This window comes from Helianthus annuus, chromosome 4 (genome assembly GCF_002127325.2).
Source record: "Helianthus annuus cultivar XRQ/B chromosome 4, HanXRQr2.0-SUNRISE, whole genome shotgun sequence".
NCBI lineage: Eukaryota > Viridiplantae > Streptophyta > Magnoliopsida > Asterales > Asteraceae > Helianthus > Helianthus annuus.
Window position 1 is genome coordinate 38,987,069 of NC_035436.2, and position 72,089 is coordinate 39,059,157.

General features: G+C 39.8%; 2 protein-coding genes across 2 annotated transcripts in view; both read left to right on the top strand.

Moving 5' to 3' along the window:
- LOC110936198 (mediator of RNA polymerase II transcription subunit 17) overlaps positions 1-969 on the top strand; it is a 7,594-nt gene extending 6,625 nt beyond the window's left edge. The window contains exons 8-9 of the mRNA XM_022178542.2: positions 1-228; positions 576-969. The exon at positions 1-228 is cut by the window's left edge and continues 63 nt beyond it. Coding sequence (XP_022034234.1) covers positions 1-228; positions 576-899 — 552 coding nt within the window. The 3' untranslated portion in view covers positions 900-969. The remainder of the gene's footprint in view (positions 229-575) is intronic.
- Positions 970-21,036: 20,067 nt separating this feature from the next.
- LOC110936197 (B3 domain-containing protein Os11g0197600) lies at positions 21,037-27,828 on the top strand. Its single transcript, XM_022178541.2, has 7 exons — positions 21,037-21,398; positions 23,073-23,604; positions 23,690-23,826; positions 24,551-25,019; positions 25,545-25,708; positions 26,207-26,541; positions 27,575-27,828. Exons 1-6 carry the CDS (start codon positions 21,336-21,338, stop codon positions 26,519-26,521), a joined length of 1,680 nt encoding a protein of 559 aa, XP_022034233.1. The 5' UTR covers positions 21,037-21,335; the 3' UTR covers positions 26,522-26,541; positions 27,575-27,828.
- Positions 27,829-72,089: the final 44,261 nt, after the last annotated feature.

A 72,089-nucleotide genomic window follows, 5' to 3' on the forward strand; every position in this document is an offset into this window, starting at 1 on the left:
TGGACACTGGTGGTTGATGTTCCTCAGTCGATTCTTCATACCTCATCCGACGTGGCATCCTCGTCACAGTTCCTAACTAAAGTTGTCGTAAATGATGATTGCATAACCATAGAAGGGGAAGGTGCTCCAAATGTCGTTGGTCTCTTTAAAGGGAAATCTGAAAACAGTTATTCTGTTAACCGATTTGAATGCAATTTAGCTGATCTTCATGTCATACTTCTCCAGCAGGTATGTTATTTGTGTGTATGTATATATGTATAAAGGGGCGTTCGTTTCAAAACCAATAATATTGGGGGGGGGGGGATAATGCACGGTCCTCCCAACCGCCGGAGTGATCTCACTCCGGGAGCCGCTACCCGACCAAGCTAGCTCCGCGGTGACTTCCCCATGCCGAGTTCTTACCCTGGCGACATATGCCACTCCCAAGACTCGAACTCGGTACCTCTGGGAAGAGGTGGGTGTCGGTGGCCAATTGGGCTACCCCAGTTGGTTAAAAAAAAATTAAATAAAAAATAAAAAAAAATAAAAGAAAATCAAAACCAATAATATGTTCAATTTGTGATTGTTAAAAACAGGTTGCGAGTCAAATAATTCGTTGGTTGCATGAGGAAGCTGTGATCGTGGGAATGAAAGCGAGTAGAGATTTCTTAAGTTTGTCGTTTGAGTTGGATCAGGGTGAAGTGGTAGGTCTGGTGGCACAGGTGGATCCGGAAGACAGTGAAGGCGGCATATCGTGGTGGTTGGTGGCGGGGAGTGAAACTGCAGAGGAATACAAGCTTCAAAGAGAGGATTTGGATGGTGAAACAAAGAGATTTTTGGGTCATTTGTCTTTAGATGTGTTGTATGCAACATTGTTGGATCTTGTGACCATGTGCAACAACACTGGTGGGAACCTTTGACAGATATTGATGTTTTTTGAACTAATTTGAACATTTTTGTTATGGAAATATGTTATCTTATCATGTTTAATAATTTTGGTGGTGGTTTTGAAATTGATTTTAAAGATGGAAATGGATTGTGATTTCAAAGTAGAAATGGGGTATAAATAAGATTTAAAAAAAAAAAAAAAATATATATATATATATATATATATATATATATATTTTATAAAAGCCGACCGTTTTCAACGTTCAAAAGTCCAACGGTCAGGGAGAATCCCCCTTCACGTCGGCTCCCCACTTGGTTTCCTGAACCCACACCCACAAGCCTTAGTTATTTGAAACCACTATTAAAAGAGAATAAATTTAAGTCTTTCCATCTATAACTAATATCTCTCATCAAAATCCTAACCATAACCAAAAGGTCCAAAACAAAAACCAGAATACTCCAGATTTTTTTGAACGGCTAAATCTTACTCTATTTTTTAATACTTTACTTTTTTCCTCTTGTAAGACTCGAATCTCACCCTATACTAGAAACACCAACACCCATACCACCACACCACAAGGGGTGGGGCTCCGGCAGGGCCGGCCCAATAGGTTTAGGACCTTAGGCACATGCTTAGGGCCACCAAAATTGAAAGGTCACCAAATATCTGATATGTTTTTATGATACTAGGCCCATATATGCAATATTACACTAAACAGCCCAAGCCCAATCCTCCAAACAATGAGATTCGCTGAACCCAAGTCGCAGATCCTAAAGAAACGTGAATATGGGCGGCTAATTGATGAACTCGAAATATGCGGCGTCGTTTGAGTTACCATCGATGAAATCATATCTCGATCTCGAGTGAACACATGTAAAACAACTATTTTAATTTTAGATTTTACATACTAATCAATATATATATTGCTCAATTTCTCAAACCCTCAAGTTTTGCAATTTGTGACTCAGTCTAGAACTCAGTTTGCGATTTGTGCGAAATAATTCAGGTACACTTCAATTCAGTTAAATTAATCCACCTTTATAGATTGTTTGTTTGCTTATTGTTTGTTTGCTTTTTTAGTTTGTTGTTTAGGAATTAAGGCTCGTAGATTTTTATTTTAGCTTCAAGCGTAGAACATTAAACACTTTTTGTAATAGTTGCATAGGTATTTTTTTAATCGATCCACTTTTGGTGCTTCTAGAACAAAGCCACTATCCTACTATCGTGTCTTGCTCCCTAAAATAACTTTGTTAGCAAGGTTGGGCTTACTCCTTGCTCTAGTGTTTTTGTATATTGTTTGGACTTGGACACCCTTAACATTCACATAGTAAGCTTTGTATCAATAATTTCTCAATGCCAAGAGTTTTGTCTGATTATGTTACACTTTTGTTTTTTTTAATATATCTAAACTCTTGAAAAAGTTATAGGGAGCCAGCAACGCCATCTGTTGATTTATTATTAAAATATGCATCTATTCAAGAACATATGTAGGCTTGAAGTGGGATACTCTTCATTGTTTGATAGTTGATATGTTATTTGTTCATATTACTTGAGATATAAAGATCAAGTATTCAAGAACATTTCATCATACATGTAAATAAGTTTAGAGTTTGATACAAGGGTTATTGGACGGTGTGTTTCTTTGTTTGTGTAGCAGTACTAACGAAATAATGATTAGGATTTAGTAGTAAGTATACATTAGAAAGGTGCACAGGCGCACAGCACAAACCTTACCAGTTGAAGTGAGATGTCGACAGTGGCGGAGCTTGACCAAAAGTTCCGAAGGGGCGGAAAGTCATGGAACTCAATTAATATATTGTATAAATATTTATGCAAAATAATTGGAGGGACAATCCTATATAATTTTAAAATTTTCGAACGAAAAATAGAAAATTTTACACTTTTAACCGAAACATTCAGCCGGGGGGGGGGGGGGGGGTGCACCCCCCACTTTACACTAACCTCCGCTAGTGGATGTCGACTTTCCTGATATTAGATATATAGATTTTCCCCGGTTCCTCTCATCTCTGTTGAAACGGTTTAGCTATTAGGTCAAATGAAAAAGATTTTTCTAGAAGAACTTGATTACATTATTTCATCAAACAATTTGCCTTAGTTAAATATAGAAAAATAAAAATTTTATTTAAACATATATGTTACGTTATTTATTTATGTTTTTAGTATCTAAACTTTGATTTCTAGTTTGAGGGTATTTTTGTTATTTTCTATTATGCAAGGGGTATGATTGTAACTTGCATATCTATTTATGTTAAACGTATGAAGGAATAATAGTAACAGATTTGGTGAAATTATCTTTCTCTTTAGCTTCTTTTCCTCTAAATCTGTTCTAACCCTATCAAGGGTATCAGAGCCGTTCCGACTCCTCATCGGAACACCTTGCCGCCGCCGCCATGACCCGCAACCAAGAAGTCGACAACACCCTCAAATCCCACGATAAGGCGATCGCTGATATCCAAACTGCCTTAGCCGCTTTGATGAAACAACAGGAGCAATCATCGAAGCAACAGGAAGAAATCTTGAAGGTTGTCCGTGACAAGGGAGTTCAATCGTCAGGCAGTTCCTTCGGGTCCTTCTCCGGCCCAGATGGTGACTCACGAACATCCAAACCATTCCGTATCGGTAAGATCGACTTCCCTAAATTTTCGGGGGACGATGTTGAGGGGTGGGTCTATCGCTGCGAACATTTTTTTTCGATGGATGACACTCCTGATGACTCGAAATTACGTTGTGCTGCGGTTCACTTGGAAGGTGATGCCCTCCAATAGCACCGTGCCTACTTGAAGACCCGTAATGCCACGGTTGCCGAGGTCCCATGGGCGGATTATGTTCGTTCGATCTCTGCCCGTTTTTCTGATGCAATGTTTGAAGACCCTATGGAAGAGATTGCATCTCTCGTTCAACTTACTGATAACGCCAAGGGTCTACAAGAATATAATTCAGGTTTTGATCGCTTGCTTAACAAGGTTACCGTTAGCGAACCTTATGCTGTTAGCCTATATTTGAAGAGTTTGAAGCCGGAAATAAAAGGGCCGGTAAAGATGTTCAAGCCTCAAACACTACGTGAGGCGTATGGGTTAGCAAGAATTCAAACTATGAACAACACATGCTTGATGAAGCGTTTCAACGCTGTGGAGGATGGGCTGCAACCCGAAGATGTCAAAATAACACCTCCCGTTAATGGTTCAAAACTACCCTTGATGCCAAGTCCAACAACCGAGCCATCAAGTTCTACACCAGGAATCCTTAGATCGAGGCGTTTGACGAGTGATGAACTTGAGCAAAAAAGGGCAAAGGGGGAATGTTTCTGGTGTACCGAAAGGTTCGTTCCGGGGCACAAGTGTAAGAAAAAACAAGTCTACATACTTGAAGTGGTAGATGATGAAAAACAAGCAACGGAAGAGGATGAAGACAAGGTTCCTTGAATCACTTTTTGAGGACAAAAAGTGGGTTAAGGAGGGAGTATTGTTACGTTATTTATTTATGTTTTTAGTATCTAAACTTTGATTTCTAGTTTGAGGGTATTTTTGTTATTTTCTATTATGCAAGGGGTATGATTGTAACTTGCATATCTATTTATGTTAAACGTATGAAGGAATAATAGTAACAGATTTGGTGAAATTATCTTTCTCTTTAGCTTCTTTTCCTCTAAATCTGTTCTAACCCTATCAATATACTATATCTATAGAAAACATATAACTATAAAAAAAATGTTTAACTTCGTTTAGTTTATAATTGTCGGTCCCAAGCCCGGGTAAAGGAGGAGGGTTTGGTTACTAACTATGTTGAAAATGATAATTTTGTAAAAGGGTCTCTGTCACACCCCCAAAAATCCCACCTGCGGAGTACTACCGCTTGGAGGCGTGACTGACCAGGATCCAGCCACCAATCATACTGAACAAGCATATAAGCAGTTATAAAAGTTTAACCAATACGATTTGGTGTTTCAAAACAAACAAGTTAAGTTGCAAGCGGAAGCATAAGTTTTAAGTTATAACATAAGTTCAAATGTTTTCAAATGAAATATGACACGCAGCAGTCCGTGTCCCACAACGACTCTCCTCCATGCAAGCTCCAGCTGGGTACCTATGGTCCTGCAAAGCATGTAGTAACGAGTCAACAACTAGTTGAGTGAGTTCACAGTTGGGTGTTCGTTTTAGTTGTTTCGAAAACAGTTTCCTTTAACTGGCATCCTGCCGTGGGGGTTACCCCATAGTTTAAAAACGTGACATGTTCATTCCCAGTTACTCCGGCACTCCAGCCGTGGGGGCTACCCCATGTTAGTTATCAGGCATTTCGGCCGTGGGGGCTACCCCATGTACATCATCTGGCTCTCCAGCCGTGGGGGCTACCCCATGTGTATACTAGACTCGTTACCATATCGACTGCTGACTGTAGTCATGTTTATGTGCCCTGAAAACATCAATGTCTATCATCATTGACGTGCCCCAGATCCATTAGTTCACGCCCGTCCTCTGCGGCACGGTGTGAGGCTTGTCAGACCTAAATAGCGCTATCTAACTAATGACCCGCTCGCCATTGGCCCGGCGATTAGTCGATACAAAAAGGAGGGACTTCGTGATAGAGTTTTAGTCTAGTACGTGTTATCCGTCCATCCGGACGAGGAATCATATTCCTGAACCACTGACGTCCTACCCAAGGAGGACGAGGAATCCACGTTCCTTAACCCCGTTCCCAACCCAGGGAATCCCATGCTTTGTAGAGGGTGTGAACTCACCTTGGTTTGCTCGGCAGTTAATCACAGAAAGTCAATTAAGTTGCAGGTAATCAATTAGGTCCTATCACAGGTATTATTCGTATCAGATTCAAGCCAAGCAGTGCACGTATGTTCAACACGTATTGTACACAGGTAATAATCATGGCAACACGTTTAACATAAACAGTTCACAGGTAACAGTCAAATACAAACCCAAAGTCCAATTGTGAGGCCCAAACAGTTGGGCTCGTGATAACAGGCCCAAGCAACACGTCAACAGTAGCACAGAAGTTCATAAGTCCGGCCCACTAACTTAGGCCCAAAAGTGTGGTCTCGAGTCGCAACCGGACTCGCAAGCATGGTCTCGAGTCATGCTGTTTGTGCTGATCTTAGGTGGTTGCGAGTCGCAACCTATGTCGCAATCGTGGTCTCGGTTCATCATGCTAAGGTCTCGAGTCGCAACGGGACTCGTAACCTTTGTCGCAACCTGTGGTCTCGGCTTGTCATGCTGTGGTTGCGAGTCGCAACCGCGTGGTCTCGAGTTATCACGCTGTGGTTGCGAGTCGCAACTGTGTGATTGCGAGTCGGAATGCTGTCGTTTTCATGTTCAGTGTTGATTCAGATATAGTCAGCCTAATGGTACTATGTAATCAGGCCCAAATCAGGAAACAACCAATAGGATTTTACTAACAAGTTTTCCTAATCAGTCTATTAGTAAAAATGGATCAAAATCATAAGGGTTTTCACATCTTCAACCATCATTCAAATTGTTCTTCATATATTCAAACATATTCATAACACATTCATCAAGTTCTTCAATCATTCATAACAAAAATAACCCTTTTCAACAAATTATGAACAAGCATCAAAACACTTAGCATAACACACAACTCGGTTTTTATATAAGTCCGATTTCATGACAAGTGCAACCCGATTTCATGTTCATCAACATAAGTGGTTCAAACTTCATTTAGACACAAAATATCACAACTCACCATATAATATATGCTAACCGGTTATCAACATTGTGCACATTAGAATCATCATATACATCAAGAACATCATGTAAACACTAACAATAACCATCATCTCATGCATTTTATCATTTAACATAACTAACATAAATCCATAAACACCATAAATACTAACCGGTTGGTGAGGTGCGTGTGTGAGTCGATCCAAAGTCCAAACCCGAGAGTTCTTGTGCCAACCGATTGGATCCGAGAGCTTGGAGGTGTGTTTGTGTTCTTATGGTTTTAGTGAGAGGGAAGATAGGAGAGTGTGTGTGTATGTGTTGTTCAACAAATGACAAGGTTAACTAGGGAGTGGTATATATATGCTAGTTCAAGTGGTGCACCCTTAATGGGTTTGTAAATCGGTTAAGGGGGTCACGGCCCAATGGCCCAAACCGGTCACTAGGTTCTCGGCCCAAGGCCCATTCGGTTACTATACACTCGAGACCTCATGGTCTCGAGTCGGGTCCTTTGTTCTCGGGTTGGGTTCTCGGTTCACTTATAACACGTATAAATATATATGCACACAAACAAGACACATATCACATAAAAGGTTCACGTTTATCATTAAGTTAACAAGTTAACTAGTCACATAGCGTTCAAGCATGTTACATCACGATACAAGAAAGGTTCTAAGTTTCGAGTTGTCACAGTCTCCACTTCGTAGTTCGCTTAAGGTCTCCAAAAACGTAGGAACGGCCCTGGGCTCTGGATCTATTCTTTTATTCGGTTAATCCAGCCATCACCACATTAAGGTCTTTAGTTTAATCTCTACTAAATGTAATACGTATATAATGGGAGTGAACACTACTTAGAAGGATGCGAACTTGGGATAGAGTTTAAGAGCTTGTTCTTGCTTCGAGAAAACGGATATCTTCGAAACCAACTGCATTAGCCGTTTAACAAAAAGAGTTTTTTTTTTTTTTTTTTTTTTTTTTTTTTTTTTTGAAAAGGGAGCTTCATTAAAACCAGCGCAAACCCGAAAACCGGGCGGCCACAAAACAACCAACTACATAATTACAAATTTACACCATTCTTCCCAAGTAACTAACATGTTTATGTTTGGACCTATTTTTGAACCAAAGAAAGCTCGTTGCCTTGGCGTCACTAAAAATATCTTCAACCTTAACATCTTTACCCGTGAAAATTAACTCGTTCCTAGCTTTCCATAACCTCCAGCAGGCAGTAATCACTATCCCCTGGTATGCTTCATTTTCCTTCCCCTTAAAACCGCAATGATTGTGGTTCTCCAAAATGTCTCGAAACAAAAACGCATAGAGAAACGACGTTTTGCACCACGTGCTAATCTTCTGCTATAAAAACGTAGCCACGCAGCAAGCAGTGAAGATATGCGTGACAGTCTCCGTCTCCGAGCCGCATAGAGGACGCAACTCATTCACAACCGGGATAGCTCTCTTCATTAAAACTTCCTTCATGGGAATTTTGCCCAACTCAGCCCTCCACGTGAAAAGATTGCACTTAAGAGGAATCCATTTGCACCAGTCCCAAACAAACCTAAAACTATAATCGATATCGGACTCGTAAAGTCTTTTTATAGATCCCACACTAAATTCACTCTCCTTATTGCCGAGCCAACTCCATTTATCATCTTTATCTTCCAACATAACCTCACGCATTAGCGAATACAAGCTGGCCCATTTGGCTAACTCTAGATTCGTAGTCTGAGCACTTCTCCACCTCCACGCCGCATCCGGGTTCGAGATCGATTTAACCACCCGCTCTTTCACCCTACATTTTTTATCCATCTCTAACCTGAACAGGTTAGGAAAAAGGAATTTAAACGGTCCCGGCTTTAGCCAAGGATCAAGCCAAAAATATATATTAGACCCATTCCCCACAACCCCCTTCATAAAACACTTGAAAGTTGCCCTTCCCACCATTGGTTTCGAAGCAAGTTTAGCAATTTTCCCCCACACCCATTCAGCGTTGCAAGAAACGGTAAAAAATCCCTCGAAAAGATTGCACTTAAGAGGAATCCATTTACACCAGTCCCAAACAAACTTGGAACTATAATCGATATCAGACTCGTAAAGTCTTTTTATAGATCCCACGCTAAACTCACCCTCCTTATTGCCGAGCCAGCTCCATTTATCGTCTTTATCTTCCAACATGACCTCACACATTAGCGAATACAAGTTGGCCATTCGGCTAACTCTAGATTCGTAGTCGGAGCACTTCTCCCCCTCCACGCCGCATCCGGCTTCGAGATCTGTCTAACCACTCGCTCTTTCACCCTGCATTTTTTATCCATCTCTAACCTGAGCATGTTAGGAAAAAGAAATCTAAATGGTTTCGGCTTCAACCAAGGATCAAGCAAGAAATATATATCAGACCCATTTCCCACAACCCCTTTCAAACAGTTGGGGATACTTTTGTTTCATCCGATCTTCGCGCTCCCAGGTAAACTCTGGGCCGCGACGTGAGTTCCAACGAACTCGAACGAGAGGTATTCTAGTGCTCTTGAGGACCTTAACATCCCGGTCCGTGATTTCGACTGGTTCTTCGACGAATTTCAACTGTTCGTCGATCGTGAGTTCCTTCAGAGGAACTACGTGCGTCTCATCTGACAGACACTTCTTCAGATTCGACACATGAAAAACGTTGTGAACTGCACCGAGTTCTGCTGGTAAGTTCAGTCTGTAGGCCACCTTGCCTATTTTCTCAAGGATTTCGAAAGGTCCAACGTATCGTGGGTTGAGTTTGCCTCGTTTACCAAAACGAACCACACCCTTCCAGGGTGAAACTTTGAGTAGAACCCGCTCCCCAACCTGGAGCTCAAGTGGTTTCCTGCCCTTATCGGCTCCTGCCCTTATCGGCGTAGGCCTTCTGACGGTCACGAGCGGCCGCCATGCGTTGTCGTATTTGAGCAATCCGCTCAGTAGTGTCTACCACATGTTCTGGACCAGTGATTTGCCTATCCCCCACCTCTGCCCAACAGAGGGGTGACCGGCATTTACGTCCGTACAATGCCTCGAACGGAGCAGCTTTAATGCTGGTGTGGTAGCTGTTATTATACGAGAATTCCACGAGTGGCAGGTGCCTTTCCCAGCTGTTGCCAAAGTCGATTACACAAGCGCGAAGCATGTCTTCTAATGTCTGAATAGTTCGCTCGGACTGCCCGTTCGTCTGTGGGTGGTACGCCGTGCTCATATCTAGACGTGAGCCAAAAGACTTGTGCATTGCTTGCCACAGTTCCGAAGTAAAACGTGCATCTCGATCAGAGATGATAGAAGTGGGCACCCCGTGCCTCGAAACAACTTCCTTGAGGTATATCTCTGCTAGAGTGGAGAATTTATCTGTTTTTTTAATTGCCAAGAAGTGTGCGGATTTCGTGAGTCGATCCACGATCACCCAGATAGTATCGTTCCCGCGCTGTGATCTAGGTAGGCCAGTAACGAAATCCATGGAAATTTGCTCCCACTTCCATTGTGGTATCTCTGGTTGTTGGAGTAGGCCTGAAGGTTTCTGATATTCCGTCTTGACTCGCGCACAAGTCAAACACTTGCTGACGTAAGTTGCTATGTGGGCCTTCATGCTAGGCCACCAATACGTAGTTTTAATATCGTGGTACATCTTATCCGAACCAGGGTGTACCGAGTAGCGGGATTTGTGCGCTTCATCCATCACAAGTTCTCGTAAGTCGCCATAGAGTGGGACCCAAATGCGTCCTGTTACGTAGTAAGCACCGTCTTCTTTCTGTTCTAAGCGTTGCCTTGACCCGCGTAGGGCTTCGACCCTTACGTTTTCTGGTTTCAGTGCTTCTATCTGAGCAGCTCGTATTTGCGAAGGTAGACTAGAATGTATCGTGAGTTGTAAAGCTCTTACGCGCTTAGGCGCAGTGTCCTTTCGACTGAGGGCGTCAGCCACAACATTGGCCTTGCCCGGGTGATACCTGATAGAGCACTCGTAGTCATTCAGCAGCTCGACCCATCGTCGTTGCCGCATATTCAGTTCCTTCTGCTTGAATATGTGCTCTAGGCTCCTGTGGTCGGTGTAGATGGCGCACTTGGTTCCGTATAGGTAATGCCGCCATAGTTTAAGTGCGAAAACAACAGCTCCCAGCTCTAAATCATGCGTAGTGTAGTTCTTCTCGTGAACTTTGAGTTGTCGTGAGGCGTAGGCTATGACTTTATCTCGTTGCATCAATACACAACCAAGACCTTGAATTGATGCATCACAGTAAACCACAAAATCTTCTGTGCCCTCTGGCAGTGAAAGGATAGGTGCACTACAAAGTCTATCCTTTAGATGCTGAAAAGCTAACTCTTGTGCATTTCCCCAATGATAAACAACGCCTTTCTGCGTTAGCGAGGTGAGAGGCTGCGCGATCTTAGAAAAATCCTTAATGAATCTCCTGTAGTAACCTGCCAATCCCAAGAATTGGCGAATCTCCTTTGGTGTACGAGGCGCAGGCCAGTTCTTAATAGAGTCCACTTTGGATGGATCAACGTGAATCCCATCCTTGTTCACCACATGTCCTAGGAAATGGACCTCTCGAAGCCAGAAGTCGCATTTCGAGAATTTTGTGTAAAGCTGTTCCTTCCGAAGGAGTTCCAGAATAAGTCGTAGATGCTGTTCGTGCTCCTCTTTGCTCTTAGAATAGATCAGGATGTCGTCGATGAAGATTATAACAAACTTGTCTAGGTAAGGCTTGCACACTCGATTCATCAAATCCATGAAAACTGCGGGTGCGTTTGTCAGCCCAAACGGCATGACCAAAAACTCATAGTGCCCATATCGAGTCCTAAAGGCTGTCTTAGAGACATCCTCTTCTCGAACTCTCAACTGGTGATATCCCGATCTCAGATCGATCTTTGAATAGTAGCTCGACCCCTGCAACTGGTCGAACAAGTCGTCAATGCGCGGTAGAGGATAACGGTTCTTCACAGTCACCTTGTTGAGTTCGCGATAGTTGATACACATTCTGAAGGTACCGTCCTTCTTCTTCACAAATAATACTGGAGCTCCCCAAGGCGATGAGCTAGGACGAATGAAACCCTTATCCAGGAGTTCTTGTAGTTGCGTGGAGAGTTCTTCCAACTCTGATGGTGCTAAACGATAAGGTGCACGGGCTACAGGCGCAGCTCCAGGAGCTAGTTCAATCTGAAACTCGACTTGGCGATGGGGCGGAAGACCAGGTAATTCCTCAGGGAATACCTCAGGATAGTCGCGTACAACGGGAAAATCTTCTAGCTTCTTCTCCTTCTCTGTGGTATCAGTAACTAGAGCCAAAATCGCAGTGTGGCCCTTTCGTAAGTACTTCTGGGCCTTAAGAAGAGAGATGATGTTCTCAACAGCACTTCTCTTGTCGCCACGAATCATGAGAGGTTCACTACCAAAACCAGGAATACGAACGATCTTCTCGTTGCAAAGAATCTCTGCTCGGTGTTGGGATAACCAATCCATCCCAATGACAACGTCGAAGCTACCCAAGACAATAGGAATGAGATCAATAGAGAAGGTCTGGTTAGCGAGAATAAGCTGGCAACCCTTGACTACGTGTGAGGCCTCCAAACTCTTACCATTAGCTAGCTCTACAGTGTGCTTGTCGCTCAAGGGTGTAGGAATACGCTTAAGCATCTTACTAACTTCTAGTGACACATAGCTAGTATCGGCACCCGAATCAAATAAGACTGTAACATAAAAGTCGTCGAGAAGGAACTTACCCGTCACCACGTTGGGATCATTCCTTGCTTCACCTTGACCAATCACGAACACTCGTCCCCTAGCACCATTGTTGTTGTTGTTCCCATTGTTACCATTCCCCTGATTGTTGTTGTTGTTCTGGTTCAGTTGGGGACAATCTTTCTTGAAGTGGCCTTCAGCTCCACACTGAAAGCACCCTTTGTTGTTACCCTGCTGTTGTCGCTGGTTCTGCTGAGGTTGCTGACGATTCTGATTGGCGGGGTATGCGCTCCTGCAATCCTTTGCAACATGACCAGGCTTGTTGCACCGATGACAGTTGCCCCTGGTGCATGGCCCACTGTGGTGTAGGTTGCAACGATTGCATTTGGGGTGATTCCCCTTGTACCCACCGTGACTTTGACCACCAGACGATTGCTGACTGGGGCTCTTGTGATCGTCCGTCTTTCTCTGCTGAGACTGAGATTGCACAGAAGTTGAACCCCTGCTTGAAGTTCCATCCCATTTCCGTTTATCCCCACTAGAAGTACCAGAAGTAGTTGCAGCACCTATGCGCTTGGGTAACTTGTTCTGCTCCACCGCTTGGTCAGTAAGACGGTGAGCCAACTGAACAACCTGCTGGATAGTAGTCAAGTTTGCTGAAGTCACATGACTTTGGATCTCTGGCACCAAGCCCTTGAGATAGAGTTCAATTCGCTTATACGGAGGATCCACCATAGTAGGACACAACAAGGCAAGCTCATGCGATCTCTTAGTGTATGCCTCAATCTCTGACCCCGTCATCTTGAGATTGTAGAACTCATCTTCCAGCTTGTGAATGTCGTCACGACTGCAGTATTCCTCCCTGATCATTTCCTTGAAATTTTCCCATGGGGTGGCGTTGGCAGCAACCAACCCCAGCATTTGCACTTGAGCATTCCACCACGTGAGGGCCAAACCCTCGAGAGTACCAGTAGCATACTTCACCCTGCGCGCTTCAGGGCATTCACACATTTCGAACACAGACTCCAGTTTCTCAAACCAGTGTAGGAGACCTACTGCTCCTTCAGTTCCGCTAAAAGTTGTGGGTCGACAGTCCATAAAGGTCTTAAAAGTGCACACCGGTGCCTGAGCATATTGACCTAAGGTAGGTGAAAGAAAGACAGAGTTTAACACAAAGGTTGGTTCACGAGAGTAGGATCCTAACGATCCTAGAACAATTTCGGACTGCAGGATATACCTCCTGCGTTTGCAGCTGCAAGCGCTGCGGCAACTCGCTCGTTGATCAAAGCCGTCAACTGGGCTTGTGTCATGTTAACGCGTCCAGACATGATTCTTCATAATAAGAGTAATACGTGTGAGAGAGGTTCGTGAAAGTACGATAGTAGGACAGAGTAAGCACACACGTGTTCAAACAACAGTAGTTATACTAATCAAGCATACCATGAGCAATGTACTACGTAACTAACAAGTAGGCAATATACGCACATCATATTACCTAGAATGTCGAGCCTTGCATGAGGAGCGAAGTGTCGTTGTGGACCGTTGAGCACTAAACCGGTTATAGTCTGGTTTTAACAAAAACGTTTCTCCTTTATTAAAACCAAGTTCACTATAACCAATGGCTCTGATACCAATCTGTCACACCCCCAAAAATCCCACCTGCGGAGTACTACCGCTTGGAGGCGTGACTGACCAGGATCCAGCCACCAATCATACTGAACAAGCATATAAGCAGTTATAAAAGTTTAACCAATACGATTTGGTGTTTCAAAACAAACAAGTTAAGTTGCAAGCGGAAGCATAAGTTTTAAGTTATAACATAAGTTCAAATGTTTTCAAATGAAATATGACACGCAGCAGTCTGTGTCCCACAACGACTCTCCTCCATGCAAGCTCCAGCTGGGTACCTATGGTCCTGCAAAGCATGTAGTAACGAGTCAACAACTAGTTTAGTGAGTTCACAGTTGGGTGTTCGTTTTAGTTGTTTCGAAAACAGTTTCCTTTAACTGGCATCCTGCCGTGGGGGTTACCCCATAGTTTAAAAACGTGACATGTTCATTCCCAGTTACTCCGGCACTCCAGCCGTGGGGGCTACCCCATGTTAGTTATCAGGCATTTCGGCCGTGGGGGCTACCCCATGTACATCATCTGGCTCTCCAGCCATGGGGGCTACCCCATGTGTATACTAGACTCGTTACCATATCGACTGCTGACTGTAGTCATGTTTATGTGCCCTGAAAACATCAATGTCTATCATCATTGACGTGCCCCAGATCCATTAGTTCACGCCCGTCCTCTGCGGCACGGTGTGAGGCTTGTCAGACCTAAATAGCGCTATCTAACTAATGACCCGCTCGCCATTGGCCCGGCGATTAGTCGATACAAAAAGGAGGGACTTTGTGATAGAGTTTTAGTCTAGTACGTGTTATCCGTCCATCCGGACGAGGAATCATATTCCTGAACCACTGACGTCCTACCCAAGGAGGACGAGGAATCCACGTTCCTTAACCCCGTTCCCAACCCAGGGAATCCCATGCTTTGTAGAGGGTGTGAACTCACCTTGGTTTGCTCGGCAGTTAATCACAGAAAGTCAATTAAGTTGCAGGTAATCAATTAGGTCCTATCACAGGTATTATTCGTATCAGATTCAAGCCAAGCAGTGCACGTATGTTCAACACGTATTGTACACAGGTAATAATCATGGCAACACGTTTAACATAAACAGTTCACAGGTAACAGTCAAATACAAACCCAAAGTCCAATTGTGAGGCCCAAACAGTTGGGCTCGTGATAACAGGCCCAAGCAACACGTCAACAGTAGCACAGAAGTTCATAAGTCCGGCCCACTAACTTAGGCCCAAAAGTGTGGTCTCGAGTCGCAACCGGACTCGCAAGCATGGTCTCGAGTCATGCTGTTTGTGCTGATCTTAGGTGGTTGCGAGTCGCAACCTATGTCGCAATCGTGGTCTCGGTTCGTCATGCTAAGGTCTCGAGTCGCAACGGGACTCGTAACCTTTGTCGCAACCTGTGGTCTCGGCTTGTCATGCTGTGGTTGCGAGTCGCAACCGCGTGGTCTCGAGTTATCACGCTGTGGTTGCGAGTCGCAACTGTGTGATTGCGAGTCGGAATGCTGTCGTTTTCATGTTCAGTGTTGATTCAGATATAGTCAGCCTAATGGTACTATGTAATCAGGCCCAAATCAGGAAACAACCAATAGGATTTTACTAACAAGTTTTCCTAATCAGTCTATTAGTAAAAATGGATCAAAATCATAAGGGTTTTCACATCTTCAACCATCATTCAAATTGTTCTTCATATATTCAAACATATTCATAACACATTCATCAAGTTCTTCAATCATTCATAACAAAAATAACCCTTTTCAACAAATTATGAACAAGCATCAAAACACTTAGCATAACACACAACTCGGTTTTTATATAAGTCCGATTTCATGACAAGTGCAACCCGATTTCATGTTCATCAACATAAGTGGTTCAAACTTCATTTAGACACAAAATATCACAACTCACCATATAATATATGCTAACCGGTTATCAACATTGTGCACATTAGAATCATCATATACATCAAGAACATCATGTAAACACTAACAATAACCATCATCTCATGCATTTTATCATTTAACATAACTAACATAAATCCATAAACACCATAAATACTAACCGGTTGGTGAGGTGCGTGTGTGAGTCGATCCAAAGTCCAAACCCGAGAGTTCTTGTGCCAACCGATTGGATCCGAGAGCTTGGAGGTGTGTTTGTGTTCTTATGGTTTTAGTGAGAGGGAAGATAGGAGAGTGTGTGTGTATGTGTTGTTCAACAAATGACAAGGTTAACTAGGGAGTGGTATATATATGCTAGTTCAAGTGGTGCACCCTTAATGGGTTTGTAAATCGGTTAAGGGGGTCACGGCCCAATGGCCCAAACCGGTCACTAGGTTCTCGGCCCAAGGCCCATTCGGTTACTATACACTCGAGACCTCATGGTCTCGAGTCGGGTCCTTTGTTCTCGGGTTGGGTTCTCGGTTCACTTATAACACGTATAAATATATATGCACACAAACAAGACACATATCACATAAAAGGTTCACGTTTATCATTAAGTTAACAAGTTAACTAGTCACATAGCGTTCAAGCATGTTACATCACGATACAAGAAAGGTTCTAAGTTTCGAGTTGTCACAGTCTCCACTTCGTAGTTCGCTTAAGGTCTCCAAAAACGTAGGAACGGCCCTGGGCTCTGGATCTATTCTTTTATTCGGTTAATCCAGCCATCACCACATTAAGGTCTTTAGTTTAATCTCTACTAAATGTAATACGTATATAATGGGAGTGAACACTACTTAGAAGGATGCGAACTTGGGATAGAGTTTAAGAGCTTGTTCTTGCTTCGAGAAAACGGATATCTTCGAAACCAACTGCATTAGCCGTTTAACAAAAAGAGTTTTTTTTTTTTTTTTTTTTTTTTTTTTTTTTTTTTTTGAAAAGGGAGCTTCATTAAAACCAGCGCAAACCCGAAAACCGGGCGGCCACAAAACAACCAACTACATAATTACAAATTTACACCATTCTTCCCAAGTAACATGTTTATGTTTGGACCTATTTCTGAACCAAAGAAAGCTCGTTGCCTTGGCGTCACTAAAAATATCTTCAACCTTAACATCTTTACCCGTGAAAATTAACTCGTTCCTAGCTTTCCATAACCTCCAGCAGGCAGTAATCACTATCCCCTGGTATGCTTCATTTTCCTTCCCCTTAAAACCGCAATGATTGTGGTTCTCCAAAATGTCTCGAAACAAAAACGCATAGAGAAACGACGTTTTGCACCACGTGCTAATCTTCTGCTATAAAAACGTAGCCACGCAGCAAGCAGTGAAGATATGCGTGACAGTCTCCGTCTCCGAGCCGCATAGAGGACGCAACTCATTCACAACCGGGATAGCTCTCTTCATTAAAACTTCCTTCATGGGAATTTTGCCCAACTCAGCCCTCCACGTGAAAAGATTGCACTTAAGAGGAATCCATTTGCACCAGTCCCAAACAAACCTAAAACTATAATCGATATCGGACTCGTAAAGTCTTTTTATAGATCCCACACTAAATTCACTCTCCTTATTGCCGAGCCAACTCCATTTATCATCTTTATCTTCCAACATAACCTCACGCATTAGCGAATACAAGCTGGCCCATTTGGCTAACTCTAGATTCGTAGTCTGAGCACTTCTCCACCTCCACGCCGCATCCGGGTTCGAGATCGATTTAACCACCCGCTCTTTCACCCTACATTTTTTATCCATCTCTAACCTGAACAGGTTAGGAAAAAGGAATTTAAACGGTCCCGGCTTTAGCCAAGGATCAAGCCAAAAATATATATTAGACCCATTCCCCACAACCCCCTTCATAAAACACTTGAAAGTTGCCCTTCCCACCATTGGTTTCGAAGCAAGTTTAGCAATTTCCCCCCACACCCATTCAGCGTTGCAAGAAACGGTAAAAAATCCCTCGAAAAGATTGCACTTAAGAGGAATCCATTTACACCAGTCCCAAACAAACTTGGAACTATAATCGATATCAGACTCGTAAAGTCTTTTTATAGATCCCACGCTAAACTCACCCTCCTTATTGCCGAGCCAGCTCCATTTATCGTCTTTATCTTCCAACATGACCTCACACATTAGCGAATACAAGTTGGCCATTCGGCTAACTCTAGATTCGTAGTCGGAGCACTTCTCCCCCTCCACGCCGCATCCGGCTTCGAGATCTGTCTAACCACTCGCTCTTTCACCCTGCATTTTTTATCCATCTCTAACCTGAGCATGTTAGGAAAAAGAAATCTAAATGGTTTCGGCTTCAACCAAGGATCAAGCAAGAAATATATATCAGACCTATTTCCCACAACCCCTTTCATAAAAAACTTGAAAGTTTCCCTTCCCACCATTGGTTTCGAAGCGAGTTTAGCAATTTTTCCCCACACCCTATTCAGCGATGCACGAGTCGGTAAAAAATCCCACGTACTCCCAGCAGAGTGTAAAGCCGAAATAATCTTAGCCTAAAGGCTATCTTTCTCGGTCTTGAACCTCCATCCCTACTTTAACAATAAGGTGTCATTAATAAGATTTAACTTCTTCAGCCCAATACCTCCAGCATACTTTGGAGACGCCACCCGGTCCCAAGCAACCCAATCGGTCTTTGAAGCGCCATTCGAGAGACCCCATAAGAACTTCCTAATCATCGACTCATGTTTTTTAATGACACCACCTAGAACTTTAAATAACGAGAAGTAATAATTTGAAAGACACTCCATCACGGATTTTAGGGTGGAGGGAGTGGTCACCAAATGGTGAGTGGTAAACTTATTCCCTAGCCAATAATGTCATGCTATGTCAAGTCCCCACTCCGTTCCCCATTTTTCACTCAAACACTAGCAATGGTCAAACACCCACTCTTTCTTTCAATACATATTTTTTTTATTTCTAGAACACTCACTCAAACACTCGGTGAGTAGTTACCGCCCAAGCACTCAAACACTCACCGAAACAGGACTGGCAACACCTCCCCACGCGACAAACTCCCTCCACCATTATCAAGGTGACTTTTCCCCGATGGATAAAGTCGAGGGCTTCCAAAGAGAAAGTCTAGACTCATTATCAAGGTGACTTTTCCCTGATGGTATTGTTATTTTGACGTGTTGGCGTATTTGGAAGGCTAGGAACGAGAAGATATTCAGAAATTCTAACAGAAACATGGTAGAGATTGTTTCCGATATTAAAGTGTTGGGGTTTCTTTGGTATTCCAACAGGTGTAGAAAGAGTGAAGTGGTTTGGAAGGATTAGCAAACATTTATTTTGATGTAATGTAACTCTTGTGTATAGGGGTATCTCCGCCTTGGACTTTTCCCGGTGTTGTGTTTTAATAAAGTTTGGCTTTCAAAAACAAAAACTTATTAGGCTAGACGGTGTGGGCTTCGTCCCACCCCCGTCATGGCCCGGCGACGATCCGCCATCCATTTCTCCCCTCCCGTCGTCGTCGAGTTCGTCGAGCCTAGGACGATTGAGACGCTCCATAAAAGCCAAAAAGGTGTGTTTTTTTCTCTCAGCTTTATGATCCCAAAATCTAGGGTTTTATTTTCGATTTTAACGGCAAAGTTCAACTGATTTGCAGACTTATTGTTAGCCATATACACCCAGGATTAGATCCAGTTTTTTTTCTATAATTTTGTTTCTAATTGTTAAATTGATGTGTGTTACGTGTAATTGATGCGTATGTGTTGTTGTTTATTGTGTTAATCGATCGGTTTTATGTTTAGATTTGGGGAAAGTGAAGTTTTTCTTGTCGGTTAGTGGATTGATTTGAGTTTAAGGAAATTTTAGGGTTTGTTTATGTAAATTTAGGTTAAAGTGTTGTGATCTTGATATGGATGATTGTTTCTCAAGTAGTGGTGTTCATGTTTTCAGTTAGGTTTTTTTCGGTTATGATTTCTGTTCGATCCAGCTGCTTGGGAGGACAAGAAATGCAAAGGCGAATCTTGGTTTCGCAAATCTAATAGGCGGTTTACTTCCAGCCGAAGCAACAATTCAAGGCATCCGAAAACTAGGAAACCCGGTTTCAAACTCGGACCATCTTTGGGCGTCGACTTTTCTCATATTCGGGTACAAATCCGAGCCACCATTACTCCAACTAAAAGCCCACGACATGGTCCTTTTCATCAAGAAAACGGCTCTCCCGTTAGCGATCAAGGCGTTCACCACTTTTTCAAGATGTAATTCATCTTTGGAGCTGCTAAAAGTCTGCACAAATGTTCTTGAAGAAGTGGAGAAGTCGTTTGTTTCGCAAATACAAGATTGGTGTCATGGATCGCTTTGTTGGAAGAACAAGATGAGCTCGCACCAGCGAATCGACGAGTATGTTTGGCAAGACGTGACTCTTTTGAAGGCGACATTGCTGGAAACAAGAGCTAAATTGTTGATGAGAGGTGGGTGTTTTGATAATGGGGAAGAATTGTGCAGGACATGTATTAGTATAAGGACAGTTATGCTTGGCCATAATCATGCTCAAACTTTGGCTACTCAAGAAACATTAGCAAAGTTGGTTAGAATGAGTAGTAAGATTTGAAACTAGATTAGTAGATCAATTTTCCCACTGTATAATCTAGCATGTTGTTTGATTTTAACCTTTTTACATTATATGTCACTTGATCATGATTGAAGAATTATATACTATTCTGCTTTCCTGTCACTAGCATTTTATGAAACTGAAAGGGTTTGGTTATTGTTTACTAATGGCAAGATGCTACTAAGGAATTGGACGACATCGGATCCGATGCATGGTTTTTGTCTGCGTCACCCAACTCGAGTAAGAAGCCTTAGCGAAGGCTTACATAGGCACGTCAACACACCCGATAAAAGGTTCGTAAAAATAACTTTTTTTAGTTAAGTCTATGGTTTATTTTTTTTTTTAAGTTTATGTTTCTTTTTTAAGTTTATGTAATGCGTTTTTAATATTAATGGAAATATTTTGTTAGTTTATATGTTAAATGTTAAATAAAAGTTGAAGATTAAAAAAAATAAAAAAACATAAAAGTGGTGGAGGACTATGACTAGGACCATCCTCCCATGCCCTTTAGTTTTGGAGGATGATCCATCCTTGGGAGGACTATGACGTGTCGCCCGGATCATCCTCCAAGGATGGACCATCACCATACCTTGTAGCCTTAAAATTATATTATTGGTTACATTGTCCTACCTTTTTCGTGGCCCCACCTTTCTCTCTCTCTCCCTCTCCCTCTCTTACTCTTTCTCTCCCTCGTTCGTTCTCTCTCTCTTCTTCTCTCTCTTCCTCTCTCTCTCCCTTCTCTCTCTCTCTCTGGTTTAAGGTACACCCTCTGTATTGCCCTCTCTCTCTCTCTCTCTCTCCCCACTGTGTATATCTTCAAAGTCTCACGTGACGAAAGAGATTGATTCAATTGAATTGAATTGACGGTGCATCCAGCAAATGTCATCAACTCATCATTTCTAGGGTTTTACACCACCTGATTCCTTCCAACAAACAAACACCATGAATGCACCACAACCTCATTTTATCAACCCCTTCAACCCTAATCTTTCCATCCATAAACTGGTTGGTACTCTAATCTTCTTTTATTTTATTTTTATACGCATCATGAATGTGTAACACAATGTTACATCACTTTGTTGTTATTTGTGTTCTCTTACTTCATGATTCAACTTCAATACATATTTTATGATTTGATTCTTCGTTTTAGGGCTTGCATTTACAGATTTCTAGTTAGGGATCAGTATAGTATAGTTAACAAATTGGGGGTTATCATATGTTATCATTAATGTATAAATTATAAAAAGTAAACTGCATTTAATCACCAGGATTCATGCCTGATTTGTTTAGATACTACATTGTTTTGATCTTGGTTTTAGAAAGCCGAGGCGTAAAGTGTAAAAGCACACGCTTTTCGTACGCAAGGCGCAAGATGCTTATATAATTTTTTTTTATGTTTCTCATAGGTTTCTAGCATCCTATCCAAAATTTAGCTATAAATAAGCTTTATATATAAATTTAGCTACATGTATAACCTAAAAAGCCTGTAGTATGACGTCCTAGTGCACAAAAAGTTGTCATGTACATGAGGCACGTGCTTCACCTGCGCCTTAAGCCGTTTTTTCGTGCACCTTTTGCGCCTTAACTGCGCCAAAAGGCACAGATCACGCCTTACCAACACAAAAGCGAAAGGACCTGCGCACTTTTGGAAACCTAAGTTTTGATCATGGTTTAAAAAGGCTTTCCGAGGCCCGCCTCGAGGTTTACGCTTAAAGGCTTAGCCTCATAGGGGTCAACTGAAACCTAGGCCTCAGTCATCCGAGGCTGTCCGAGGCGCTGAGCCGGTGAGAGGCGAGGCAGTGAGGCCACCAGACCTTGTGAAAATGGAAAATTTTAGGTTTTTTGGACTTTATTTTAGACCCATTTAGTGTTTATTAGGCTTAATTGGTGGGCCAACCCAATAGTTCACTTAAAAAACATCTATTAGGTTAAAAAAACCTAATCGAAAAGAAGATATCGGTTGGGCACGAATAGGATGAACAAGTTGGTGTACGTTATCGTTATGCACAATAGGAGATTGAAGCAAAAGTTTATAAAGAAGACGAATCTAAAAGATGATGAAGTCTTGATAGTTGCCGATGATGTTTTGTCGGATGATGAGTGGAGAGCTGACCCGAGTGGGGATGAAGATGGCATTGGTGGAGTTGGCGGGTCAAAATGTCAAATGACGAAAAAGGTGAGAGTTCATCATCTAGGAGGAAAAGGAAAAGTGTTATTAATTTGGTTGATGACGATGACGATCTAAATATGCCAGATGAAAACTTTGAGGATGATGATGCGGAGGAAAACGAGTTCTATGATATTTAGATGTCATAACATTACTAATTTAAGTTGTTCGAACTATTTTATGATGTTTGTTTTATGTTAAACCTTGTTTGTTTTCCTATTTTCTATTTATGATGTTTGTTTTATCGTAATTTGTGATTTTATGAGATATATATATATATATATTTTTAATTTTTTTAATAATGTTTTGAGGCTTAGGCCTCTTGAGGCTAAGGGAAAACGTCTCGATACCCGTTTCTGCCTTTTTAAACCTTGGTTTTGATAGATTTGTTGAAATCATATGTTCTTGACTGTTTATGGTAATGAAAAATCATGTGTATATTTGTCAAAATAAGATACAGATGAAAAATATCCTCTTGTAATTGGTGTCTGGTGATTACTGATTACCTACAGAAAATACCTTCAAAATTTGTCAAACATTTGGAGGGGAAAACAACTGGTACAGTTTACTTAACGGGTCCAAGCGGAAACACGTGGCATGCTGACCTGGCACAGGAAACCGACGGCTTATTCATCTTAAACGGATGGGCAAGTTTTGTGAGAGATCACTTCTTAGAAAACGGTGACTCTTTAGTTTTCAGATACGACGGTAACCTGCATTTCACATTACAAATATTCGACCAAAGTTCGTGCGAAAAGGAAACCGCGTTTTCTGCTGAGTGTCATCAAGATCTAAGCATCTTCGATCAACATTTTGGTAAAAAAAGAGAACGTGAACGCGAATACGCGTCTTTGTTTAATAACGCGGTTGACTGCGTGCCAAAGAAAGCGAGAAGCTCACAACCCGCTCATGACATACAATTAGGGTTACAAGAATCCGTTAATGGATTAAATGGACAATGTGAAGTTGCGGATTTTTTAAACAATGCGGATTTTTGTAGCGGTGCGATGAAGAGTCCCCTGAACAATGTTATGCCGATATCAGGTTAAAGTGATTGTTATTTTATTTACTTTTTTAGTGGATATTGTGTTGTGGTTGTGTATGGATTTTTAATGAATCTTAATTGCAGAGGTATGCCCTAATGATGATGAGTTGGGTCGGTTATCAGCTTCTGAAGCGGATAAGATAGCGCAATCGTTTACTTCAAGTTTTCCGCACTTTACTCAAGTTATGAAAAGGTTTAACATAAGCGGTTCGTATACTATGGTGCGTAGCTCTTATTTTTCACCTTTTTAAATCTCTTTTCATGCTCAATTATGTCGGTAAAGTCTATAAACAGTAATAAAACTAGAAATTTTTTGGTTTTTACCCCTGCATTGCGGCGGGAGTTTGATTATTAGTACAATACTGACACTGGGTGTAGCAATCAAAAGAGATAACGTAAAACCATGGGGAAAAGAACATCGAAACGGTAACGTACGTATTCGGAAAAATCACTAAAAGACGAAACACTAAAAGCAAAAAAAAAAAAGATACCGGTTCTGCTAATATGGATACCGGTAATGATATTGTTCCGTTGTAGTCGGTTTGGTTTGGCACGTTAGCGAGGAAAAAATACTAAAAGGCAAAAGATGAAAAAAGGAATTAAAGTAGAGGGACTAAACATGTATATTAGCAAAGTTAAAGACTGAAAGTAGAGGGACTAAACATGTATATTAGCAAAGTTGAAGTAGAGGGTCTAAACATATATATATAAGCAAAGTTTAATTTACGAAGGAAAAAACTTTATTAAACTATAGGGACTAAACATGTATGTTAAGAAAGTTAAAGTTGAGGGGTTGTATAGTAAATATAGTAAATAACAGGGGGTATAAATAGAAAACCACTGAAAGACAAAACTCTTAGCTACTGTAGCTAAGGATTGTTTTTTAGTAATAATGATGATTAACAATCGTTGTGTTGATCCCGACCTGCTATTCATATCATGCAGAATGTTCCATATCAATTTGCTATGGCGTACCTTCCAAACTGCAAAGTAAAAATCGTGTTACACAACTTAAAAGGAGAATCTTGGACCGTTAATTCAATTCCAACCACACGGGTGCAAACGTCACATACGTTCTGTGGCGGGTGGTTGGCTTTTGTTCGCAGTAACAACATTAACATTAGAGACGTCTGCATATTTGAACTTGTCGGCAAATGTGAAATGCGCGTTAACATTCTTAGAGTTAGACAAGAACTACAAGACTATGAACATATTGATCTTAAGGGGTCAACTAATGCGGCTGCTCATAAAGTTTCCGGAAGGTTGACTAAAAAAGTCAAACGAAAATCACTTAAACAGACTCCTGGTTTGACTGAAAGTCAAAAGTTTGCTTTCTCCATTGAAAAAGTCAAACTTGGTATTGCAGCAAAGGGGTCGGTTGGTTCACAATTAAGAACTGTTAATGGAAAATCAGGTATAAATTTAATTTGAGTAAAATGTCATTTTCGTCCTCGAGGTTTGGCCACTTTTGTAACTTTCGTCCAAAGGTTTGTTTTTCCGCGTCTGGATCCAAAAGGTTTGAAAGCTTGCCATTTACATCCAACTCGTTAACACCATCCATTTTTCTACGCGAAATAAGGGGCATTCCCGTCTTTTTAGACATCTTTTATTAACATAAAAAAACACTATAAGAAAAAGAGATCCACCTCTGTTGATTTTCTAGTTTCTCCCCACCCAAACCGTTTATAATTTATATCATCACAAAATGTCTAAAAAGACGAAAATATCCCTGACTTAACGTCAAAAAATGGATGGAGTTAACGAATTGGATGGAAATGGCAAGATTTAAAACCTTTTGGAGCCAGATGCGGAAAAACAAACCTTTAGACGAAAGTCGCAAAAGTGGCCGAACCTCGAGGACAAAAATAGCATTTTACTCATTCAATTTTTTCTATTAACTATATAATTTGTTTCATTATTTAACCTCAAATATTGATAGGGAAAGCAAGAGTGTTTCAAGAAAACCGGGGTTCTTCTATGACAGGGTTTACGTCAATGAAATCAGCACCCGAGGAAAAAATAGCCGCTGAATCATTCATTTCTAGTTTTCCTTATTTTGTTCGGGTCATGAAAAAGTTCAACATAGGTGGATCTTACACTCTGGTGGGTTTACATAAAAATATCGAGTTATTTCATTCGATGTAGAGTTAAGTAGTTAACTGCCATTTTCGTCCCTGTGGTCTATGCTAGTCCAGGCCAAATTTCAAATTTGTATCGTTTCCGTCCCTGATATTCTGGAAACACGCTAGTTCTGTCCAAAAAACTAACGTATGTTAAAATCTGCTGTTTAATAAAGGGTAAAAACGTCAATTTTCTTTTTCCTAAAAAAGGGGTGAGATTTTAGTAGGGTTTAAAAAGGGAAAATAAAAGAAAAATGGAAAATGACGATTTTACCCTTCATTAAACAACAGGTTTTAACAGACGTTTAGTTTTTTTTTTTGAACGGAACTGACATGTTTCAAGAATGTCAGGAATGGAAATAGTACAAATATGAAATTTGGCTTGGACTGGCATAATTGGACAAACCACAGGGACGAAAATGGCAGTTAAGTCTATTGATTTACATTTTTAGCTTAACTTTTTCTTTGATGTAATAAACAGAAAATTCCGTTTCGGTTTTCTATGGAACACCTTCCGAACTACAGAACAGAGATCATCCTTCACAATTTGAAGGGAGAATGCTGGACGGTAAATTCAGTCCCGACTCTTAAAGTACAAACATTGCATACTATTTGTGGAGGGTGGATGGCGTTTGTTCGTGACAATGACATACAACTCGGAGATATTTGCATTTTCGAGCTTGTTGGTAAATGTGAGATGCGAGTCCACATAACAAGTGTTGGAAAGAATGGCATTAATCTTGATTACGAAACTGGAACGGGACCTTCTAATGCATTAGCGAACGTGTCGTGTTGATAGAAAGGCGTCATGTTCTGGTGAGTACTCATTTTACCTTTTCAGTAATTATTTGCATTGTCGGTAATTTCAACTTTGTTTACTTATGAATGAGTGGATTGCTAATATGTTTATACCTCTACTGTATTCTGGATATGTTTTTCTTTCTAAAAAAATTATTTATCTTTATTTTTAAATCTCTAACGTGTCAAACGGACTAGTGGGGTTTGGATCATTTTTTTTAATCTCTAACAGGTCAAATAAATTAGTGGATTCTTGACAGGAAAAATTACACGTTTTGTCCTTTATCTTAATACCACTTATCAGGCGGTGTCCTTTTTAACGAATTTTGACAAGTTTTGCCCTTTACAAGGAATTTTGTTGCACGTTTTGTCCTTTAGGCTTAACCCAGTTAGATTTTCTTGTTAAATCTTGTCACCCAAGGGTATTTTAGTCTTTTTATCCATTTATTTAATATTATTTAAAAGAATAAAACAAAATATTTTAGGGTTGACTCTTGAAATAAATGGGTAAAAAGACTAAAATACCTTTGGGTGACAAGATTTAACAAGAAAATCTAACTGGGTTAAGCCTAAAGGACAAAATGTGCAACAAAATTCCTTGTAAAGGGCAAAACTTGTCAAAGTTCATTAAAAAGGACACTGCCTGATAAGTGGTATTAAGATAAAGGACAAAACTTGTAATTTTTCCTTCTTGATATGTTTTTATCTCTAGTCAAATAAATTAGTGGCTTCCGGATATGTTTTTCTCTCAAACTTGTCAAAATAAAGAAGTGGATTCCAAATATGTTTTTATCTTTAACGGGTCAAATAAATAGTGGATCTCGGATATGTTTTTATCTCTAATGGGCCAAATAAATTAGTGGATTCCGGCTATGTTTTTATCTTTAACTGGTCAAATATATTAGTGGATTCCGGATATGTTTCTCTCTACGGGTCAAATAAAGAAGTGAATTCCGGATATGTTTTTATCTCTAACATGTTAAATAGATTAAATCAGCAGATTATAGATGTGTTTTTATCTCTAACGTGTCACATAATTTCTATTATGCAGGTCGGTTTTGTTTATTGGGAAGTTGCTTACACGGGTAAAAAGAGGCTGGAAGAAAGATCTACCGTGTATTGTACCCATTTTCCGTCTTATGGTACATCTTGTATCTTTCAATCGTTTTGTAGAACGAAAAAGCAATGTGCCATCAAAGTATATATCAAAATGCTAAGCTCGTTTCCAGGACAATTTAACCAGCAATGTAATCGTTTGGATGCCAAAAAACCGACTAAAATTTATCGCACATTCTATGTTCATATTAAGTATGGTATCGAAAACGTAAGTTAAATCTTCAAGAAGACCCGACAAAGTTCTCTCCTTCTTAAGGTTGTTTGGGTGTGCGTTTTAAAAGTGATTTTGTGGATGTGCTTCTACCATTCGAGGGTATGGCATATTTTGTATTTAATCGGAATCAAATAACAAGGCGTAACAAAATGGTTGAATAGTGTTCCTTGCTTATGCTATTTGAAGTTGTAATAATATCCACTAGCGGAATCACCCGATCATATCCATCTCCAGTACGCTATAATGTCTATACATAAATTTAAAAGGAAACTCAATAAATATGAGAAACCCCCTTTAATTAAATATTATTTTTCTGTAAAATTTTATTTAACCTATTATATCTTATTTTTCATGTGTATCTTGTAAACACCCATTTTATTAATTTCTTTCTCTTTGTATACTCACAGACATGTATAGAGATGATAGTGGATCTCTATATTTAGAGAATCACAATTTCTAAAACTCTAAATTATGGAGATACAGATGGAGGGAGATTTTGATAAAGATGCAAAATATATTAAATCTTCAAATTTTGAAGATGAAGATAAAGATGGAGACCAAAATATGAATGCACTTATTCTTTGTTTTTATCTCTTATTTTCTAAAACCTTCCACATCTCATTGTTTATTCTTATCTTTATATCATTTTTTATTATTACTTTCTCTTTTTCCATTTGCAATTTTAACTACTAAATATTTTCTGTTATTATATGTTTTAACCACTTACACTTAGAGGTGTTGTTTGTAACAGAACCCGAACCATATCGATCTGAACTCCATTAAAATATCATGCATTACATAAAAAAGTAAAACCAAGGAATACTCAGTTTTTGGATTTGTAGGCATGAAAATAACAATCTGTAACACTATAAAACTTTCAACAAACTGCACTTCTGCACTTGAGTCTTATTTCTTTAGTGCAGATTATCTTGGTTTTGAAAAAATCACTTTGACATGGTACTTGAAGCATTAAAATCTGTCATAGAACCACCAAAGTGATTTTACAATTTTAACCACTTACATTTGTGAACTTAATGGGTTTCAAATTGATTTTACCAGAATGATTAATTTTTTTTTTTGGCCGGAAAAATGGACCCACCAATTCTACCACGTAATCCCCTGTAATTTGGACCTATTTTTAACCCAAAGAAAAGATAAGCCTTGATGCCTTCTATGTTTTTAACCCAAAGAAAAGATAATGTCTTGATGCCTTCTATGATGTTATGAATTTGTGCCTCCCTCTGGTTGAATACATTGTCGTTTCTTTTTCTCCAAAGAACATACACTACAGTCATTCAAATAGACGAGATGCATCTTTTTTGTATCTGATTGGAGCCCACGGAGTCACCCAAGTTGAACGCACTCGAGAGGTTGTGAGGAGCCGGTTGGTTTTGAGTTCTGATCCACATCATAATATTCCACCAGATGATTTTGGAAATATGGCAGTTAACCATAATGTGGTTAGGCTCGTCTTTGCCGATATTGCACCATACACAACCATCCTCAAGTGTGTTCAGGCATCTTTTCTTCAGAGCTACTTTAGTGGGAATTTTATCCATTAAAACCCTCCAAGAGAAGAAGTTGGTGTTCCTTGGAACCCAAGGGTTCCATGACTCGTTCAGAGTTACTGAAGGAGCCGACGCATTTTAAATCCGAGCAAAATCGAGTTCTTCCGGTTGTTTCTTCGGGATTTTACTATGAATGTTTCGTCTTCAGTTCCGCACCATAATCATTTGTCTTCAACTTCGTGATGGATGTTTGGTCGACTAATGCATTCAATTGTGTCTTCTGTTGTAACTATGGGATTGTCATTGTTTGGTTCTTCCATCTTATGTTCCAGCAAGCCTCTTGAGCGTCCCACCCAGAAGAAACGGTACATCTTTTGTTTGAAGAGGCACCGGAAAGTTCTAGGAAAACATCGCATAGGATGCCTTCTTCAATCCAATTGTCGAGCCAAAATCTGGTTAGTTCCCATTTCCTACCCAAACCTTAAGAGAGGAGTGAATATCGAAACCGACCTTTAGTATATTTGATTGGATACCCGCTATGCTTCTCCACGACCCGTTTAATGATTTGCAAAGAGGTACTTTACTGTGTAATGCTAATATGACTTTTGCCCATAACTCATAAGTGATCCTTTTCTTTCTTTAGCCGCCATCACCACTTTATGAGTAGTGCCGAGTTCGTATCCTTGATTTTCCCCACTCCTAGCCCGCCTTTGTCTCGAGCCTTTGTGATTTTTCCCATGCAATCCACCTAATTCTTTTTGTTGAATCTTTTGTGCCCCGTAAGAAGTTCCTTCGAATTTTTTCCAGCTAGTTGATTATCTTATTTGGTGCCTTGAACATAGATAGATAGTGCGTTGGGATGCTTCCGAGGACCGCTTTAATCAGTGTTATTTTACCTGCAAAAGAAAGATGGCGAACTTTCCAAGTGGAAAGTCATGAATTAAATTTATCAAGAACTGAGATTCCAAGTGGAATGCCAATGAGATTCTCTCTTCATACTCACTCCGATAGGTCCTAAATAAGCAAACAGAAGGGAACCAAACGAGCATCTTAATCAACTTGCAATTTTCTGAACATCCCTTTCTGACCCGAAAACCATACCTTTTTCTAAGTTCACTTTGAATCCCTAGGTGAGTTGAAACAATCTCAGAATTCTTGCTGAGTTTTTGAATACATCTTCCGAATTGTGTCCCAAAGACAGAGCATCATCCGCAAAAAAATCGATGAGTTAACCTTAGTCTGTTGTTTGGTAGTTTCGCCCCGTTGAAAGCCCCGCTTCTTACCGTATTGGCCATGATTAAATGAGGCGCTTCCATTGTAATGCTGAATAAAAATGGAGCTATCAGATCACCTTGTCTCAACCCTCTCTTTATATCAAACTCTCTTGATGGTGAGCCGTTAATCAATACCGAAGCCCTCCCTGAATTTTTGTTGGGGTTAACACAGGTTTGATCTGAACATCATCATCTTGCAGATGATTCAAACAATGGTTTGCAGCGGACTTGTTTGACATAATTAACAGATAATAAACAAACGAATGGACAGACAATTAACGAAAGGAAATTGAGTGTCTTGGTACCGGTAAATGATGCCGGTCCTTACACTTATATACATGTCAAACTTGGCGGTTAATTCAAGCGGGAAACTGTCATTGGCAGTTTAAATTACCCGCTTATAACATCCACCTTGACTTATCATATATACATATCGAGTTCTAGTTATCATATTATCATACGAATACATATACATATCATAAATTAAGTTTAATAATTGTTTCATCTAATACTTCCCCCTAAACTTAATTACGTTTAGAAACACCCTTGAGAACGCTTGCATTTGCTTCTTCAACCGCTTTTCTTGCATGATCAAAGTTAAACTTTCTTCGTTTCTTGTGTGCATTCCATGCTCCTTCCCAGCTATTTTCTGCATACAGTGCAAAGGATTCCACTTCAGTTACATTCTTGACTTCTTCAGCACTTGTGCTCCTTTCGAGACTGCATTCAGGTGCATCTTGCTTATCCTTCATCCTTTCTGAATCGTTGGCTTTTGTCTGCACAGCTTTAAACTTATAATAGTACACAAGGATGTCTAAATACATGGCATAAACTGTCCGCATGTATTCACCATCCTTGTATTCAAAGCCCATGTCTTTGGCGATAATCGGCCATAGATTATCTTCGGTTACACTGTTGTAACCCCCATCCCGTTCCACAATCATGTATAAACTCAGCAGATCCACTTTCCTGTTCTCGGTCATAACCGGAGGCATTGGCCTTGTTGTTATACCCAGGAAACTTATAAGAAACCAAGACACCATTTCGTCGAATTTCTTTTCGAGTTCGTACTTGTAATGGAACACAAACTTGCTATCTTCTAACATATTTAACAGATTCACACAATCTTTGAAATCATTGAATTCCAAAGCCCTTATGATCATCACACTCCAATCCGTTTCATCGGAGGAAACATGTAAATCTTCGAAATAGGAATTAAGATATTCCTCTTTATATTTTTCATTTACATCATTTAGCCGTATGACCTTTTGTTTTTCCTTTAGGCCTAGTTCATCTTCCTTCGTTAACCCCGTTATTTCATTTACTGTGTTATCAATTGGAGATGAGAACATAGGAAATATTTTGCAAGTATCTCCGTCCTTCTTAACCGTAAAGCCTTGCATAGTTAACTGATTCAGACTGAGTACGTTTCTGTCTAATTCCGGTGTGTATAAGACACCCTGAATTAACAGTTTTTCGTTATTAGATTTGACTTCCACAATCCCTATACCCCTCATAAACAAGAAATCATTTTCCCCCGAGTTGGTTTCAACCCCCACTAAATGTTTGATACGTTTAAAAACATTTAGATTACCGGCATAGTGTTGTGTAAACGAAAGACTAACATACCATATGTCTCCCCATGTACCGCCTTCTGAACCAGTCACAATCATCTCGTTTCTTTCTTCCACTGATACTCTTTGTTTTCTTATTCCTGCATTTACTGCTTGAGAAATCAGTTGTGTATTTTCATCATTCTCCTTTGATTTGCAGTCGTATATGAAATGGCCTGGACGATGACAATAATAACATAATTTTGTTCGATGCATTTTCAGTGGTCGTCTGGATTCTTTGTCATTGCAGTGTTGACAGGGAAGTGTTGTCCCCGTGGCTCTGATACCACATGTTGGGGTTAACACAGGTTTGATCTGAACATCATCATCTTGCAGATGATTCAAACAATGGTTTGCAGCGGACTTGTTTGACATAATTAACAGATAATAAACAAACGAATGGACAGACAATTAACGAAAGGAAATTGAGTGTCTTGGTACCGGTAAATGATGCCGGTCCTTACACTTATATACATGTCAAACTTGGCGGTTAATTCAAGCGGGAAACTGTCATTGGCAGTTTAAATTACCCGCTTATAACATCCACCTTGACTTATCATATATACATATCGAGTTCTAGTTATCATATTATCATACGAATACATATACATATCATAAATTAAGTTTAATAATTGTTTCATCTAATAATTTTGACACCTTTTTATCCACAATACCCATTTGTTAGGAAATCTCATTTGATGTAATACATCGTACAAGAAGTCCCAATTCAGAAAAGGGTACGCTTTGCACCTTGAATAATACGAGCTCATTTTTACTCTTCTTGGCCCAAGCCACAAGCTCATTAACCGTAAGAATGCCGTCGAGAATATTTCTCCCCTCAATGTAAGCCGTCTGAGTTTCACTTATTAAACCTTTTGTGACTAATTTGATTTTGTTTGCAAGAAGCTTTGAAATTGTTTTGTACAAGACTCCAACCAAAGAAATCGGTCTAAACTGAGAGAACGATTTTGGATCTCTACCTTTGGTTATGAGTGTGATAAATGAAGAGTTGGTACCCCGATTGAGCTTCCCGTGTTGATGAAAAAAATCCACTGCTTCTTTGAAATGTTATTCCAGCAGATTGCAGTGATGTTTGATAAGCTTGAAAGTCATCCCGTCTGGGCCTGAGGCCTTATCCGAACCGCATTGTTAGACCACACATTTTATTTCTTTAGACGAGAAGGGTGCGATTAGGCCTTCAATGTTTTCCTCTGGTACTTCCCTAAATCCAAGAGAACTGATTTAGGTCTCGTTTTTAGCGATTCTTCAAACATTCTTTTGAAAAATTTCTTAGCTTCATCTTATATTAGTTCCGGTTGTGTAACCCAGGCTCCGTTTATTTATATTCCTATGATTCTATCTAATATCCGAACTGCATTGCCAGACCACACGTTTTATTTCTTTAGACGAGAAGGGTGCAATTAGGCCTTCAATGTTTTCCTCTGGTACTTTTTACTAAACCTAAGAGAATTGATTTTAGGTCTCGTTTTCAGCGATTCTTTTGAAAAATTTCCTAGCTTTATCTTATATTAGTTCTGGTTGTGTAACCCATGCTCCGTTTATTTCTATTCCTATGATTCTATTTGCTAATAGTCTCGCGTTGACTACCCCGTGGAAGTAGCTAGAATTTTCGTCACCAAATTGAGCCCACTTTATTTTCGCCTTTTGCGCTAAATCTTTACATTTATCTTCTTTGACTCGTTGTACCATCTTCTTGCAATCGACTCGCTTCTTTTTCTCCTCTTAAGTTAATAATCTAAGCGAGTAATTGCTTCGGATAGTTCTTTACCATTCTTTTCTTTATTAGCCTTTTCCACGCCTTTATCTCCTCTTTAATGTTTTTAGCCTATGCATTAGTGTCATGTCCGGCTCGCCAATTCTAATTTATGCTTGAATACCTCTCTTGATTGCAACTGATAGGCCTTCTTTATGTAACCATGAGTTGAAAAACTTGAATGGGATAGCCACAAAATTGTCGACAGTGCAAATCAATGTTAACGAGCTCCGAATGTAGTTTCGTCGATGCCGTTATTTTTGCGGTCACCCATTTGTTCATGAAATCATTGTACACTAATACTCTTATTGATTTTGCTCATCTTTAAATCGTTACTGGATACACAAGTGAGACTTCATCCACCCATATTATATTCTATTAACCAAGTTTCTCTGATAAAATGATTGAAAGCCAAAGCATTGTATCTAACAAAAACAAAGTTTATTCTTTCCCCTCCGACCTAACATTATCCATTTGCCTCCGTAGTTATTCCTTAGTGTGATGAGTTCCTTCCACAATGTCACACTCCAAAAACGTCGCAGCGGAATATAAAATGTAGTGGTGACGGAAGCTGGTGCCCATTTATATCTTGATCATCGATGCATTAATTTGTTGGACATATTATCTTATTCAAAACCTAAGTTTTAAACATTACATTTTAAGTTATGACACAACCATGACATAGTTAAGTTGTTTTGATCCTCATGGATCTTATTACATTCGTCCCAGAAAGGTTTAAAAGTTAGTCCAACATATTAAGTGACAAAACATGCATCAACAACCACAAGATACACCATGATTCCGGAAGCCGAACTCAACTACCTGTAGAACACGTTAAAATCAAGTGTCAACACAGAGGAAGGCGAGTTCACATATTCACTTACAAACAATTTTACTCCAAGGAAAACTTTCTGTTTAGGTGTTTATTTGAAAACATCCATATAATTTTAGAAAGTCCATTTTACTTCCTTAATAAAATCAATGGGCCTTCCGTCGGTTCATCAATCCGACAGCTGTAATATATATATTGCCCATGTTTTGTATATTAAATTATTGCGTCAATTTTCAGACTCGTATGTTAGCTAGACGATACGAACTATATATTAACCATACAGGGATAATCAAAGCTAGACAATAAATAGAATTTAAATTCGTCGTTTGACTTGACACCATTCTTTTCATAACATTATTTTATCATAGAACTTCCTATAACATCAACCTTTAATCATGCATGCATCAAATTTTGCATATATCTCACCATAAAAATCAAGAATCATCAAAAATCCAATCTCTAATCCATACACTCTAAAATTTTTGGCCATATTAACATACACACTAGTTCCATTTAAAATTTTGTATAAAAACCCATTTGTTTTAGTTTTCAAGTTTATGTTTAAATCCAAGAAAAGAGAAACTTTCCAACATCATGAACATCACCAAGAATCAAGAATATGTTTTAAAAATAATTTTTATACCTTCAAGATTCAAGTGGGTTTTTGACATGATTTTTGATGTTTGAAAGTTTGTTTCACCAAGAAAGCACCTTTGGATCATCAAAATAGCTTGGAAACACCTTGGATTTAAGTTGATTCTTACAAGAACATCAAAATTTCGAAATCATGGAGCTGAGAAAGGAGGTATTCGGCTGATTTTAGGAGAGAGGGAGTGTATGGAAGGTGTTATGAGTGTTTCTTGGACTTAGGAAGATATTTGAAAGCTTTAGGGGACATTGTCATCATGCACCTCCATTGTAGGCCAATTGAAGAAGGAGAGAGAGAGAGAGAGAGAGAGAGAGAGAGAGAGAGAGAGAGAGAGAGAGAGAGAGAGAGAGAGAGAGAGAAACAAGATGCATGGCTGTCATCTTTGATCTTACACACATACCCAAAATCGTATATATACATATATATACATATTTTAGATTAAAAATTGGTATTTAACCGGTTACCGGGTATTTTATCTAGTGTTTTAACCCGTTTTAAATTATTTTTAGCACTCTACAAAATAAACTTATCAAAATATTATTGAACAATATTTTGTTTGTAGGGACTGGCGACGTTGCCGGTATTTGGCAGTATGCGCGCTGTGCTGCGCGGTATGTGCTTAAAATCGCAAAAATAGGCATTTAAGCGTTTTTATTTATTTTTATCATTCTATAGTAATAAACTCATCAAATTATTATTAAAATGATTGTCAATTGACTTGGCAGGCTGTGTTGATAGTATTTTGTTGGTACACACGCTGCATTGCGCGGTACGCGCTTAAACTCGAAAAATACAGTTTTGTAGCGTTTTAAATTATTTTTCCACACGGATATAATTAAAATAATTATTCTAATCATAGCATACTATTTTTAGGATTTTAACACTGATCGGGTGGTCACCGACGTTTGTTTCGCATTTTAACCGTTACGCGACAGGCGTTTATCTTATCGTTGTCAACATAATTTTTACCAAAGTTTAAATTTACCAACTCATTAAATACCATATATAAACATCATAACCAGTCAGATACAACCTTTTACGTATTCACAACACATGTTACAATTGTACGGTACGACCTGAAAAGCCGAGTGTCACAGTCTCCCCCTGTTTTGGAAATTTGGTCCCCGAAATTTTACTCTACAGGTTTTGTTTTCGCATTAGGTTGAAACAGCAAAAACAGGTTTAATGAATATAGTCTTGTAGTTTCTGCGAGAAACTTTGATTCTTACAAAGAATCTTCGTAGACCTTTATTACATACACTCTCAATTCCTAATCTCGCATCTCAACGCTCTTCACCCTTTCCAAAGTTCAACATTTACAAGCACTTAATCAAGAAGATTAAGTCAAAATTCCATCAATTCGGGTTCTACATACGTATATTTACATATACGTTACCCCGTACCTAAGATAGTCTGAGTTTACACCCGATTGATCCAGCTCGAGATGGGCTCTCGAAAGAATCAAATCTCATAAACTCGTCTTCCTTCCTTCTTGCATTCATTTCAGATATTCACAAATCGCCAAATCAATAAATCGCATACACGACTAGAATGCTGTAATCGCCTGTCCAGTTATTAGCATAACTCTTCTAGCTATACGTACTGCTTCTACGGTGTTTCGATGAACTTCCGTTTATCTTCCAAACAAATCTCTATAAAGAACAAAATCAGCGTATTATCCATTATACACTTTCTCAACTGAACCCAAACAATACATCGTGTATACTACTCCATCCTTATGGTAGCTTAAGCCTATAGGCGACTGATCCAACTCAAGATGGGCTCTTGAAAGGACCTAATCATTGTGGCTCAGCTCTTCTTTTCTCTGCTACACCCAATAGCATCTCTGCAGGATAACTCCTTTAACAGAACCAATTCTTCAATCTGGAATCGCAATAATTCCTTCAATTGTCCATGTAATCCTTCTGTTGACCAATTGGCGACTTTTAACCTTCCCTCGATCTAGGAAAATCCTGTCGCTGGTTTCCTAGATAAACTAAGGTATGGTTAATTGTTCTTTGTCACGTTAACTATTATTGTAAGATACTCAGCCAAGGGCATGTGAGTATCTTAACTTCCTTCGGAGTCCATCATACACGCTCCCAACTTTTCTTTCAAGGGTCCGAAAAGCTTCCTACTATCTTGTTGTCCAATCAATTTCCCTTTTCCTTTTGGGGTTATTAGTGTCGAAGGCTGCACTAATTTAGAGAAATTCTTAATAAATCTCCGGTAGCACCCAGCTAGTCATATGGATCATCATACCCCCAACGGGGTCTTTGGCGCTCCACATCATTCATCAACTCCATAGTTGACTTCAAACGTTACTCATGATTCTCCTTGGTTCGTGAATAGGCAGGTATATCGTCGATGAATATTATCACGAATTTATGCGATTAGAGTTCCCATACCCCTGTTTATGAGATTCATGAATATAAATGGCGCATTAATTTAGTCAAAAGGCATGACTAATAACTCGTAATGGCCATATCACGTTTGAAAAGCAGCCCTCGGAATATCATCGTCTGTAACCTTCAACTGATGATATCCTAATCATAGGTCGATCTTTGTGTAGCAGCTGGATCCCGGTAGCTTGATCGAACAATTCGCCAATCCTCGGTAAAGGGTACCGATTCTTGATAGTCAACTTGTATAGCTCTCTGAAATCCTTTCTCATCCTGGAGGATCCATCCTTCTTTCTCTCAACAAAACAGATGCACCTCAAAGCGAAAAGCTTGATCGAGTGAAACCCTTGTCCAGTAGCTCTTGAAACTGTTTCGACATTTCTATCATTCCAAACAGTGCTTAATCTATAAGGAGATTGTGCAAATGGGTGCAGCACTGGGTACCAGATCGATTTGGAATTTGATCTGTCTTGCAGGGGGCAATCCAGGTAAGTCTTTTTAGGAAAACTTCCGGATAATTGCGAGCAATAGGAATCTCTCCGATATTCCTACTTTTGGCCTTCATATCCACCACGTTAATAAAGAACGCAGAATAGCCTTTTCGCAACAACTTGAGCATCCTCAAAACATTGACAAATCTCAACCATAAACACTCGAAACTCGACCAGTCATTGTGAACAACTTCCGCCTCTCCACTATCATCAGGACGAGGTATCCTTGCTAGCTTCTTTAAGCGATAGTCCCCACTTCGCTCTTGGATAATCAATCCATTCTCACATCCGCGTTAAGGCTCCCCAGCTCCACTGGAAATATACCAACACTAGAACTATGATCACCTAACTAAATACTACAACCACAACCGACCTCATTAGTTTTCATTAACTTACCAATTGCTAGTTCTATCGGGCACTTTATACTCAGCTTACTTGTAGGTGAACACAAAATGGCTCAAAGTTTTTCGAACAAAACTCAAGTCAGCTTTGGTATTAAAAGTATGAACATAGATTGGTTTTTGATTCGAAACATACCGGTAACAACAGCAAGATCGTCTGGTGCTTTCCCAGTGTTTAGCTCGAACGCGCTACTCCTGGCATTCTAACCCTTCATTTTCAGACAATCTTTCTCGAAATGTCCTTGCTCACCACACTCGTAGCATCCCTCGAGCGTAACTCCATCCAACGTTCTCTTAGCTTGGCACTCACGAGTCATATGTCTAGTCCGACCACATCTGGCGCACTTTCTTCGCTTATCCTCGTGAGTCTTCTTCTCAAAACTACTCCTGCCATCCCTGGCATTATCCTTTCTAGAACGGCTAGAACTGGCTACATACGCCTTCCTCGAACTGCGTTTCCTATCATGCTTCTCATTGGTATCTCTTCTCAAATTCTCAGATTTTTGCTTTCGCGAATCTCCAGATCTAGGCTCGGAATGCGGAATTATTTGAATGGTTGATCCGCTGTGACGGCCCGACATCACGCATACCGTTGCCACGCCATTGCATAGGGTACCAGTAAATGATCTTGGGTTACAACCCTGGATTTTTTTATGTGTACATCTATGTACTGTTCACAAAGTTAATGAAAAATCAGGATTACACTTCGATTATGTCATAACACAGGAACTACTAAAACTTTCCGATCATTACATCATCTGAAGGGTTTCCAATTCTTTGTCCCACCAAAACCATGACAATGAGCATCACTCCATGTTCCTGGCCATTATTTTGGTTAGCATCGCGCTGTTCCATGGCAGTATTAACGTGTTAGGCTATGAGTTGTGCCAACTCTTTTGGGGTAATAGGTAATCCAGAACCATGTCTCGCTTTTGGCGGCATTTCGTCGTCTTTATTATTTACAACAATAAAAATCACATAAGACGATAACCAAAAATGATTCAATCATTATATGTTAGTGGACCAAACATTGCGCATGTATAATATCCACATAATAATGAGAATAATTTTTAAACCAAAAGAAACCCATTCGATATTTATACCAGAAATTACAAAGCTTGTTTTTAGTACGAAGACTGATGAAAATTTAGCATGTCTACATCAACACCCTCAACAAGCCTATACGAAATTTCCTCCTAAATATCTGAAAATTTGGCATGCAAGCCATAATTAGGGTTCATCAAATGAGACATACAAAACAAACAACAGAAACAACCAACAACTAACGCTTCAAACCCAGGAAGTCCAACATCTTCCTAACAAGCTCCTCTAGCTCATCATAGCAGTCCATCTGTCCTTCCAAGTCCTTCATTGTCTCCATGCATCCGCGTAACGTGGCGAACTGACGATCACAGTGAGAGCGATTGACCCAAATCTCCTTCTGCTTCTTCAAAGCGGACGCTGTCTCAGCTCTCGAAGTCGAAGCGATCTCTCTAACGGGTCGAGTCCTCTTCCTACGGCGCGTGTAGACTTAAAAAGAGGTATAACAAAACACGTGACTCGAGTAACAGAATAGACGATTCTGTAATGACGGGCGAAAGAATCTCAAGTGTAGGTTCGACAGTATCAGTGAGCAGAACTACTAATGGCTCTATAGGCCGAGATGTGACATATTGTAACCGTACAAAGTAAGTGTGTGATCAAATACGAATAGTAACACATAAGGCCCAAATAAATAGAAAATCACGTATCCACATAAACACATAAGGGTTTCCATACATGATAAAATTTTCCATGTTTATTTAAAAATCTTGGCTTCGAGAATTTTGGATTTTAAATCTCAAAATTCTTCGGTTGAAGTCTAGTGTTTTCCACCGAAAACATCTAGTTCACTAACAACCAATGGCTCTGATACCAACTTCTGTCACACCCCAAAAAAGTCGCAGCAGAATATAAAACGTAGTGGTGACGGAAGCTGGTGCCCATTTATATCTTGATGATCGATGCATTAATTTGTTGGACATATTATCTTATTTAAAACCTAAGTTTTAAACATTACGTTTTAAGTTATGACACAACCATGACATAGTTAAGTTGTTTTGATCCTCATGGATCTTATTACATTCATCCCAGAAAGGTTTAAAAGTTAGTCCAACATATTAAGTGACAAAACATGCATCAACAACCACAAGATACGTCATGATTCCCGAAGCCGAACTCAAGTACCTGTAGAACATGTTAAAATCAAGTGTCAACACAAAGGAAGGTGAGTTCACATATTCACTTACAAACAATTTGACTCCAAGGAAAACTTTCTGTTTAGGTGTTTATTTGAAAACATCCATATAATTTTAGAAAGTCCATTTTACTTCCTTATTAAAATCCATGGGCCTTCCGTCGGTTCATCAATCCGACAATTGTAATATATATATTGCCCAGGTTTTGTATATTAAATTATTGCGTCAATTTTCAGGCTCGTATGTTAGCTAGACGATACGAAGTATATATTAACCATGCAGGGATAATCAAAGCTAGACAATAAACAAAATTTAAATTCGTCGTTTGACTTGACACGGGGCGACCGGTCACGACGGGGTTATCAACCAGATAGATCTACCAACAATTCATCGCGTGCAATACTTAAATGATTAAACAACATCATGGGCGCATGGTTCTCTCTTTGAGAACAATATGATGTCTGCCTCACGTACAATATATATATCCTACTAATATGACAATTTAATACACGACGTTGTACGAATTCCCCTTACTCTCCATCATATGAGACCCAGTCAAGAATTCGTCCCCAACTGTACGGTCTTGTTTCACTTAAGAAATATCGTACTTACAATATTCATTCATAAAAAACGTTTTACTTCGAAACGTATGACTTATCAAATTTCATATATTTTCAGCGAAAATATATATTTTATATTAAAGGTATGTTTTATTTTGAAAACATTATTAAACCCTTTTAACGACGTGTTCTACCCCCAAAATATATACAAAGCAGTAAAAATAGGGGTTTAGTGACACTCACCTTTGGGTGCGTATTTTAATATCGCAATCCCAGAGTTTGATTTTCTACACGTCCTAATATAGGAACAATTCTAAATCAATATAACATCACAAAATCCTAAGTTTTCTGTTTTCTTAGAATTGTCACATAACTTTGAGATTTTCTCGAAAAGTTATTATTTTTGATTATGTTGGCACGTTAATATATATATGAGTCCATATATATATATATATATATACATTTTTATGATTTTGCAACTTGAATGATTTTATTGGTGACCATTATTGTGTAAATCCGTTAACTCTCTCGTTTATACGCAATATATCTATGATTTGCGCGTCATAATATATATACATAAACGTTCACATAGTTTATTATCGAAACACACGAAATCTTGTTAACTTATCTATTTTGTCATTTTTAAAGCAAATATACATAAAATTCCTCATATATATCAAATTTCATGCTCGACAAACAAGTTACACATTTAATGCAATTTTTACCATTTCTACCGCACAAAACGCACAAGTATACATGCATAGTCTAAATTTCCCCACTATCAAGTTAACACTTAACATATTATCACATTTACATGTTTAAATCACTTAACACATTTTATCACATAAGGTTCACTCAAAATTTACTCATACTAGTGTTCATCGAAAAATGCGTATTTTAGTGATTCAGTAACGATTTCGGGCGTCGGAAGTCACGTATGACCAACCAACACCAAGTAAACTTAAAATTAGTTAAAATACTTATTTTTAAACCAAAAACATCAGTTTATTTACTGATCTAAATCAGTTTTACAAAAATCACTCGAAAAGCCGATTTTTGACCACTTTAACGCATAGTTTTGCGTTAAACGTTACTATAATCATCCCAACTCGAAACGACTTGATATTTTAACACAATACATGTTATTTACTGATTAAAATAGTGGTTATGATCAGATTAGTGCAGTTTTTGTGTAAGTCACATAAATCATGTGATTTCATGTATTTTACAACACATAAAGCACCAAGTACAACATGCAAAGCTAGCAAACTTTATGACAAAGTTTTATACCATTTTTACACTTCAAGTATTCATATTTTTAGTGTTTAGATTCTGATTAAAATTTATTTTTATCAAATCATAACTTAATCATCATTTCATGAGCATAATCCAACATGCATGCTCAAGTACAAACATCTAATGCACCCATATCATGTCAAAATCAACTTGCATGAACCATTGCATCTACATATTTATTTAACTTATGTTTTAAATATTCAAAGAAATCTTCATCATATCATCATCATGTTAACATAAATGCAAGATTCACTCTATTCATGAACATATAATAAAATTTCCCACATGTATGTATACACACAGATACATACACGACATACACATACACATGTGCATACAAAAATCTAAAACTTCACTTTTCATAACATTATTTTATCATAGAACTTCCTATAACATCAACCTTTAATCATGCATGCATCAAATTTTGCATATATCTCATCATAAAAATCAAGAATCATCAAAAATCCAATCTCTAATCCATACACTCTAACATTTTCGGCCATATTAACATACACACAAGTTCCATTTTAAATTTTGTATAAAAACCCATTTGTTTTAGTTTTCATGTTTATGTTTAAATCCAAGAACAAGAGAAACTTTCCAACATCATGAACATCACCAAGAATCAAGAATATGTTTTAAAAATAAATTTTATACCTTCAAGATTCAAGTGGGTTTTTGACATGATTTTTGATGTTTGAAAGCTTGTTTTACCAAGAAAGCACATTTGGATCATCAAAATAGCTTGGAAACACCTTGGATTTAAGTTGATTCTTACAAGAACATCAAATTTCGAAATCAAGGAGGTGAGAAAGGAGGTATTCGGCTGATTTTAGGAGAGAGGGAGTGTATGGAAGGTGTTATGAGTGTTTCTTGGACTTAGGAAGGTCTTTGAAAGCTTTAGGGGACATTGTCATCATGCACCTCCATTGTAGGCCAATAGAAGGAGGAGAGAGAGAGAGAGAGAGAGAAACAAGATGCATGGCTGCCATCTTTGATCTTACACACATACCCAAAATCGTATATATATATATATATATATATATATATACATATTCTAGATTAAAAACTGGTATTTAACCGGTTACCGAGTATTTTATCTAGCGTTTTAACCCGTTTTAAATTATTTTTAGAACTCTACAAAAATAAACTTACCAAAATATTATTGAACAATATTTTGTTTGCCGGGACTGGCGACGTTGCCGGTATTTGGCAGTATGCGCGCTGTGCTACGCGGTATGCGCTTAAAATCACAAAAATAGGGATTTAAGCGTTTTTATTTATTTTTATCATTCTATAGTAATAAACTTATCAAATTATTATTAAAATGATTGTCAGTTGTCTTGGCAGTCTGTGTTGATAGTATTTTGTTGGTACACACGCTGCATTGCGCGGTACGCGCTTAAACTCGAAAAATACAGTTTTCTAGCGTTTTAAATTATTTTTCCACACAGATATGATTAAAATAATTATTCTAATCATAGCATACTATTTTTAGGATTTTAACACTGATCGGGTGGTCACCGACGTTCGTTTCACATTTTAACCGTTACACGATAGGCGTTTATCTTATCGTTGTCAACATAATTTTTACCAAAGTTTAAATTTACCAACTCATTAAATACCATATATAAACATCATAACTAGTAAGATACAACCTTTTACCTATTCACAACACATGTTACAATTGTACGGTACGGCGTGGAAAGCCGGGTGTCACACACAACTCCTTTCTCTGACTTGTATCATTGGGAGCGTGTATGTTCACTACGTTCAGCACGTCTGGTTCGCCTAAAATTGTATTCGTAACCATGAGGTAATTTCTTTGTTTCAGTACTTGGGAAACTATGAAAATCTCGCTGTTCCATACGGGTCAAATACCCCCTGATCTACCTTCACCCCCTAATCTACCTTTGATGCCTTCTGATTCTACCGCTACCCAGTCTAAATATTTGTATGTTCATTTAAATATTGTATGATTTAAATGAAGCTACATTTGTGCTATCTAGTGCAAAAGACTAGTGGGCAACTACTTCTTATAAAACCAAACTAAGACTTTAATAAAGTTACTCTACAATTCCTAAACTTTATTAATAAAAATATCCTTGACGAGTTTATTTTTATCTACGTCTGGATGCAATTTTTATTGCGATCGTGCTATGAGTAGTATATGCAAGTAACCCGAACACATACGTACTGTTGGGAATCATGGTATCAAAATAATAGCGAAAGCGGTTTATATAATTTACCAAAAGCCGATTATATAAATTTGATTTATTTATCCGATTAATAAATGTTCCCAATCAGGATCAAGGTTATACACGTATAAACAAATAAAAAGAATAAACAACCATAGAGGGTTTTAGTAATCAACCTTTGACGACTACACCGAAATTGTAACACGCGGGTTACAACGAATCCTCGCTAGTAGGAAGTTCACAACCAAGCACAAGATACCCGAGAGTAGAACCGGCCAAGAAGGAAGCAGCGACGATGCTTGGTCGACGTCAAGAGGATGGCGGCCAAGCTTAGGAAGGTGGCTAGGGTTTTATGTTTTTATAAAAGGCTGTCCCAATCTTACATTAAGGCCCTTTAAGATTATACAATTATGATCCTCTTAATAATAATCTAATTAATATCAAGTCCCTCGAGTTTAAACTATTATTATTTCACAAATAATAATCTACCTACTCATGAACATATACGATTCGTGTACCAACGTGTAACTCTTCGGATCGTACCGAGTTAGTTACTTTGACTTTAATTAAGGTCGGACATACATATAGCCAACAATCTCCCACTTAGACGATTTTGATTAAATGAGTCAACGTGCGCAGAGTTGGACGCCTAGCTGCATCGCACTGCTCTTAACACGGCATGACACTTTACAGTCGTCAACTAGTTCTTTGTGTTCAAGTACCACTTTACTTAACCAAATACTATAGCCCTGATAATTCTATTAATAGGTCCCTTCTGTATAGAACATTCGTTGATCATAAGACATGGACCATTCATTCTTATATAGTGATAAACCATTCTTTATTCTCGTCTTTAATTCAAAGTGGTCTAACGAACTACTTTTAGTCCGAGCATGGCCATGCGTTTATTCCAGTTTGAGTTAACGAGGGCGCCAGAATGTCTAAACTTCTAATCCCATAGAAGTACAGAATTCCATCAGCATCATACAACTCCTACTTAACCTTGGATTCCTCCCAACGCTACCCTGATTACTACCCATGTTTTAGGACAGTGTTAGATAACATCAAAAATCGTCCTTGATCAATGTAGTTTAATATGTGCCTAAGGAAAAAGGACAGATTGAGCATATCAATATTGAAGGGGTAAGGTCCCAAAAACCTCCCTTCGAGTACTTGGGACCATATCACAATCACATCCTTCTAACCCTCTTTAGACCTTGCGCGACCGCGCAGTGGTCCTACAAAGAGAACTTAGAAGGAAAACAACAAGCAACACCAGAAAACTAATGAATCCTTGCGCCTCTCTCCATAACAGACAGGGATAAAAATCCCAGTAAGCACTCCCATATAAATAATACCCAGACTTGGATATTATTTACTTCACTAATACCACACGATAGGGAGTCACACTGGATTACAGCTGTAATCTTCTAGAAGGCTTAATCGTGCACCACCGACAGTTATAACCGTCTGGCCACGTGTCATCATCCCAGGCACCCTTGAAGTTACGATAATGGCACGGAATTGAACAGAAATCTCCACTTGCCCACTTTCCATGTGGCAGTACCCAACCATTAATCAAGATCACGATCCGTGTGCTCTCACGACCGATTAAGAGATTAATGGAGGGAAAAATAACCACTTACTGAGTTAGCACTTTCCGTCAATATTTCAATAACAGGTTTTCCCGCCCAAACTTCGGCTATAAATAAAAGGATAATTCAGGTATAATCTTCAAGTTACATTCACTTCACTTATACTTCTTTTTCTTCATATACATATACCGATACTTATTCTCACGCCGGCGGGTGGTCACGGAGAGAACCCCCATTCTCCCCGTGGCGAGTCTAACGGTGTCTGTTTTGCAGCTATCAAGAAGAGAAGAAGATCCGTCATCCCTGAACCGAACGAGGAGAAACCAACCCTTTTTATGCAAAACCTAACCCCCTGGTTTATCTGATTCCGGTCATTTAACCAGTGTTTCTTCATTGGCGCCCACCGATTTCTCAGTTTCATCCGTTTTCTCGTTTTGTTTCACTTTTTCATTTCCATTTTTTAAATGGTAGAAAATTCGACCCACCGTCAAACTGGCCCTTGACCAAATTTCGTTAACAATACCCACGTTGAGGGGATTATGGAAGAAGCTTCGGATGACAATGAAGTGCAGTACACTGATAGTCATCCGAACGACCCTGTTACTCCAGGGATGCAGCCTGAAATCCCTATAAGCTCAATTCTACCTCCAGGAGAGACCCCTATCTCCTGGTATGTTAAATCTCAGGGAGCACTGAATGCTGTGTATGCACAACTCTGTGCACAAACTGCTCCTCCCACTCAATCACGAAGGCCTGTGTCCTGTACTCGAGCACCATCGGTACCTCATGTTTCCCAACATGATGGACTGTCACGGGTTTAGATTGAAGACTCCGAAGTTTACTCTAGATCTCCAACGAGATATGAGTATACTAAATCTGAAAATCGACGAAGGGACTACCATGGCGAGTCCCATTCTCATCGACGTCAGTCAGTTCACACCAGGTTAGGCCTACAACGGGACACCCACACCAATGAGTATGATAGAATTTACCGTGAAGGAGACAATGCAAGTGTGTTCAGTCGGTTACAACCGAATTAAAACAAATGTAAACCCCGCGTGGTTTACAATCCTGAAGCTGAACACGATTATAATCTGATCTACCGCCTTGCGGAAGCTGCAGAAAATTCCAAGTTCATCAGCGAAATTGCTCTGGCTCCATTAGAAAAAGCGAAGCTCCCATCCAACGTAGGCAAGTTTAATGGTATGATGGACCCAGATGACCATCTTCGGGTCTTCACGAGCGCGGGGTTGGTGGGAGGTTGGACTCTACCAATGTGGTGTCACCTTTTCATTCAAACCCTCACAGGCGCTGCGAGGCTCTGGTTTGATAACCTGCCTGTAGGAAAAATCACATCATGTGTAGACTTGCGAGAAAAGTTTTTGGTGCACTTCAGCCAGCAGAGGCGGTCCATCCGCTATACGACGGACATAATGAACATCTGGCGTCGCGATGATGAAAGTTTTGAAGACTTCATTACTCGTTACAACAAAGAAGTGCTCGAAATAGGAGATGTTCATGAGCACCTGATCAGAGCCCAATTTAAGTATGCCATCGATGTGACGACATGATAAAGGTCTTATCTGGAATGGAAGGACTCCCAAAAAGTTTGGAGAAATTAATGGCGGCAGCTAAGTCTGTGCCCATACTGAGAAGAATCTCAACACCAACATACCGCCACCAGCGCATGGTCGTCCAACAGACTTAGGCCCGATAGCGGGAGGAAGTTTAAAAAAGGTTGGCGTGACTCGAGCTCAGGAAATTATTCATCTGAAGATGCGCGAGCTACCATCAATAAGCTCGCTGCACAACGAGAAGCAAAACAAGAAAACAGAGAGAGAGAGACAGTGGACTCCTCTGACCAAAACCCCTGCAGAGGAACTGAGTACGGAGGACTACTAGTTCAAGGCTCCTCCACCTATGAAGAACAAGCGCGGCCAAGACCCAAGTCAGTACTGTGATTATCATAAAGACAACGGCCATACTACCAATAACTGTATCGCCTTGCGCACTGAAATCGAGAAAGCGCTTAAAAGCAGTGAGCTCACTCACCTGTTGCAGAATGTGCGCAAGGAGATAAAACAAATCACTCGTGGCGATGAGGGCCCGAGTAAAAAGGCGAAGAATTAAGCAGCAGTTCTATAGTCTCCTTGCAGATTGGACAAGCTCTATAGTTGATCAATTCTCAGCAAGGACTATAGTGTAAGTTAAGTCCCATGTAATTATTTTAAAATAGACTTTGTACGGCCTCTGCGCCTTATCCATGAATAAAAACAAAGTTTCTATTATTCTTGTGTTTTTACAAAGTGCATGCAATTCCTTTTGGTAAGCGCAAAACATTATGGTAGATATAATACAAGTCTCATGAGCGGTCAACGATTACACACATCGCGCAAGACCCTACGTTCTCACATGAGCTTTATACTACCTTTATTTGCCTTACCTGATCAAAGCAATTGCACTCATGCAAAATATTGTAAATTAAAACACATATCATATCAAGTTACTGGCGCACCACACGCCTTAACATAAAGTTATCAAATATACACGACAATGTACCAATCAAAGTTACTTGCGTGGCAGCGCATTCACATAATAGGGATCCAAATCCCAAAACCTACAAATTGTTCGTAAAGACACAGAAAGGAAACCTACGCTAAGTCTTCATCTTCATTTTCTCCATATGGGAAGATTTCTTTCAATTGCGCCACATGGTCTTCAGATTGCAATGCAACATTGATCAGATCCATAACCGGGAGCTGCAAGTTATTAAACTCTGTCTTCGCGGCAGCAAGGGTAGCATCTGTATTTACGCCATGGGTAGTAGACTTGCTAGTATCCTAGTCAACTTTCAAAGCGTTAACCACATGGTGCGAGCGTTCAGCATACCCTTGGGCATATCCATCATTTCGCGCAGTAACCACCAAGCGCGCGACCGTTTTGTCTAGCTCCTCGGAATTTAGAACTGATTCAGCAACCTATAATAAAAAAGAAGTAAGGAAAAACACAGGACAACTCCAACAAGTTGCAACAGGAAGAGGAAACTTACACACGCGATCCTGCGTTCTTTCAGCCATGTCATATCACTTTTCAAAGGCTCAAGTTCACTCTCCACCGTTGCCCACGGTGTTTCAGAATTTTCTAGCTTTTCTTCGATTTCAGCAAGACGGCGAGAAGTTTCAGCCTTCTCATCATGCGCAAGCTCCAGATCTTTCTTGAGTTGTTCCTGCTCAAATAGCAAAGCAATAAGTTCTTCTATCTCCTTATCTCTAAGGGCAAGAGTAGTGCAGGTATGTACCTCTCGTCGTTCGCTCCTTTCCCTATGAGAACGCGCTGCATCTCGCGCGACTTCAGCATCGGCCTTTTCTTTCTTCAATTTTCGATCTCCGCATCTTGTTTCTTCAACTTCTCAACCTCAGCCTTGAGATTGTTGATAATATTGCGGAGACCCATCTTCTTGGTATTATCCTTCTCACAGATCTTTTTCCAGTTCTTGCGCTCCCTAGAAAGAAGAGCAGCTTCGGCTTCCGCCTTTCTCTTCCAGCCTGCAACAGACCACTCTTCAGTTTTCCGATCAGTCTTAAATTTGGCCTGATCAGCTTCTAGTTTAGCCCTCAACTGGGCAACACGGTTTTCATCCTCAACAGCTTTCTTCTTGGACGCCTTAAAAGCAGCCACTCCTTATGCATACTATGCCACTCACGCACTATGCGGTGCGTAGTGGATGTATAAGAAGCAGCCTCTTCAAGGTAGGCATGATAAGTTTGATCATGAAGACGTCCTTCCTGAAATTTAATCTCCCCAGGCGGGAAGGTTCCCTGTAACCAATCTTGGCACACACGCCAGTCTGAAAAGGTGTCACCTTTCTTCAGATTCCTGACAGGGACGTGAACTTCAACGGCGTTCTTCTCCGAATAAGTTCTATAATAATAATCCCCCAGAGTTTCATCTGGGCGGATTGGAGAATTTTTATCAGCATCAAAGAACGAACCTTGGTCCTCAGCAGAGACCTTTTCAATATTCTTAGGCATAAAACTAGAAGCCATGGAAGGAGAAGTTGTTACAGGGATCTCTTCAGCAGTCTTCCCTTTCTCTAAATCCTGAGCAACAAATTCAGGAGTTTGTGGATTACCAGCACCGACATCCACAACCTCTGGGCTAGTGATTTTTCCTGCATCCACAACAACATCAACAGGCTTTTTAGCCTCAAGATTCTCGACCTCAGCAGTCTTCTCCTCCTCATTCTCAGGAATCTCAATATTCTTTAACTGCTCAGCAACAGAGGCGCGTGGAGGAGAGGGTGGGAGTTCTTCATTGACCACAGATGATGGTTCTGTGTAAACAGGAGAGTTTGGTTTTTCTGCAAGAACAAACATACAAATTACACAAGGCATGTATGCGGAAAATAAAGAAGAACACTTACCAAGAAGGGGATTCGCAGTAAAGGAATCAAGATTGCCCCTCCTAGTGATTTTCTTCCTCTGAACTTTCTTTGCAGGCTGACCTTAAGCTTTAGCGTCAGTCTGTTTTCTTTCTCCTGCTTTTTTCCTCAGCAGGTGCTCAGGACTGGATTCCAAATCAATAGGATCATCAGGGTTTGATGGAGGGATATCAGCAGTATCTTTTGGTTCCGGCTTCGGTCTTCTTATAACTACAGGCGCAAGACCCTCCAATGAATCAGATAACACCACATAATCACACCAGGAGTCAGAGGAACGGCGCATACCTTTCTTCTCCCCTCCCACATTTTTGGCCTTAGAAGGTTGAGCTTTCTCAGCGTCACTCTTCTTTGGCGCAACAGTAGTAGTGGGCGCACATATTTTCTTCTCAGGGCCTATGCCCAAATTAGACAGCTCACCTACCATAAAGCACATAAATTAACTTATTCAAGTGTGCAGAAACAACACGAAAAAAGAAAAAAACTGTGACAACCCTCACAAATCCAGGTATCCGTACAAATTAATTAATATTTAATTAGTGCTTAATTACTATGCTTGATTACAATTATGATTAAACTGCTTTCTGATTTCTGATACATACATACTCATGCATCACATTTTATACTGTCATTCCATTTATTATACACAAACAATAGTGACAAACTTGATGCACAAAGCACAGTTAGCACAGTGAGCGGATAACCCAGTAAATATGCTGACAATGCCAGCACTAAACAGACATTGTTTTTGAGGCGAGAATGAGCTAGGAATAGAATACTACACTAGTAATGAGTGTAGGGAGGTGAGGATCATAAAACTGCGTCACTAGGTGATAGTTATAGTGACCGGAAGTGCCTAAAGCATACTTTAAGTGCAAAATTCTGCACTAAATACCAAAATTCAGCATCTAACAATGCTAGTAAAGTGCAAAAACTTGGCAAAATAGTCCTAGACACTTTCCAAAGTGTTGGAAATTTAATGTGTCACTAAAAACAATATAAAAGACACTTTATAGCTTTATTTAGCACTTTAACGGATCAACATCCAACCGAACAACCGGACTTTACCCGGAACATAAAAATATTGCCAAACACATTGTTTTTATTTTTCTAAGCTAGTTAGGGTCCCCGAACACCCTAACACACCTTATATTATAACACACACCTTAATATCCTAACTAAACACTTTAAACTCTAACTAAAGCCTAACTAAATCATCACAACCCAACCCCTACCCCCCTACTTGACGGTCACCACAAGGGGTGACCCACTTCCATTTTCTTTGATTATTTTATTGATTTATGTTGGATATTTAGAAACACTTTATATGATGGTTAATAGGGAAAATTGGTTTATAAATATGTTTAAGAGTTAACCATTCTCTTTCATCAAACACAACTTCAACAAACCACTCTCTTCCTCTCTTCACTACCTACGGCCGCCACCACCACACCACCCTACAACCACCATCAACCTCCTTTCAAGCCATTTTCATACACTCAAAGGTGCAAGAGGTTCAACAAACAAGCTTGGTGCACTCGGAAGCTCAAGGACCACTCTTGTTTTCTTTTATCCACCACTTTTATGCCTTGTTTCTCCCCTAGCCTTGTGCTAGTAGTAAGTGCTCTAAAACATCATCTTGTTCTTGTATTTAGTGGTTAATAGATGATGGAATGGTTAAAAGTTAAGAAACTCTAAAGAACATGAACAAGTCTTAAACATAAAGTGATAAAGGGTGGATAAAGAGAAAATATATGGGTAAAACATGTGTGTAAATCATGACCGGAAGTTGTGAAACTTCAAGTTCTTTAAAAATAAGGTTTTCAAGAAACTAATCATATTTTTAAAGATAACAAGACCTACTAAATATGTTAGTAATTTACTACATATTTTTACAAAACTTTCAAGTTCATGAGTTTATGATTTAGGCTTATTTTGTCAAAGATTAAAGATTGTATGTTATTGATTATGGATTGTTTGAATGATTTCTCAAAAGAAAATGATATGCTAAAAGCATGGACACCCCCATTTACAGAGGAAACTCTGGCGAAATTTTTCTAGAAATATAACACTTAGTAATATTTTTCTAACAAGCATTTACGTATACATTTTTAACTTGGTTTTCAAAATAAACTTCGCCATGATTTTTATTACAGAAATACCAAGTGCTGGAGGTGGATTTTCGTAAATGAAACTTGTTAAATATATATTTAGAATATATATTTTATAATAAAACGCTTGTGTGATTGCTTGTTTATTTTGTGAACTAGATATATTATTTTTAGGGTAAAAATAATATAACTTGAAAATACCGTGAAATTACGACTCCAAAATAATGCTAACGCTCTCACAAAATAGTTATTTAAGTTACGCAAGAATTGCTATTACAACGCGAACTTTAAAATGTAACTTATGTATTTTCGGAAAAAATACTCTTGTACGTATATTTTTGGTAGAATATTATTTTGGGAAAAACTTATGAAATAGAATATAATATTTTTGGGAAAAATATATATATTTTGGAATTTAAAACATTTTAGTCAAGTAATTAAAATATATTTTTCAAGTGAGACATAAAAGTATATTTTCGGAATTATAAGTATACATGTATTATTACCCCCATCCTTGGGAAGGAAATACGAATACAAATAAATAAGAAGTGTGAATACGGAATAGTTACCTAACTATTTCTCCAAAAACGTTAAACCCTAAGCCAAGGCACGGCCATCCGTCTAATAGGCATTAGTACGTGTAGGTCGTCACGCAGCAGGTTGAGTTGGGATCGACTATTTCACGAGACGCACTTCTGTGAGTTCATGTCCCCCTTTTCTCTTTACTGTTTTCAGTTTTATACTTCGGGGGTGAAATACATGCGACAATTATTACAAACATTTATTACATGGTATGGTTAGCGTAGGGAGGGTTTCTACTACTTGATCATGTGAGGGGTGGGTACAACACTCGAGGCCATTAATCCTCGTTGTAGGACCGAGGGACACAAGAGTGATAGATCTATTTGGGTGTAGCGAGCCCTCACCCGTGAGGCCGGGGAGGCTCATAGAGGTGACTGTGTCTTACAGCCGAAGCCCGGTAACAAATTTGCTAGGTTTGAGTTTCCCTGCACTTTCTCACACATACCAGTGGATTTGCAACCCATTGGTGATCTCTTTTTCCTTATTGCTACATACCAGGGACTTTTACACATACTTTGAAGGTTTATACATACTCACTCTTACATGAACTCGCTCAACTTTTTGTTGACTTTTCAAACTACATGTATTTCAGGAAATTATGGGATCTGGCAAGGTATGCATTGTCGTCAAGCTGCGTAGGAAAAATGATGTCATCCGAGTTTAGGAAATGTGATCTTTGACTGGACGGGTCACAAGTCTTAAACTGTGTTTCCATTTCAAGTCTTTCGTCGTGTCGTATGAACAAGATTTTAATTATGTCATTATTGTCATCTGTTTTAAGCGTCGACTTTTAAACAATGTTGTCATGTTTACTTTTAAAAACTTGTTGAATGGATGAACATCATGGTTTTATTTTCATATAGCATTGTTGTGATTATGCTATGGTATTAAGAAGTCACACCAAATAAACCCACGCTTCCGCAAAAGCCAGGGTGTGACAGCTTTTTATCAAAGCATAGATCATAGCGAACTAGGATTCTTTCTCGAGTCTAGACTATGATCACTAGGGCTCTCACGAAAACATTTTTACATTGCATACATTACGTCCAGATCCAGGATACAAAACATTTTTACGAACAAAAAGTACGAGCACTTTTTCAAAATTTATGGTTCAGTCCCTAAGACTGAGGGAGTTCAGCCCTAGAGGCTGGGGAGGTTCAGTCATGAAGACTGAGGGGTCCAATCTTTGAGATTGGGGAGGTTTTGGTCTTAAAGGCCAGGGAGTTAGTCTGAGAGACTAGGAGGTTCAGTCTGAGAGGCTGGGAGGATAATCTAGTAAGAGTAGGATGATTACTTGTTTGCTTTATTGTGACTAACGTGTTTATTTGACTTTATGATTGATATGTGTGCATATATGTGATTGTGTTACAGACATTGTTGGTGCACTACATCTGTTGATTCCGTCTAAGTGTCTAGAATCATGTCTTATACCATATTGTATAGCATAGGGCTCGAAATACGAGAAAACAGGAGTCTGTATAGGTTTTAGATTGTCGGGTCGCTTTTAGGGTCTTGATATGGTCGGGTCGCTTATTTGTCACCTTGGGTCGCTTATGTGTACATGTATGGACCGCTCATGTGTCACTTGACCACATGAGCGGCTCCAGAACACTATAAATAGGTCCATGAGCGATTCCAGAGTAGGAGGTCTTGAATTCCACGCCGAAGCTCTGCCGGTGTGATGTTTGAGCTGTAAAACGTTTATATTCAATACAAAAGAGAGTTAAAAGGAAGATCGTGCTATTTCTACTTGTTTTTCTTATTATTCCGCATCTGAAGAGCAAGAGCAAATCTCTGAACGACTCGGTTGGGTCAACACACGATCCTACAAGTGGTATCAGAGCCACGGAGGAGATTTTCTACAGAATATAGCCGGTTTTCAGTGTTGTTTCTCATTTCTACACCTTCTTTTCTAATTTCAAGAAGATTTCTCGGTCAAAAATCGTTCAAGTTCTCACAAACTGTTCATCATTGTACCGAGATAAACCCTTAGAAGTTCCAGATCAAATATCAGCTTAAAAACAGTTCAAAACAAGTTTGAAATGTGGATCGCTCGAGATGACATCAGCATGGATCGCTTTTAGGTATTAGGTGGAACCACTCATTCGTACATTTCATTACCTGGAACCGCTTATTTGACTCATTGGATCGCTCATTCAGACAAGTTGTACCGCTCATCCGGATGTTTTAGTTCGCTTTTTCGGACTGTTGGATCGCTGATTTAGATTACTTGAACCGCTCGAGCAGCAAAATTGTGAATCGCTTTTTCATACATCACTTTGAACCGCTCTTAAGTTCACATCTCAGGACCGCTCAAAGGAAAATTGTTGGACCGCTCCAAAACATTGTTTTCTGGATCGCTTATTTGGATCATCGAGGATCGTTTTTTCGAACAAAGTGTGGATCGCGTATTTGACATTTTGTTTGGTTCGCTTTTGTGATAATTGCTGAATCGCTTTTCTGTCAGTTACTTTGAAATACGTGCTAAGTCAACATGGATTCTAGTTTTTATAACGCCTTTGCTACACCAACAACTCCAGCCACAATTGCACAAGCCATGAGTATTGAAAACGAAACAGGAACTACCCAGAAACCTCCGAAACTGATGAGTATAGAAGAATACTTCAGATGGAAAGATCGGTTTGAAAACTGGGTTCAGGCAAATCATCTCAGATCATGGGAATGCATATTGGAAGAGTACAAATTGCCTAAAACAGAGCTGCAAGTTACTAAACAAATATCTGAATTTACAGATCAAGAACGGGCAATGTACAAGGCAGAAAAGATGATGATTAGCTTGTTACAGCAGGCAGTTAAAGAAGATATATTCATTTTGCTACAACATGACAAAACTGCTAAATCAATTTGGGATGCTCTTAAAGCAAAATTCGAGGGTAGTGAAAGTATGCTCAAAAGCAAGAAGGCTTTGCTTAAAAAAGAATTTGATTTATTCAGCAGTTTGCCGGGAGAGGATACTAAAAAGCTAATTGAGAGATATTGCCATTTAGTGCGTTCGTTATCAATTTTGGGAGTTGAAAAAGGTCGAGAGGAATGGGTTGAAAAATTGGCTGATGCGTTACCTCAGAAAGAGTGGGGAACGTATTTGATGATATTGAAGAACACAGGTGTTTATGATAGACTAACTATCGGGCAGTTTATTGAGAAGTTAGAGGGGCAAGATCTGGAACAACAAAAGATAGCCCGGATGAATAGCCCAGGTAGTCAACAAGATGTTAAAATGTACTATAAAGGAAGTGTTCCAGTTACTCAATCTGAAAGAAGTCCAAAAATACAAACTGCATTCAGTACTGGAGATTCATCAGAAAAAGCTGATCAGGGTTCAAACAAGAGCATCAGTGGATTTTCATCGTTTCCGAGTGTGAATCCGAAAGAGACTAACACAGGTTTTCAGTCTCAGAGTACAAAAACCGGAAATGGATACATAATTCAGTGCAACATAGCTCTCAACCTTCCAGAAGGTCAAAGCTTCTCTGAAGACACTGCTAAAGACCATATGGCACTTCTGGGTTCAGTTCTATTATCCTATGAAGGTCTTGTTGCTGGTAGAATCGGAAATCCTATGCTCACCAAAGAGGATTACGATCAGATAGACGCTGAGGAAATGGAACTTATGGATATCAAATGGTGTCTTGCTAGTGTTCTTCGTCGGGCTGAGAAATTCAAAACCATTACCGGGAGAAATGACTTTCTTGATGCACATGTTTCTACTTTAGGTTTTGATAAATCTAAAGTTACTTGTTTTCGATGCAGGGAGAAGGGCCATTTCAAGCGGGAGTGCAAAGGAAGAGAAGCTAGCGGAGCACAGAATCCATTCGGGAAAGATGACTACTACCGCAAAGCTATCTATCAACAAGTTGGTCAATCCCAGGAACCTCAGACAGCTCACGGAAGAAAAATTGAAGATTCCAAAAGAGCATGTGTGGTAGATTTCAGCTGGAGTGACTACATAGCATCTGATGCTACAGTAGAACGAGTTATCGATCAAGATGATGAGAAACTACCAGATGGTTTCAGTTGGGATATGTTTGTAGATGAAAAGGGAGGTTTTAAAGCTTTTATTGCAAAGATTGTCCGAGAGCCAAATTTGTTTGCTGCATGGATGAGATCTATTGGAGAGATTGTATCAAGTGGTGATGAAAAATCTGTGTCATCAGACAATAGTTCAGATAGTACTGATGGACTTTCAGAACACTCTGGAGATGGTACAGATGGTTCAGATGAAAGTATACAAGATGAAACTGTGCAAGAACAGGATGTTGTATTTGACAAAACACCATCGGTTTCTGATATATCAGATGGTGACTCTGAGAAGTCTGTACATTTTGATCAATCACCTGATCTAAGCAGTAGTGATGATGAGGAAGAGAAACATATAAATATTGCTAAATCTCAATTGTCTCCTAATAGTTTTCATTTTTATTTTGCAGAAAAAATGGAGAAACTGGTAGAGGAACGAGATGAAAAAGATAAACAATCTGAATTTGAAGGTGAATTTCAGAATGTTGAAAGTGTTGCTAAGAAGATTACTGAAAAGGTGATCGAAGTGGAAAAGGTGATCGAAGTCGAGAAAGTGGTAGAAGTTGTGAAAACAGTCGAAGTTGAAAAAATTATTGAAGTCATCAAACCCTGTGAGAAGTGTTTGGAAGCCTGCAAAGAGTGTACAGCAAAAGATGAAATCATAGCTGAGTACGAGAAAAAGAAAGAGCAGTTATTGTTCAATCTCAATTATGTGAAGGAATCGTACGACGTGTTGAACAAAACAGTTACTGGTCTTCAAAAGACAAACACAGAAAGAGAACAGGCGATGACAATGATGAATGCAACTTTAATGTCGAAGCAAAAAGCTATAAATTTCTACATTGAAGAAAGTGCCAAATGGAAGCAAGAATTGGAAAAGGAAAAGATTGAAAATGAGAGGATTATGAGGTTATTGTTGAGATATTCTACCTCTGATTATGTTATTGATCGAGTTTACCCAACTGTTGCAGGTATGGAAGCTTTTCAAGACGAGAAGCTAACGAAGAAGAAAGACTGTGGTAAGAAACCGACCGTTAGCTATAACAAGTGTCCGCCTCCAATTTGGGATGGGTATTCACCTAGGAAACCAAATGAGGAAGAGCTTGCAAAAGCAGTCAATATACAGCTTAAAACAGACACAACTGATGTCTTACCAGAAAATATTGATGTGACGTTTACCTCGTCCGATACCGATCATGAATCTGTTCTAATCAAAAAGGTGGTCGATCAGGTGTTGGATACTGATGAGGAGACAGAGTCAAAATCTGAGTCTGGAGAGTCAAAGTCGTCTGTCAACAGTCAAAAGTCGTCAGTTAAACAGTCGTATAGTAAAGAGTTTTTGTTATCAAAAGCTGATTTGAATGATGAAGCATTCGAAGTTGTTTATACTTTGAATGGTTCTGACAAATTATATTACAACAAAGAATTTCCAATTTTTAGTGTTAAAACGGATCTAATCAACAAAACTTTTAAACTTATAGAGGTTAATATTTCTGAGTTGAAAATTTCACAAAAATTTGAAAAACCTAAAAAATATACTTCCAGAGTTCAGCAGCGTTTAAACAAGAAAAAGGGTTACAATTCTGGTCCTGGTTTTCCAAAGAAATCTAACCAAAATCGTAGCTACAAAAAGAAAGGTTTAGGATTTATTCCACTAGAAGATGATAAAAATATGAAAAATTCTAAAAAGAAATCTGAATTTGTGACAGGCGGAAGCTCGGAAGATGAACAGCATAAATCATTTTGGAGACAAACTAACAAAGAGTTTCTTGCTGAAAAGAGAAAGAATGGAACTGGAGTATTTCATCCGAGAAATGCTCAAACCTGTTTGAAATGTAATGGAGCTGGTCACATTGGATCGGATTGTTCGAAAGATTTCATAGCAAAACAAGGAGCTTCTCAGAGGATGAAAGACAAAGTTGAAGAAAAAGCTGAGAAATCCAAAATGTTTAAGAATTCGAAAAATGAAGTTGGAGAATGTTCGCAAAAGAACAAGTATAAGAAGAAAGGAAAGGACAACCAAGTGTGGGTTGCGAAGAAAGGAGACGTGAAAGATGGCAATGAATCTGGTTCCACAAAGCCAGACGAGTCACAAGTTATGGAGAAAAGTTCAGAAAATGATGATGTTTTTCCATCATTGAAGTTTGAGGAGGTGGTGAAGGAAATCGAAAAAATTGAAATTTCAGATCAATTTTATGATGATGAAAAAGAATTTGATGTTGAGAAAACATTCAACGGGAATGTTAAGAAGATATTTGAGAAAATGTTGAGTGGGAGAGCTAAAGGGGTGAAAGATTTTTATGCAACGAAAAAGGCTACTTACAACCCAACAGCTCAAGAGCTACAGACCATCAAGCCTGAAAAGACTTGGAGGGAAGTTTGCTTCCCAGAATAGTCAGAGGACTACGCCGGAGATCCCAAGTTTATATCGTGGATCATGAATCGGCATCTTTCTTGTATTTGAGAAGTTTGAATATGTGTGTTTAATGTTTGAATGTTTTGTTTACAGGTTGAAGGACTATGCCGGAGCTTCCAAGATGGTTAGTGCGAAGCAGGAATCGGCATTCTGGTTGAAAAATGGTAATGTAGAGGTCACATTCCTACAAGTGGTAACCATTGTATCTACAAGTGGTAATCTTGATCCCACAATTGGTAATTGTGGTTAAATTTTGAGATGTTTGGATACTTTGAAGTGTTTACATTTACAAGTGATACAGAAGGTTCTTAGAGGCAAATGGTAAATCAGGGACATTAAATTGTACTTGATTTACTATTCATGACAAAAGATAGACAAAATGATGAACCACATCCCCGTTTTAAAATTGATAAACCTACAAGTGGTTGATATCAACACAAATTTATTTTCCGGAAAAATCATTTTGATTGAAACAAACTTAAGTGTTTTGAAATCTAAATGAGAAAATGATTTGTGATAGGGGGAGTTCAGATTGTTTATGCCTAGTGAATGGCGATTTGATGTGATTCAGTGTCAGTTGTTAAGTTTCTGTATAGTTTGTTTTACTTTTATGTTTCTAATAGGTAAAAATTTAGAAGTTTTCAAATTTTCTTTAAAATGTGTTTGCATTTTAGGGGGAGTAGGGAAATTTCAGAAAATCCAAAAACATTTGAAAATTTGAAAAAGCCAAAAACATGATAAAATTCAAAAATGAGTTTTGTTGCGAAAAAGAGGAAATGATAGTACATAGTGGACTATCACGGCACGCTAAAGAAATGAAAAGTTAAAAAGTGTTAAACAATCTTACTGCGGATGTGTCAGTAGATTTTCGCACATTTAGTAAATTGAAACGAGATATAAACCTAAATCAAACTTGCTTAATTCGTGGGTAACTATTCTTGGATATATGGGTAACCCCCGAAATCTTGTTTGAAAGGTCCCGTATTCTGAGATACTAGGTCTTTATACTCAGTGATATTTGGGGTATTATCCCGGGACTTCTGCTGTATGGAAGTACTGACCTAGTCCCCGGATAATACTTTCTGCAAATGCTTGAAAAAGCGCCGCCCTCAGCATGCTGATGAAACAATAAAATTGATAGTCGCTGCTGTTGAAATGCAAAAAGATCCTCTAAAGGGGACCCACCAAAAGTCGAGCCGTCATCTCTCTGCTGAACGGAAGTTCTGACCTGAGCTCTCACGGTTTCGCATTTAACCCATTTACAGATATCATCTGTGGTATACTCACCTGTAAGACTGAATACTTGGGATCTGGATACGGGAGTATATTCAAGTGGAGTGATACACAATTAAGTTTAAGTCTCTAAAACATTAATATCGTATCTCGAATCGATTGAAATTTGTGTTGAGAATTTAAGAGGACAAACATACTGACAATCTAGGTAAATTGTTTAAAACTTAAAATGAAATCAAGCTTAACGGTGTTGGTGATTTGTCTCACAAACTGATATGATCCTCTGCACGAACTCACAAAAATATTGTTTGTAAATAGTTTATTTCTGCATTTCAGTTTCTCTTTCAGAAAAATTCAAAAATCTTTTTGGTGTGTTTTTAGCATAAATTTTGAAAAAGTCAAAAAGATTTTTGACAACTGATATTGGAAAACTGATTTTCAAAATTCCGTGTGCTAAACATGATGAGCAATATTTGAGGGGGAGTGTTTGTGTAAATCTAATTGTTTTTAATAAATCTAACCTTCTTCAAGTGGTTCATCATAGTTTAGTAAGAGAGTCATAGGTTGGTGCACAGGTTGTTGATATATGATGAATCTAGGAAATTTATTTCTGGGTTAAGATTTTGCAGGTAACCAGGTTTCGAAAATGATAGGAGAGAGCCAAGTTTCGATCCTGGAAATCAATTCTAAAAGTCTATGAAGATTAGATTCTGATTCTGAAGATCATAACAAACTGATGATGCTGATGAACTTAAAGAATCAAGAGATCTGATCAAGAGAATTAGAGAGTTTGAATGCCAGACAACGATCCTGAAGATGTTACTGAAGAACAAAAGAATACCAGTAAATCGAGAGGGGGAGTCTGAAGAAAGAGAGAATGAGAAAGCCCAGAGACTGATCTAGTCTGACGAGGTGAAGATACAGCGTTAAATTCAGAGTGTGGTAACGACTCCATCAACATCTGAGGGGGAGTCTGTTGGTGCACTACATCTGTTGATTCCGTCTAAGTGTCTAGAATCATGTCTTATACCATATTGTATAGCATAGGGCTCGAAATACGAGAAAACAGGAGTCTGTATAGGTTTTAGATTGTCGGGTCGCTTTTAGGGTCTTGATATGGTCGGGTCGCTTATTTGTCACCTTGGGTCGCTTATGTGTACATGTATGGACCGCTCATGTGTCACTTGACCACATGAGCGGCTCCAGAACACTATAAATAGGTCCATGAGCGATTCCAGAGTAGGAGGTCTTGAATTCCATGCCGAAGCTCTGCCGGTGTGATGTTTGAGCTGTAAAACGTTTATATTCAATACAAAAGAGAGTTAAAAGGAAGATCGTGCTATTTCTACTTGTTTTTCTTATTATTCCGCATCTGAAGAGCAAGAGCAAATCTCTGAACGACTCGGTTGGGTCAACACACGATCCTACAGACATTATGGTTTCATCCTCAGACACCGGAGTATCGGATACCTTAGATCCCATGGCGATCGTGTCAGATGACGAGATTCCGTCAGAGCGAGAGGTCTACACATCCGACACCACCAGCACTGACGACGATGACTTCCAGCCGTTCGCGCTGCCTGACGTCGGAGTTGAGCCTGCTGATGGCCTTCCTGCCGGGGATTTACCACTTGTGGTGATCCCTGCTCCTATACCGCTTGCTGCTTACCCAGTAGTAGATATGCCCCTCGATGTCGTTTCTGACGACGACATCGATCTGTTTGAGGGGGACCCGCCTGAGGCTGACTATGAGGGCGGGGCCCCTATTGCTGCTGATGATATTCTTCCCATTGAGGCCCCTGTGGAGGAGCTTCCTGTTGGTTCACCTGTCCTGGACTCATTGGAGTCTGTGGCGTCTGCATCTTTACACGACCATGGAGTGCAGCCTCACTCTTCTGACCCTGACATGGCGATGTCAGCTGCACCCGGTCCATCGCATGAGTTCGAGTTCGACCATGAGGTTGATGATGATTTGGACCCAGTCTTTCCCCCTGATTTCGACCCTGACCAGGAGATCGAGTTTATCCACATGGATCAGCTCCTAGAGGCACCCGTAGCTCCTATCGATCCTTTGTTTGACGACCCTGCTGACTTCGATATGGATCTTGCTGACCCGGAGCCTGCTGTGGCCCCAGAGCCTGTAGCTGCTCCTGACCTGGCATTAGAGCATGACCCTGTTCATGATGATGCACCAGCCATTACACCCTTTGTTGATGATGTACCCATTGCTGACGTTCCTGTTGATGCTCCACTCTTGATAGAGGATCCTGTTGTTGCAGCATTTCCTGATCCTGTGTCGGTGCTGTTTGACCGTGCGCCTTTTTCTACTCATGTAGATCCACGTTACGCCGACACCCGTAACGGGTGGATCGACGACGATGACGATTATCCACCATTTGTGTTCCCTGTTACACCCCTAGTAGCACCCGTGTCTGCACCCACTGATGTTCATTTGTTTCCCCCACACACCACAGACGCTCACTGCACTGATCTCCCTATTACGTTCCTTCAAGACATACCGTCGCCGCGTCCTGGAGAGGGATCATCTAGACAGCCGCCTGTTCCTGTTCCACCCATGTTGTCATCATCTTTACCGTTCACATCACAGTTTCCTTCTGTTGCACCACCTACTGCACCATCGTTCATGCCATTGAGCGAGCCATTCTTATGGACTATGCCCCCTATCATGCCACTGTCTGACCCGTACCACCCGTACCATGTTGGGTACTCTACGGAGGATATCCTTACATCCTTGATGATACAACAGGATGCATTGACACGTCGTATTCAGGAGTTGGAGAGAGCTCCCCGACCACCTTGACATTGTCAGACCCTGTTTGCAGCATCACACCCTCCGCGTCCACTTTCCCCCGACTCAGACGCTCGCTTTTGGACTTCTGAGCAGCAGATATCATATTTGCTGCGCGTCTGTCGTGCTTTAGAGCAGGACTGGTTACACATGCGTCGCTTGCTCTTTTCTCATTTTGCTCCTCCTCCGCCATCAGCATAGGCATTTTGATTTGATGCAGGTAGACTTTTGGTGAGAAGACCATGATTGTGTAGACTATACAACTTTTTGAAGACCGCCTTTTGATGTCATGACTTTTGATGTTTAGTTTTTGGTTGTTGTTGTAGATGATTAGATAGTTTGGACAAGGGCAATGTGGCCCTTAGTCACTGTTGATGTACGATACACTTGTAAAACTTGTAAACATTACATTGTGGTCTTGGTTTTTATAATAGTGCAATCGCAGTATTCTCATTATATGTGATGTTGGATAGATTTTTTTAATTCTATAACATGAAATGTTATGTGCTTGATGAATATTATTACGTACGCATACTATTTATTTACTATGACCTGACCAACGTGAAACATCTTTTAGAAGATGCCTCCAAGACGTGACCCCCGCATGCCCACTAATGAGGCAGAACTTTAAGGGATCATTGCCGCAACTATCGCACAATACGCTGCTTCTCATGCAGAAACGAGTGGAAATATCTCGCACAACCACGGCAATAACAATCCACCCAATGGTAATGTTAAGTCGTTTGAGATATACTATGATACATTTGGATATTTATAGCACGTTCGCTAATACCATTTGTAAATTCTAACGTATGTGCAGGGTGCACTTACAAGCAATTCCTCGACTGCAAGCCCGTGAACTTCGACGGCACCGGAGGTGCTGTTGCGTTTGTTAGATGGGCTGAGAAGACCGAATCTGTCCTTAGAATGAGCAAGTGTGCTCCCGAGCAACAAGTGACCTACATCTCAGGGCTATTTCTGGATGGAGCCCTATCCTGGTGGAATTTGCAAGTGCAAACTCTGGGTGAAGCTGCTGCCTATGCATTGTCATGGAATGAGCTGAAGGAGCTCATGAGAAGGAAGTACTGCTCACGTGCTGAAATTCAGAAGCTAGAGACTGGGTTCTGGCACCTAAAAATGGAAGGTTCTAAGATTGCTGAGTATGTTCAGAGATTTCACGATTTGTCCCATGTAGTGCCGTACATGGTCACACCGGAGTTTAAACGTATTGAGCGCTTTCTCTGGGGATTGGCACCTCAGATCATGAGTATGGTTACTACTTCCAAGCCCGCGACCATCACAGAAGCCATAGATCTTAGTGTGGCTCTTACTGAGGAAGCTATTCGATTGAACAAGTTTTCGGTTACCGAGCAGAAGAAGAAAGAGACTCATGTGGAGTCGTCTGGTGAAAACAAGCGAAAATTTTCAAACTTCAAGCAAGGTACAAGTAATGTGATCAAGAAGGGCGAATCAAGCACACCGACAAGAGCTGCAACCAGTGTTGAGATCCAAGGAAGAGGTTACATGGGTACTCTGCCCAAGTGTGATACGTGCCAGCGCCATCATACTGGCCCGTGTAGATTGAGAAAGTGTGAACCGTGTGGAAGTAACGGCCACTCGAAGGATACGTGTTTGGCTGGAACTGGTACTAGGCGTGGTGGTAACCGAGGTTATGGGAATGGTAATGGAAACCGCCAGCAGGGAGGAAACGGCGGAAATGGAAACCGTGGAAACAATGCAAATCAACCTGGGAATGGAAATCGTAACCACAACAACACTCAAGCTGGAAACGGAGGTGGTAATGGTCAAGGACCAGGATGTTTTAATTGTGGAGAAGTTAGGCACTTTAAGAAGGAATGCCCAAAGCTGAATCAAGCCCGTGGTAGAGTGTTTAACATCGGAGCAAGGGAAGCGCGCCAGGATCCCAAGGTTGTCACTGGTACGTTCCATATAAATCAACGCTTTGCATCTGTTCTGGTTGATACTGGTGCCGACTATAGCTTTGTATCGTTTGAATTTAAGAGTATGCTTGGGTTAGCTGCTAGTAAGTTAGATATTCCGTACTCGATTGAACTGGCTAATGGGAAGCTAGTTGAAGCCAATGAAGTTGTAAGAGGATGTGTAATTGAGCTGGGAGAACGCGAGTTCACTCTGGAACTACTACCAGTCGAGTTGGGAAGCTTCGACATGGTAGTAGGGATGGATTGGTTGTCAAACAACAAAGCCGAGATTGTGTGTCACGAAAAGACCATTCGCATCCCAACAGAAGATGGAGAGACGATCGTAGTTCATGGAGAGAAGCGCGATACGCCTCTGAGAATCATTAGCTGTCTGAAAGCTAGAAAGTGTTTACAAAAGGGATGTGTTGCTTTCATGGCACACATCATGGATAAAGAAGCTGCTGAGCCGAAGATTGAAGACATCCCAGTGGTAAAGGAATATCCTGAGGTCTTTCCAGAAGACTTGCCAGGATTACCGCCGCAGAGACAAGTCGAGTTCCACATTGACTTAGTTCCAGGCGCCGCGCCTGTGGCTAAGGCACCCTATCGACTTGCACCTTCAGAGATGCAGGAGTTGTCAATGCAGCTCCAAGAGTTGTTAGACAAGGGATTCATCAGACCAAGCTTCTCACCTTGGGGAGCTCCAGTTTTATTCGTCAAGAAGAAGGATGGTAGTTTTCGATGTGTATCGATTATCGGGAACTGAACAAGTTGACTATCAAGAATAGGTATCCTCTACCGAGAATTGATGACCTATTCGATCAGCTGCAAGGTTCAAGCTTCTATTCAAAGTTCGATTTGCGATCAGGTTATCATCAGCTGAGAATACAAGAGGAAAGTATTCCCAAGACTGCTTTTAGAACTCGATATGGACATTACGAGTTTCTGGTGATGCCGTTTGGGTTGACAAACGCGCCAGCCGTTTTTATGGATTTGATGAACCGAGTTTGTAATCCGTACCTCGACAAGTTTGTAATCGTATTCATTGATGATATTTTGATCTACTCAAAGACGGAAGACGAGCACGAACAACATTTAAGAGCTATTTTGGAATTACTTAATGTTAGTGCACTACATCTGTTGATTGCATCTAGGTGTCTAGGATCAGGTCTTATGTCGTAATGTATAGCATAAGGCACGAAATACGAGAAAACTGGAGTCTGTGTAGGTTTTATGAGTGAGGTTCGCTTATAGGGTCTTGAGTTGCTAGGTTCGATCATTTGTCAGGCTGGTCCGCTTATGTGGACTTGACTGGTCCGCTCTTATGGTCATGTGACACATAAGCGAACCCAACTGCCTATATATAGATGTAGTCATGAGCGGATCAGTAGAGTAGTGATTGTCGAATTCCATGCCGAAGCTCTGCCGGTGTGAAGATTGAGCTGTAAAACGTTTCAAATCAATAAAACAAGTAGTTAGGAGGAAGAACAAGCTATATCTACTTGCATTTCTTATTGTTCCGCATCTGAAACGCAAGAGACAACCTCTGAACGACTCGTTCGGGTCAGCAAACGATCCTACAAGTGGTATCAGAGCTTGGGAGGAGGTTTTCTGCAGATTATAGCCGGATTTCATCGATTTTTCTCACTTCTACACCTTCTTTTCTTCGTTTGGAAAGTTTTAACGGTCGGAATCGTCTCAAAATTTCAAGGATTGTACTCATCAGTATAATGACAAACCCTAGAAAGTTTCGTGTCAAAATTCGAAGTTTAAGTGGGTCAAATCATGTTTGTTATATGGTTCGCTCATACTGACGTCATCAAGATCCGCTCTTAGATCACTGTCTGATTCGCTTTTCTGGTTCGCTCTTAGATCCAGTTTAGTAAGTTGGTTCGCTCATCCGTACTGATTTTTGCTGGTTCGCTCGAAATTAGAAGTTTGGTCCGCTCCAAACTCATTTCTGGTTCGCTCAAGAGTACATATCAGGATCGCTTATTTGGTCATCTCGGTCCGCTCCAAAGTATCATCTGGTTCGCTCGAGTGTACATTTCAGGGTCGCTGTTTAGTCAACTTTCTGAATCAAAAAAGGTTCGCTCCAAAGTACGGTTCGCTCTTGTGAACATCTGGTTCGCTTATCTGTTCAGTGCTATTTCGCTATGGATTCCGAGTTTTACAACGCTTTTGCTACATCGACTACTCCAGCCGCAATTGCTCAAGCAATGAATTTAGAAAACAAGACGGGAACGACTCAAAAGCCCCCTAGATTGATGAGCATTGAGGAGTATTATGGGTGGAAGGATCGGTTTGAAAACTGGGTTCAAGCAAACCATCTCAGATCGTGGGAGTGTATATTGAAGAAGTACACATTGCCTCGAACAGATTTGCAAGTTATTAAAGAGATATCCGAATTTACAGATCAAGAACGAGCAATGTATAAAGCCGAGAAAATGATGATTAGTTTGTTGCAGCAGGCTATAAAGGAAGATATATTCATCTTGTTACAGCACGACAAAACTGCTAAGTCGATATGGGATGCTCTTAGGGTTAAATTCGAGGGAAGTGAAAACATGATCAAGAGCAAGAAAGCACTGTTAAAGAAGGAATTCGATTTGTTTAGCAGTTTGCCGGGAGAGGATACTAAAAAGCTAATCGAGAGATACTGTCACTTGGTGCGATCATTATCAATGTTGGGAGTTGAAAAAGGTCGTGAAGAATGGGTGGATAAATTGGCTGACGCGTTACCACAGAAAGAGTGGGGAACGTATTTGATGATTTTAAAGAATACTGGTGTGTATGACGGGCTGACTATTTCACAGTTCATTGAGAAAATTGAGAGTCAGGATCTTGAGCAGCAAAAGATCGCGAGAATGAACAGTCCGAGTGGTCAACAGGACGTGAAGATGTACTACCGGGGTAGTGTTCCAGTTACTGAATCTGAGAGAAGTCCAAAGATTCAAACCGCTTTCAGTGCTGGTGATTCATCTGAAAAATCTGATCAGGGTTCAAACAAGAGTAGCAGCGGGTTTTCATCGTTTCCGAGTGTGAATCCGAAAGAGACTAACACGAGTTTTCAGTCTTAGAGTACAAAAACCGGAAACGGATACGTGATTCAATGCAATATAGCTCTTAACCTTCCAGAAGGCCAAAGCTTCTCTGAAGACACTGCTAAAGACCACATGGCACTTCTGGGTTCAGTTTTGTTATCATATGAAGGTCTAGTTGCTGGTCAGATCGGAAATCCTATGCTCACCAAAGAGGATTACGATCAAATAGACGCCGAAGAAATGGAACTCATGGATATCAAATGGTGTCTTGCTAGTGTTCTTTGACGAGCTGAGAAATTCAAAACCATTACCGGGAGAAATGACTTTCTAGATGCTCATGTTTCAACTTTAGGTTTTGATAAATCTAAAGTTACTTGTTTTCGATGCAGGGAGAAAGGCCATTTCAAGCGGGAGTGCAAAGGAAGAGAAGCTAGCGGAGCACATAATCCATTCGGGAAAGATGATTACTACTGCAAAGCTATCTATCAGCAAGTTGGTCAATCCCAAGAACCGCAGACAGCTCACGGAAGAAAGATTGAAGATCCCAAGAGAGCATGTTTGGTAGATTTCAGCTGGAGTAATTACATATCATCTGAAGCCACAGCAGCACGCATTATCAATCAAGATAATGAGAAACTACCAGAAGGTTTCAGTTGGGATATGTTTGTGGATGAAAAGGGAGAGTTTAAAGCTTTCATTGCCAAGATCGTCCGAGAGCCAGATTTGTTTGCTACTTGGATGAAATCTATTGGAGAGACTGTGAAAAGTGAAGACGAAAAATCTGTGTCAATTGATGAAAGTTCAGACAGTACTGATGAACTTTCAGAAAATTCTGGGGAAGTTTCAGAAAGTTCAGACGAAGGTTTACGGGGTTCAGATGAAGATTTACAGAGTTCTGATAAAAGTGTACAAAATGAAAATGTTCAAGAAAAAGAAGTTGTTTTTGATAAAACACCGACTGTTTCTGATGTATCAGATGATGATTCTGATAAATCTGTAAAATTTGATCAATCACCTGATCATAGCAGCAGTGATGATGAGGAAGAAAAACATATAAATATTGCAAAAACTCATCTATCTCCTGAAAGTTTTCATTTCTATTTTGCAGAAAGAATGGAGAAACTGAAGGAGAAACGAGCTGCTAAAGAACAACAAGCTGAATCTGAAGGTGATATTCAAAACGCTGAGAGTGTTGCTGAGAAGATTACTGAGGCTGTGATAGAAGAAGAAAAGGTGGTAGAAGTTGTTAAAACAATCGAAGTTGAGAAGATTGTTGAAATTGTTAAGCCATGTGAGAAGTGCTTGGAAGCTTGCAAGAATTGTGCAGCCAAAGACGACATCATAGCTGAGTACGAGAAGAAAAAGGAGCAGTTACTGTTCAATCTCAATTATGTGAAAGAATCATACGATGTCTTGAACAAAACAGTAACTGGTCTTCAAAAGACAAACTCAGAGAGAGAACAAGCACTGACGATGTTGAATGCAGTTTTAATGACAAAACAAAAAGCAATAAATTTCTACATCGAAGAGAGTGCTAAGTGGAAGCAAGAGTTGGAGATGGAAAAAATAGAGAATGAGAGAATTAGACGTTTGTTACAAAGCTATTCTAGTTCTGATTATCTCATTGACCGTATTTACCCAACTGTTGCAGGTATGGAAGCTTTCAAAGATGAGAAGCTAAAAGACAAGAAAGACTGTGGTAAGAAATCGACTGTTAGTTACAACAAATGTCCGCCTCCGATTTGGGATGGTTATTCACCTAGGAGACCAAATGAGGAGCAATTGGAAAAAGCAGTCAATATAAAGCTTAAAACCGACACAACTGATGTTTTACCAGATAATATTGATGTCACGTATACCTCGTCCGATATTGATCATGAGTCTGAATTAATCAAAAAGGTGGTCGATCAGGTGTTGGATACTGATGAGGAGCCTGAGTCGAAATCTGGGTCTGGAAAGTCAAAGTCGTCAGTCAACAATCCAAATTCGTTGGATAAACGGACTTATAGTAAAGAATTTTTATTGTCAAAGGCAGATTTGAATGATGAAACATTCGAAGTTGTGTATACTTTGAATGGTTCGGACAAATTATATTACAATAAAGAGTTCCCAATAATGAGTATTAAAACGGAACTAATAAACAAAACATTCAAACTTATAGAAGTTAATATTCCAGAATTAAAAGTTTTGAAAAGTTTTGAAAAATCTAAAAAATACACTTCTAGAGTTCAGCAACGTTTAAATAAGAAAAGGGGCAACAATCCTGGTTCTGGTTTTCAAAAGAAACCTAACCAGAATCGTAGCTACAAAAAGAAAGGCCTTGGTTTTGTTCCATCAGAAAATGATAAAAATATGAAAAATTTTAAAACAAAATCTGAATTTGTGTCAGGTGGAAGTGCTGAGGAGGAACAGCAGAAACCGTTCTGGAGACAGTCTAATAAAGAGTTTCTTGCTGAGAGAAAGAAGAATGGAGCTGATATATGTTATCTAAGAGAGACTAGAACCTGTTATAGATGCAATGAAGCTGGTCACATTGCATGGAATTGCTCAAAAAGTGTCCAATCAAAACAGGGAGTTTCTCAGAAGTTGAAAGAGAGAGTTGTTGATGTTGACACACCAACCAATAGACCTAAAATTTTTGAGAATTCAAAATTCGAGGTTGGTGAGTGTTCAAAGAAGAATAAATATGAGAAGAAAGGAAAAGACAACCAGGTGTGGGTTGCGAAGAAAGGTGAAGTGAATGTCGGCGATGAATCTGGTTCCACAAAGCCAGAAGAGCCACAGGTTGAGGAGAA

Coding starts and splice junctions, on each gene's coding strand:
- LOC110936197 (XM_022178541.2), top strand. CDS start 21,336: ATGAATGCACCACAACCTCATTTTATCAACCCCTTCAACCCTAATCTT. Junction 21,399..23,072: donor ATCTTTCCATCCATAAACTG/GTTGGTACTCTA, acceptor GATTACCTACAG/AAAATACCTTCAAAATTTGT. Junction 25,020..25,544: donor AACTGTTAATGGAAAATCAG/GTATAAATTTAA, acceptor AAATATTGATAG/GGAAAGCAAGAGTGTTTCAA.